The sequence below is a fragment of the Vitis vinifera genome, chromosome 14 (assembly GCF_030704535.1).
Source record: "Vitis vinifera cultivar Pinot Noir 40024 chromosome 14, ASM3070453v1".
Taxonomy (NCBI): domain Eukaryota; kingdom Viridiplantae; phylum Streptophyta; class Magnoliopsida; order Vitales; family Vitaceae; genus Vitis; species Vitis vinifera.
The window spans coordinates 6,411,992-6,484,080 of NC_081818.1; the positions used below are offsets into that span (position 1 = coordinate 6,411,992).

Genomic DNA, 72,089 nt, shown 5'->3' on the forward strand with positions numbered 1-72,089 from the left:
GTAGAAGAATGAACCAAAATATGTGATCTCATTTATTATGTGATCAAATGACACACTTTAACTCCAATGAGCATATGACAAATTTCATTAAAAGAATTACTATGACAACGGATTTCATGATCACATGTCCTTTAGATCACCTAAGAAGACACACTGTCTTAATTTCATGAGATATCATAGTGCCTTTATTAAAAATACTTGTTACCATCAATAGTGAACCGATTCATAGGGATATATGACTACTTGAGGGTTTCACTCGTAAATCAAAACCTCTTGTGAATTTTGGCACAGACTCAATATCCTCTCAAGGTTGAAAGTCCATACAGAATAGTAGGTTGGTGAATCATGACAATTAATAGTCTTGCATTATGATTCACCGTAGGTCATCTCAAATGAACAAAGGATATGTAAGTCTAACTTTGTTACATCATGTCTTGTTTTAAGGAACTCAATCCCAACACATGTGTACTCAAACAACCAATTCATGCATATGAGATAATAATGGAAAAACTAATAAATATTAATAAATAAATTTATAAATAAATTTCAATATGTTACATCATGTTATGCTTTTTAGGGCTTAATACTAACACTACAATCATCTAACTTATCAAAATAGAAATAGAGTTGATAATACCATGTGATGTATGTATATATGTAATTCTCATTGATATTATGATATTACAAATACCATGATACTATCTTTATGCAATTATTGGGTTTAATTGTTGATTATTTGATTTTAAATATTAATATAATTTGTATAATCAAGTTATTTGTATTTGGAATAATGTTAAGGGAAACTCTATTAATTTTTTTTTTACTTTTTTATTATAGATATTAATAATAATTAAGAATGAAAATTCATAAAGGATGGCCCATTCAATTTGTATCTCTAAGTTGTAAAGTATAAAAAAATGAATGACTTACAACATCAACAATCTCATTAATTGAGGAGCGGACTTGGAGGGCATAGGAGTGGAACCATTGATAGGCTTCTTCGTGCCATCACTAGATGAAGGGCATGCATAGGTAGAGTGGCAAATGGGAGCCTAGCCAATATTCTTATCATTTTCCTTTAATTCAACCATAATAGGCTCCTTTTGAGGGATAAAAGCAATTGACATCTATGAGGGAGTAGAAGAATGAACCAAAATAGGTAAGATGGCCATGAAATAATGACACAATCCTATTGGTGTACTTTTATTGATTTAGTAAAGTGGAGGGTGACTAAAGGGCTTAAATAATAAAGGAGATTCACTTGACTCTTCTATTATAGAGCAATGTGCGAGAGTGGCATGCTTAACAACACTCGACTTACCCTCATTTACTAAACATTTTCTAGTGTATGAGGTGATAAAAACAAGTCATCCCTCCAATTAGGAGGTAGTGCACTATGGTATCTATTAGATTGTCCAAATTCATTAATTGAATGTGAACAACTTTTCTTTTTTCAAAGAACTTAGGACTTGTATCTTTTGTGCAACTCCTAATGCACCAAAGTCATGTACAATGTAAGAGATATGAACATGTTGTTAGGAACCTTGGATAACTTTGTTCTCATGCCCTAGATCGTGTAATGTGCATTCAAATCTATCTTATACCCTCTAAATTTATTGTAGCAGATAAACAGGTATTCAGAAACAATATGGATACCATAAAATCATATATCAAGAGAATAAAGCTACGTACCTTTGATCCGGATAGTCCCGAATCGATTCTAATCGATATAGATAAGTCCAAAGTCATAATGGGTCTCTTAAACACCATGATCATCAGTCCAATTACTCTTCCTTGTGTCTAGACATTGAGATGGTGGAGATTTCAAGGGTGGAAGTTAGAGTTCTCTCTCTGGACTGAAGGGAAGAATGGCAAGACATGAAAATCCTTAGAAGTATTTATAGGTTTCCTACTAGGCTTAAATAACTTAAGCTCACCAAGAGCTTAGGTCACTTAATCTAGCTCAAAAAGGTTGCTAGTTGATTAATTAACCATACAATACTCTAATTAATCAATAAACTCAATCCAAATATATGACTCACTTATTCATGTGCAACCTTGTGTAATTACCAAAATGCTCTTATATACAAAAGTGAGCTAAAAACTCATTTAAACCTCATTAACTATGTCATCAAATAATATGAGCTCAGACCGAGGGCCATTATGACCCATAAGAGTACTGGTTCCCTCAAAATCAAATGTTGAAATTGACTTGACATTCCAATATAGAGAGTCAATTGCATTCCAATACTCTATGTATATTACTATGAGACACCAAGTGCTCGAATCCGTGACTCATTATTCACTGCATGCAGACTCCCCATGAACTGGTGCCCGTAATAGAACAAGGTAGTGCTACCACCTATCAAGATTACCTCTCAAATTCTTGAGTTATAGATCTCATTTATTATGTGATCAAATGACACACTTTAACTCCAATGAGCATATGACAAATTTCATTAAAAGAATTACTATGACGACGGATTTCATGATCACATGTCCTTTAGATCACCTAAGGGGACATACTGTCTTAATTTCATGAAATATCATAGTGTCTCTATTAAGAATACTTGTTACCATCAATTGTGAACCGATTCATAGGGATATATGACTACTTGAGGGTTTCACCCGTAAATCAAAACCTCTTGTGGATTTTGGCACAGACTCAATATCCTCTCAAGATTGAAAGTCCATACAGAATAGTAGGTTGGTGAATCAGGACAATTGATAGTCTTGCATCATGATTCACCGTAGGTCATCTCAAATGAACAAAGGATATGTAAGTCTAACTTTGTTACATCATGTCTTGTTTTAAGGGACTCAATCCCAACACATGTGTACTCAGACAACCAATTCATGCATATGAGATAATAATGGAAAAACTAATAAGTATTAATAAATAAATTTATAAATGAATTTCAATATGTTACATCATGTTATGCTTTTTAGGGCTTAATACTAACACTACAATCATCTAACTTATCAAAATAGAAATAGAGTTGATAATACCATGTGATGTATGTATATATGTAATTCTCATTGATATTATGATATTACAAATACCATGATACTATCTTTATGCAATTATTGGGTTTAATTGTTGATTATTTGATTTTAAATATTAATATAATTTGTATAATCAAGTTATTTGTATTTGGAATAATGTTAAGGGAAACTCTATTAAATTTTTTTACTTTTTTATTATAGATATTAATAATAATTAAGAATGAAAATTCATAAAGGATGGTCCATTCAATTTGTATCTCTAAGTTGTATGAGTTGTCATTAGTCACAAATGAAATGATATACTTTATGAAATTGATACATGTTAGTTTTATTGATGATTTGATTATTAATATTAATGTAATTTGCATAATCAAGTTGTTTGTATTTGGGATAATATCTATGATATAAGGGAAACTCTGTTGAAATTTTTTACTTTTCTATTATGAAATGAACAATAGTTGAGAAGGAAAAACCATAAAGTATTATTTATTAAATTTGTATCTCTATTTTTTTTTAGTATTTATCTTTATAATTATGCTACAAATATGGAGTATAGAGAACATAATTTTGATTTGGATCCAATTAGATAGGTTTATTTTGGTTATATAAGATAGACACAAGTCCCATATAGTTAACTCTTCGCTAAGTATGTACATGGAAGCATATAAATTATATAATATCTCTTTAAAAAAAAAGACAAAAATTTAAATTTATTATCTAATTGATTTATTTGTATTTTGTAGTTTACTTCGGTCTTGACATGTTAATAATAATTATCAAAGTTTATTTGGGAGTAATAGGTGGATTTTCACATTCGCCCTTATATTATTCAATCTAGATTTTACGATATACACCATATTGGATGCATTACACTAGATTAGGGATTAATCATAAGTCTTGTTAAAAGATGGTGTGCTAAGACACACACATTTCACCTACTTGTTGGGAAGATTACCATTACTTTACAAGACGTTATCATCTTAGGACTTCATATTCATGGGTCTCTCATCATTGGCACATGTGACATAGATTGGTCATTATTATGTTATGAGATTCTAAGATTTTAAGTGTGACCCCACCTACTTATGAGATTAAAGGATTAGGGCACAGACCCTTCATTTAATCCTCATAACACATGTTATTCATCACACTTAATACCCTTTGTCTTGCGCTTTCATGTAGCTTGCATATAGGATCCCTTCAACATTTCTATTAATTGTAGTCCTTGATGGTTTATCGATCACTCAACTTTTTCACTAACTCTTGGGCCATTTTTGAAGACTCTTTGAAGGCAATTTTTGGATCTACAGTGGGACTTTAGTAGTATCCTAGGTTTCCCTAAAGTTTCGGCACGTTTAGAGCTCATATGAACTATTTTCGACTACCTAAGACGTTTTTAAGGTCAAAATGGTTAAGGGAACTAGTTGACCTATTACAATTGGTTAACCTAATCGATCGACCTATTGCAATCGGTTGACCTAACCAGTCGACCAATTATAGCAAGTGTAATCGATTGATGGAGTTTTGTTGATTTTAGGCTCTTTTTATGCTACTTTTAAGCCTTGTTTTTTTTTTTTTTTTGTTCTTCTTTGGAGTTCCCGGGTGTGTTTTAGGTTGGTTTTTATGAGCCTTAGCCCTGGGATAGAGGTCCTTTTAGGTTAGGTTTGGGTTTAACGAGAATTGAACTTTGGTAGAGACCATGACAAATATTAAAATCTCCATTATTCCTTACTCTATAAAAAAGGGTTTTGGCCTTTAGGGGCTCGATTGAGAAAGGATTCTCTTAGGTATTTTGGAGGGGAAACTCTACCAAATTTCAGAGAAAGAGGTAAGGAAGTTCTTGCTTGGAAGAAAGCTTGGTTTAAATGAGGATTTGGAGATTGCTAGAAGACAAGTGTTATACTTGTCTGGAGATATCTTGGTAAACTCACTTTGATCTCATCTTCTTCTTTTTATTTTCAATTTATCTTCATCTTCTTTTGATTATTGAGATGATATGTGTATTGGGTGTAGATATTGAAGGGCACACACTTGATTGTTTAGTATTTGTTTTTCATTTATGGTTGTACTTCTTTTTCATCACTTTATTCATTTTGATTGTTTAAAGGGTTGTTTAATCTTTGGTTTAATTTGTTGCTTAGCGAGAGGTGGTGGGCGAGTTGGTCGACGCCTAAACTATCTATGCATCCACCTAAAACCAAGTTAGCATCATCCATATCATCTACCTCATTTGCACCTAAGACTTCCACACTTTCCCCTTAATCCTTGCCATCAACTTCTCCTAAAGCATGTCATATCAAAGACCACCTCACCATTTACCACCTTACCACCACTTCTATTTCTTATTGTACTATATGTCACTGCACTAGAGACCACCCCATTATCTACAAATTTGTCATCACCTTTACCTTCTCTCTTAGAGACCACTACACCATATGTTATCATCACCTATATCTTCCTTCATAGAAGTCACCATATCATTGTATCAAAAACCATTACAAGAGATGTCATTCTACCATTATATCACCTATCTTAGAAGCCACCATATCAATTATCATTGTACTATCTACCAAGGCCACCATATCACCTCGCTCCACTATCTACCACCTTACCAACACCTACACCTCTTCCCATAGATGTGTGCCCACCAATGTGGTCCACGCAATTAAGCCTTGCCTCATGTTGTTCCATCTTAGCATACACATATGGAGACATTCTAAATTGCACAAATAAATTTGATAAATAAATATTTGTATTATAAGCGTACGTAGAGAAAGAGAAAAGCCCCATCACATGACACTCATCGAGAACTATTTTTTTTGTTTTGTTTTTTGTATTAATTTTAAGGGTTATGCTAAGGTACCGAAAAGTGGTTTTTCGGTACCATACCCACTTTTTTGGGCTCACAAGATGAAGACACATGGCATGGAAAAATAATAAAAAAGTAAACAAAACCAATTCTTCAGGTTGGTATCCGGTTGCCATGGGAATTAATCCCATGCAACACACATTTTTACATCCATTACAATAACCAATTATAAATTCCTGTTTAATGTAATTATTTTGTTTGGAGAATTTTTTTTGTGCAACAGAAAAATAAAGAGAAATTTGAAAAAATAAATAGCAGTTTTTTTTTTTTTGTAATATAAAGTGATTAAACCCAAGATAATAATTAAATTTTAAATAAAAAAAATTCAAACTAATTTGGTGATAAAATTTATAAATTAAGGAAAAGTAAATATAATTTATTTTAACATCAAATAATTTGTTGACAAAATTTGAAAAATATTTGAAGTGTGAAAAGCAATATAATTTGTTTATGAAGTGAAAAAAAAATAAATAAATAAATGAGATAAAATATAAATATTAAATTTATATTAAATTAATTGTGTACTAATTATTAATTGATAATATATGACCAAATTATTTCTTAGCGTTTAAATTGAATTACAGAAAAAAAATTAGTTGAAATATTGAAAATACGAAAAATGTATAATTACTAACCATATGGAAATCAAAACGCCTCACAATATTTTTTCGTACATTTCCATTTTGAATTTTGAAGAAAAGCGGAAAATGGTGAGGATTTCTCACAGTCTTCGTACCCCGTCCAATTTTATAATATTTTTGGATTTGGATTTTTCCGGGACTCATTCAAACACCGCCTAAGTGGAATCAACCTATTTAAACAATATACAAGGCAAATGAAGTCAAAAAAAAAATTTAAAACTTCAAAGAAGTGGAGATTTGGGAGAGTATGAAGAATGTGAGGATTCCTCACATTCTGCGTACCTTGTCTAATTTTTTAATATTTTTGGCTTTTAATTTTACCGGGACTCATTCGAACACCACCTAAGTGGAATCAACCTATTTAGACAATATCCAAGGCATATGAAGTCCAACAAAATTTTTAAAACTTCAAATAAGTGAAAATTTGGGAGGGTACGAAGAATGTGAGGATTCCTCACAATGTTCGGACTTTTTCTAATTTTTTAGTATTTTTAGGTTTTAATTTTTTCGGGACTTATTCGAACACCGCCTAAGTGGAATCAACCTATTCAAGCAATATCCAAGCCATATGATGCCCAAAAAATTTTTAAAAAGTCAAAAGAAGTGGAGATTTGGGAGGGTACGAAGAATGTGAGGATTCCTCACATTCTTCGTACCCTTGTGAATTTTTTAGTATTTTTAGATTTCGATTTTTTCGGATATCATTTGACCACCTTCTAAGTGTAACGAACCTACTTAAACAAGATCCAAGCCATATGATGCCCCAAAAAATTTTAAAAAGTCTAAAGAAGTGGAGATTTGGGAGGGTACGAAGAATGTGAGGATTCCTCACATTTTTCGTACCCTTGTGAATTTTTTAGTATTTTTCGATTTCGATTTTTCCGGATATCATTTGACCACCTTCTAAGTGTAACGAACCTACTTAAACAACATCCAAGTCATATCATGCCCCAAAAAATTTTAAAAAGTCCAAATAAGTGGAGATTTGGGAGGGTACGAAGAATGTGAGGAATCCTCACATTCTTCGTACCCTTGTGAATTTTTTAGTATTTTTCGATATCGATTTTTCCGGATGTCATTTGACCACCTTATAAGTGTAACGAACCTACTTAAACAACATCCAAGCGATATGATGCCCCAAAAATTTTAAAAAAGCCTAAACAAGTGGAGAATTGGGAGGGTACGAAGAATGTGAGGATTCCTCACATTCTTCGTACCCTTGTGAATTTTTGAGTATTTTTCAATTTCGATTTTTCCGGATATCATTTGACCACTTTCTAAGTGTAACGGACCTATTCAAGCAACATCCAAGGCATATGATGCCCCAAAAAATTTTAAAAAGTCTAAAGAAGTGGAGATTTGGGAGGGTACGAAGAATGTGAGGATTCCTCACATTCTTCGTACCCTTGTGAATTTTTTAGTATTTTTCGATTTCGATTTTTCCGGATATCATTTGACCACCTTCTAAGTGTAATGGACCTATTCAAGCAACATCCAAGCCATATGATGCCCCAAAAAATTTTAAAAAGTCCAAAGAAGTGGAGATTTGGGAGGGTACGAAGAATGTGAGGATTGTGAATTTTTTAGTATTTTTGGATTTCGATTTTTCCGGATATCATTTGACCACCTTCTAAGTGTAACGGACCTATTCAAGCAACATCCAAGCCATATGATGGCCCACGAAATTTTAAAAAGTCCAAAGAAGTGGAGATTTGGGAGGGTACGAAGAATGTGAGGATTCCTCACATTCTTCGTACCCTTCCTAATTTTTTAGTATTTTCGGATTTTGATTTTTTCCGGCATCATTTGAACACCTCCTAAGTGTAATGAACCTATTTAAACAATATCCAAGTCATATGAGGTCCCAAAAAATTTTAAAAGTATCAAACATGTGGAGAAATGAGAGGGTACGAAGAATGTGAGGATTCCTCACATTCTTCGTACCCTTCCTAATTTTTTAGTATTTTCGGATTTTGATTTTTTCCGGCATCATTTGAACACCTCCTAAGTGTAATGACCCTATTTAAACAATATCCAAGTCATATGAGGTCCCAAAAAATTTTAAAAGTATCAAACATGTGGAGAAATGAGAGGGTACGAAGAATGTGAGGATTCCTCACATTCTTCGTACCCTTCCTAATTTTTTAGTATTTTCGGATTTTGATTTTTTCCGGCATCATTTGAACACCTCCTAAGTGTAATGACCCTATTTAAACAATATCCAAGTCATATGAGGTCCCAAAAAATTTTAAAAGTATCAAAGAAGTGGAGAAATGAGAAGGTACGAAGAATGTGAGGATTCCTCACATTCTTCGTACCCTTCCTAATTTTTTAGTATTTTCGGATTTTGATTTTTTCCGGCATCATTTGAACACCTCCTAAGTGTAATGAGCCTATTTAAACAATATCCAAGTCATATGAGGTCCAAAAAATTTTTAAAAGTATCAAAGAAGTGGAGAAATGAGAGGGTACGAAGAATGTGAGGATTCCTCACATTCTTCGTACCCTTCCTAATTTTTTAGTATTTTCGGATTTTGATTTTTTCCGGCATCATTTGAACACCTCCTAAGTGTAATGAACCTATTTAAACAATATCCAAGTCATATGAGGTCCCAAAAAATTTTAAAAGTATCAAAGAAGTGGAGAAATGAGAGGTTACGAAGAATGTGAGGATTCCTCACATTCTTCGTACCCTTCCTAATTTTTTAGTATTTTCGGATTTTGATTTTTTCCGGCATCATTTGAACACCTCCTAAGTGTAATGACCCTATTTAAACAATATCCAAGTCATATGAGGTCCCAAAAAATTTTAAAAGTATCAAACAAGTGGAGAAATGAGAGGGTACGAAGAATGTGAGGATTCCTCACATTCTTCGTACCCTTGTGAATTTTTTAGTATTTTTCGATTTCGATTTTTCCGGATGTCATTTGACCACCTTCTAAGTGTAACAGACCTATTCAAGCAATATCCAAGCCATATGATGCCCCAAAAAATTTTTAAAAGTCCAAAGAAGTGGAGATTTGGGAGGGTACGAAGAATGTGAGGATTCCTCACATTCTTCGTACCCTTGTGAATTTTTTAGTATTTTTCGACTTCGATTTTTCCGGATATCATTTGACCACCTTCTAAGTGTAATGGACCTATTCAAGCAACATCCAAGCCATATGATGCCCCAAAAAATTTTAAAAAGTCCAAAGAAGTGGAGATTTGGGAGGGTACGAAGAATGTGAGGATTCCTCACATTCTTCGTACCCTTGTGATTTTTTTTGTATTTTTTGACTTCGATTTTTCCGGATGTCAATTGACCACCTTCTAAGTGTAACGGACCTATTCAAGCAACATCCAATCCATATGATGCCCCAAAAAATTTTAAAAAGTCCAAAGAAGTGGAGATTTGGGAGGGTACGAAGAATGTGAGGATTCCTCACATTCTTCGTACCCTTGTGATTTTTTTTTGTATTTTTCGACTTCGATTTTTCCAGATGTCAATTGACCACCTTCTAAGTGTAACGGACCTATTTAAACAACATCCATGCCATATGATGCCCCAAAAATTTTTAAAAAAGCCAAAGAAGTGAATGATACTAACCGGTCGACCGGTTATCTTCTACCGGTTGTGTACTTTTCTCAACCGGTAGCCACTGACCCTTTTGGTTGCTTGATTCTCAAATGGGCAGTGGCTACCGGTTGAGATAAGTAGGAAACCGGTAGAAGATAACCGGTCGACCGGTTAACATTGCTTGATTCCTCACATTCTTCGTTCCCTTGTTAATTTTTTAGTATTTTTGGATTTGGATTTTTCCGGAAATCATTTCACCACCTTCTAAGTGTAATGAACCTATAAAAATAATATCCAAGCCATATGAAGTCGTAGAAAAGTTTAAAAACTTCAAACAAGTGGAGAATTGGGAGGGTGCAAAGAATGTGAGGATTCCTCATATTCTTCGTACCCTTCCTAATTTTTTAGTATTTTTGAAGTATGATTTTTTCGGGCATCATTTGAACACCCATTTAGTGTAATGAACCTATTTAAACAATATCCAAGTCATATGAGGTCCCAAAAAATTTTAAAAGTATCAAAGAAGTGGAGAAATGAGAGGGTACGAAGAATGTGAGGATTCCTCACATTCTTCGTACCCTTCCTAAGTTTTTAGTATTTTCGGATTTTGATTTTTTCCGGCATCATTTGAACACCTCCTAAGTGTAATGAACCTATTTAAACAATATCCAAGTCATATGAGGTCCCAAAAAATTTTAAAAGTATCAAAGAAGTGGAGAAATTAGAGGGTACGAAGAATGTGAGTACCCTTCCTAATTTTTTAGTATTTTTATTTTTTTCGGGCATCATTTGAACGGCTCCTAAGTGTAATAAACCTATTTAAACAACATCCAAGTTATATGAAGTCTCAAAGTTTTTTAAAAGTATCAAAGAAGTGGGGAAATGAAGGGGTACGAAGAATGTGAGTATTCCTCACATTCTTCATACCCTTCCTAATTTTTTAGTATTTTTGAAGTATGATTTTTCCGGGCATCATTTGAAGACTCCTTGAGTGTAATGGACTCATTGAAACAATATCCAAGCCAAAAGAGGTGTTATCTAATCACATGCCCAAAAAAACTACTTTCTAATAAGTGGAGAACAATCTATGCATGAATCCAACACTTTTACATCTTATTTCATTATATATTAAGCGGTCGACCGGTTAAATGCTACCGGTTGACCTATTTTCCCAACCGGTCAACACTGCTATTTCTTATGATGAAGCACCAAAATGGCCAGTGTCTACCGGTTCGAAAAAGATTGCAACCACTTCGTATGGTGGTCGACCGGTACACGAATATCCTTTAGATGTCATTTAGGTTTTTGATCCGGTGATTCGTACACTCAAATGGTATTACCCAGTTATGACATAGATTGTTGCCAGCTTGGAATTGTACGTTGTAACTTGGAATTTTAATGTGTAAATTTGAGAAATGCTAGCGACATCAATGAAAAGTTCTCAAACCATTTAATGGCAAGCAATGAAATTTGGAACCAAAAACACAAAGGAAAAGTGAGGACTATTTTTCATTCAAGAATTTGCACTCTATGGTTGTGTGTGAATAACATCAGGCATATCTAAACAATTTGTAAATGAGGAAAAAGGTTAATGAAATTTTAAGAGTGGTTTGAGCATTTAATGGCAAGCGTTTTTTATTTTCTGTCTCTTTTTGCATCAAGAACTATAATTTTGTTTATTTATTCTTAAAAGAAAGCACCTGAAAAAAAATAAAAACAAAGCATTATCCTTAATTTCAGCAGAATGTAACTAAAAGAGTTTTGTTGCAGAGCAAAGGCCACAGAGAGAGAGAGAGAGACAGAGTTAATATAATCATCTGATTTAAAACTAGAAAAGAAAATTTGCAGATCTGAGGATTTGAGCCAAAAGAAAACTTTCAAATCATTTTGGACTTAACCTAGGTCAATGTTCTGGGTCTCATAGGCATAAGACAACCAGCAAGCTTAATGAGAAAATGAAAACAAAACTTGCCTGAATTTTCTGTCAGTGCCTATAATACCAATCTCAATGTTTTTGCTAGATATTTGCCCTTCAAATCTGCACAAATTTATGAAACTCAGCATATAACTAAAGAGAACGAAATGCAACATCATAAGTAAACCTGCAAGGGCTGATGTGGCACAGGCCATAAACAAGAAATATATTATCTTATAATCCAAAAGAAAGAAACATATCATTTCACCATGGTGTATGCATGAATCATGAGCCCAAATTGTGCTAATTAAAGGAAAAAGCTCATAGCACGGCAATGAGACTATCCAGTGATAGCCTCAGTTGTGATGAGTTTAATGATTCTATTCAGAGAACATTTTGTGCATTTTAATATCTCATACAAATTTTGAACACAATTTGAAGTTCTCAAAAACTCCGATTTAGTCAGCCATACTAGGCATCCTTTTTGGCCAGGGAAGTCCCTCTAGCAATCCAGGATGCAGAACCCTCTTACTCAAAGAATGAGTAAAATTATACGTTAGTAAATCACTCAACTGAATTTCTTTCAAGAAGAAAATTCACTAAGCAACTAAATGCAGAATGAACAACAGATAAGTTCAAAGCTTCTTGATGTGCCTTTTGATAGTTTTCAAACATTCGTTAGCTGAAATTTAAAAGAATAGAAGTTTAAGATGCATATACCCCTCCTTGAGTGTCAAAATAGCAGTGTGGACAGCATCATCAAGTTCCATATCATCAGTGTACCTACATGGAAAAGGAACATATTCAATTCTCCTCCTAAGTTAAGATCAAAGAGAGGGAAAGGAAATTGAATGTTAAAAAAGAAGGGAAAGGGAAAGGGAAAGGAAAAGGAAAAGAAAGAAGGGAATCAAAGTTACAATAGTGAACAGAAGTTATTACCAAAATGCAGAAATAAATTAAAAAAAAAAAATCACATGGATTAAGTTCAAGCCCTGGCAAAGTTGAAAGTGCATCCTACACATAAATTACCAATCCAATTTATTATAATTTTTTATAGGAAACTAAAAAATCAGAAAACTCAAGGTGAACACGAGCCTTGCCCTTCATTTCCCATAGAGAGTTGAGTATGAAACATAAGGCTTATAATAGAACTTCAAGATGCAGCCACATAATCCTAGCAATGTGGCAATTCGAAGAGCCTCAAAAAAATTGTTGTTGCAAAAGTATCAAACACAATAAAGATAGGCTGCTGCTTGATATCATTTTAAAAAGACACATCAACCAAATTCTGATTTAAATACCTCTTCTCGAGAAATGTCTTTGCATTTGAGACATTCTTCCCCATTGCAGAGGTTTTCCATGAGAAATATGAACCTGATGGATCCACCTAGAGGCATATAAATAAGTAAATGAATATTAGCAGAAATTTGTAGCATTATACTAATGCAGGATAGGGTAAAAAAACAGACTCAAAACTTATAATAATGACTACAAGAGCTTGCTGGGCAAATGAACCTTATCCACTATGTCTTTTCACCAAGAAATATGAATCAGGTAGTTTTTTAAAGATAACTGTTGGGTCTTTTCTGCATTTATATCAGTACCAAAGTGACTCATTGATTCCAAACAGATTTCAAAATTATTCTACAAATTGCAACAAAGGATCCTACAGTTGTAGATGGGCTGATGACCATATCAAACCCAAAACAATTTGCCCAAAAAATGTAAAGAAACCTTAATGCACAGTTCGCAATACAGATATCCATATGATGAGAGATGGCAAGGTAGAAGGAAAAGAAAGAAAAGCATGCCAACATCCAAAGAAAGAGAAATTTAGATAAGTTCATCAATGTAACTGTTGAACTACCAATCTTCCTAATGTAGTATTTAAGCCCACAATGTATATCATGCACTCTAACACCCTCCCTCATGTGCAACCCCATATTTGCACATGGAGAGACACAGAAGCCCGTAGGCCAACAACCACAACCAGACTCTTTAGGGGTTAATAAGTTGGGGATATAAATATATGGTAGTGACATTTGAACACATGATCTCCTATCAAATGAGGCTCTAATACCATGTTGAACTACCAATTTTCCTAAAAGTTTAAGCTTGTAAGATTTGGGCCCACAATGTATGTCATGCAATCCAACAGTAACCATAATATAGGAAACAAAGAATGTAAATGCTCATATAGAAAATGAAAAGAAAGAAAAAGGTAAAACTGTTACTTTTTTCCAAGGATTAAGAATCAAACAAGTCACATCTTTTCTCCATTGCCACTCAAATAATAGAATCTACCAAATCCCTGAAAGTAAGTATTGTTCATATGGAAATTGAAAGCACAACAATCTAGGGTTGATAATAAAGGTGGTGGATCAAACTAAAGAACTACTCATTTCAGCTAAACAAAGCCTTAAGGCCAACTATTTCGGAGGGGCATGAACCTATGTTCTGCTTCCAGGTATCAGAGGAAAAAACCTATTCTGGAGTTATATAGAATAACATGCATTATAAATATTATAAAAATATCAAATCGGTCTAGAGTTAGGCTTTGGTTATTGGATCATTGACCCATGTCTAACCCAAAATGAGTTAGGTTGAAAAATTTTGACTAAAGTCTGTCCAAACATCAAGTTGGGTCGGAGCATCCTAAGCTAACCAAGGTTGCTTGCTTCTTACCTGTAAGGACAATCACTGATTCCTCTTTAGACAAGTTCATACACAATTCTACATCATCATCAATGTCTTCCAATACAGACAGGTTCAGCTTGACCTGCAAAGAAACCATAATTGACAATAATCATCTCAATATTCTGAAGTGCAAAATATATCATGTTTTCTTTCTCCCTTTACCATTACAAACATGGATCTTTCCCCCGATTGTAGTAAACGTGAACCGGTCGACCGGTACTTGGCAACCGGTTGCCCTGTGAACTCGACCGGTAGACACTAGGCATTTCTTCATGCACCACCCAAACTGATCAGTGGCTACCGGTAGCAAAAAAACTTGGTACCGGTTGATGCATTTTGTCGACCCGTTGGTAACTATCAGAGAATCAAAAAATGCGGTAATTTATATTTATTTAATATACTAACACTATTTATCAATGATATTTAACTTAAAAGTGGTCTATTTCTTAACTTAAAAGTAATAGTGCACTACATTTGAATGATCCTTACAATCCAAACTCTTCCTTTCTTTCACAGTTTGCATTGCTGGAGAGTTCTTCAGTTGATGATGATCTTGCAAGCTTGAAGAAGGAACTATCTGGGAGCTCAATGGATATTCTCAGATGGATTAAACCCAAATTTGATCATAGGGATGAAATAACTTTGTTAATTTAACATGTATTTGTATTTTTTTTTTTTTTTAAAAAAAGAAAACTTAGTACCATTTTTTTTTATTCTTCGATATCTGAACTTTATTACACCTTAAATTTGATAAAGTAAAATAAGTACTGAAATGTCTTAAGTTTTATGAAACACCCGTTAGTATTAATATATTAGTTTTACGAAATAGGGGCACCCTTCGGCTAACAATCCCCCCCTTTTTGATGATGACAAACCTTCCTTATCTAGGAGAGAAGAAATCTCCCCCGCAATCCAAACATGAGTAAATTTAAAGCGAAAATTTTAAATGACATGCAAAATTTCAATAGGAGACAATGTGAATTCTGAAAATATCATATCATATATAATAATATCGCATATACACAACACAAGACTAATGATATGGAAATGTCATGCATGTGTGTGCCCCCTAGACCCTTTGGCAACATAAAAAAGAAACGAATGGGAGGGGGGGGGTCTCGAACATATCAAGGCGGAGGTGGAGGAAACACTGAGCGAAGGTAGGCCATCATCTCCTCATGCTGGTGATCCATACGCTCCTCAAGACGCCCAAGTCTCTGATCGAGATGCTCAAACTGAGAGGTCATCTCCTGATGCTGGTGATCCATACGCTCCTCAAGACGGCCAAGTCTCTGATCAAGATGCTCAAACTGAGAGGTGAAGTCGGTCTGAGACTCATCTATGCGATCCTCCATAGACTGGAAACGAGTATCATTGACGACTGCAAACTCCTCCATACGAGTCCCGAGAGAACTTATCTGAGCGGATAAATCCATCCAAGGCGCATGATCGGGTGCATGAGGTGGCTGAAATGGTATCTCTGCGTGAGAAGGCTCAGATGGTCCAGATGTGTATGCCGGCTCAGATATCATCGGCTGAGAAGGAGGAATGTCGCACTCAGGCATGCTCTGCTCAAAGTCCCTCTGAGGGTCTAGCCCACCCTCCATCTCTCGAATCTCGGCCTCCTCCTCATCTACATGATGCATCTGTCCCTGCCCCTGGTCCTGTGGCGGTGGTCGCTCAGCTCTCTTGATCCAAGAGCCATTAGGGGCCTTCTCAAATTTCATCCGCCCCAGAGACTGCTCGTCATATGTGTCATACGTGCTTAGGGTCTCCAAATCTGTCTCGCGTCTCAAATCAACCCCGGCATCCTTGAATACTCTCGTGAGGAAGCGACCATAGGGGAGGACGCGGGTCTTGCTCTCACAGCAAGATATCATATGCATCATCATTAGGTACCCGACATGAATCCGTCTCCCTGTCAAAATGGAATCCACTATGAAAGCCTCGAGGTAGGATACCTCGTCTAGATGTCCGCCCCGTGGCAACAGAATGGAGCAGACCATGTGATGAAGGATACGGCTAATCACTGTCAGACTATGTGCAGAGGGTTTGCCCATCCCCTGGGCATCGGCAAGTCCACACAGCCTCTGAATAGCCTCTCTAGGGTCAAATCCCGGCACTGTGGGCCACACCTTGGACTCATACACCCTGAGTCCAACTGATGGTATATCGAAAATCCGGCAAATGCTCTCCGGACTCAAGGTGATCTGAACTCCTCTGATAGTGGACGTGATCGGTCCTCCAACCCCGTAGGTCAACCGTGAGTAGAAAGTGCGAATCAGAGTCGGGAAGATAGGCTCCGAAATAGTCACCACTGGCAGCCATCTCATCCGTCCAAATATCGCCTCAAATCCAAAGTACTTAAGCTGGGAGAAATTGATGCTTCTCCCTGGAACAACTTTCCGCTGGGCATATTTTTGTTTATACCTCTGGTAGTCTTCGACAGAGCCGAAAAGAGCGGTGTCGTACCTCGCCTTTTGGCGAGCCTCGGACTGATCTGCCTGAGATGGCTCAGCAGGGCGCTTGCCCTTAGCCCTGGAAGCGGCTGACTCTCTCCTAGGTGCCATCCGAAAGGCTGAGATGAAGGAGACGAGGCTGAAGAGAGGGATGCACACACACCTGAAAGGCCTCAAGCGCGGGAATACACTGATGCAGGCTCTGACGCGCCAACTGAGGAGGAAATCGCCCAAATGCGCAGGCCTGAGTCCCAAAATCCAAAAACCCTAGACTCCACAAGCTAAACGTACGTCTCAGAAGGCTGTAATGGCGTAAAAAATCCCTTCAGGGCAGCTGGAACGGCAAAAGCCCTGAAGCACCAGAAGAAATGGGTGAGAAACTGATGCGCGGGAAGCGCTTTAAATTCTCACCCCGACAAACCGGTCGACCGATTAGTGACACGGTCGACCGGTTGCCCGCGGTCAACGCAGCGATTTTTGTCATTTTGCCTTGTCTCGTGATCCTCCCCCTCCCCTTTTCAGTTGAAATCCCCAATTTTTGTGGGGTTAATCAGAAAAATCTCATCAGAGGGTCTAAGAATCGAGGTTTGCATGCTTTGAGTTAGAAGAAGGAGATCCCGTGGATGATGTTCGATGTTAAAAGATTGAACTTTTTATAAATGTTTGACATTATACTTCTTCTAAACTTTACATGGAGACATTTTTGGAATCAATCAAAATTATTCTTCTAAACGCTTTTATCTGTCAGATAATTAAACATGTCTTGTTCATCCAAAATTTTTATTGTGTCTGACCTTTTAGTTTCAAACATTTTCTCATTGTTCACATTTTCATGTCTGAACTTCTCCAAAGTATTTAACTTTCCCACACCATGAAATGAGTTTTTTTTGTTTTTTTTCATTTTTATTACACTATGTCACGATTTCTCATTCTAAATAGTTTACAAATGTTTCTCTATCATTTGTACAATAGGTGTTTGATAAAAAAAATTACATAAAGAATAACTCCTAAAAGATATTCATGTGGCATGTCATATGCCTCAAATACTCTTTTGTTATTAAATGAGCAAAGAAGATAATTTTCTCTTTGTGGTTGAGAAAAATAAGTTGAAGGAAAAGAAGAAGAAGAAGAAGAAGAGTGTGGAGAGAATAATGGGAACAATATTTTAAGTATTTTTAAAATTTTAGGTAAATATATTAATGAGATATGGTTTTTAGTGGATATGTAAATAAAGTGTGTGCAAAGATGGATTGAAATATAATTTCCCTTATTTTTAACACCTTATTAAACTACCAATCAGCAAGCGGTGATTAGGTAAAAAGGAATTTTTTTTTTATTTTCTTATTTATTACTCATTTATTTAAAATGATGCTATTTCCTTTCAATTTGGTCACATTTTCTTTATTATACATAATTTTTAAAATGATGTTTTTTAAATTAAATATTAAGGGTTTGTTTGAAAACATTTCAAAAACAATCGTCAAATTTTTGTTGAATAATTGTATTTAATAAATTTTTTTTATCAAACATGTTTTTTAAATAAAAAATAAAAATTACTTCAAAAAATGGTTCACAAACAGCCCTTTAAGCTTCCTAAATCCTTCCTAATTCCATGACTTGAACCACCCATTGTTATTATTCATCCATTAAAAAAAAGGAGGGCTTTTCTAAAGAGTACATATAAAAACCCAACAAATACTTTTGAAAATAAAAGGTGAGAATTTTGAAACATGAAACTGTTAGGAATTTTATTAAACTCCATTAATACCCCAACAAACAAAAATAATAATAATAATAATAAAATTAAAAATCTACATTTTAAATGGATGGAATTTTGTCATCATTTCTGACTTTTGGCACTTCAATCTGACTCTTTTCATATTTGGTTTCATTTCCTTATTCCTTATTATGCATATTTATATAATAATTTAATGGCCTAAATTTCATCACACACTTTCAATAATTAAAATTACAAGTTCAATAGATACTAAACCGATACTCTAAAATTTTCTAAATCTACATACTTTATTTATATTTTCCGTACTCCGAAGATCTTTTCAATATTGTACCAAAAATAGTGAGATTAATAAGAAAACCTTCACACCAAAAAGAGCTATTTGATAGCATTTATGGACTCTTTCTATCATTGATCCAACCTTGCAAACTATTCCGCCATGATATGAGTTTGGGTTCAAAGTAGTCCTTTTATCTGAACAAAGTTGAGTTTTGGTTGTTCAAAATGATCTCCTTCTCTTTCCTACTTTTACCTTTTGTTTTTTATATTTTAAAATTGTACTAAATTTACATACTAATTTAAAAAAATACAAATAAAAATAACAAAATGGCTCGTTCAAATAATAGTTTCAAAACATGCCTAAAGTGAATATGTGTGGGTCGTGGGCTGCCATCACAAATTTTCTTTTCATAGCTTTCACAGAATGAATTGAAGGTTTTCATACTAGAGCAAGCCATTCTTAGTGGACAAGTACCATCCATTTTTCTATACAAGAAATGTGATTGTAATTGCAGAGCCAAAACAAAAAATCTTTTACACTGCAATCTGCATATACATTAGATTTTCTCTTCTACAACATTAATTTTTAAAAAGGGGAAAAAAAAAAAAAAAAACATCCATGTTATCTGCTTGTACGAAAGAATAATCCTTTTATGTGGAAGAGTTCCCAAGCAAGCATCATCTAAGAAGAAAATGAAGCTGGACTTAATCCAAAATGGCCATGCAAAACTCACTGTAATAAACACCCTTACCAGTTTGCTAAGCAGTGGGGTCAATTTTTTGTTTTCCATGGCATTCAAACACACAAGTCACAGTAATAATGGTGGCATCATAAAGCAAAAAAATGTGGTTAATGGGGCATTGTGCTAATAATCCAATTTTTTGTTCGCCGAGGGAAGCCAGGCCAAAACCTCACCCTGATACCAAATGATGCCGGACCACATATACTACTAAGAGCTTAAGCTAATTGTGGGTAGAGGTAGCCCCACATATAAGGCCCAACCAACGTTAGTAATCAGCCAATGTAGGACATTGGATTTCCGTCCATACTACATCACATTAAAAATAGGTATTATCTATAAAAATAGATTTTTCCCTAAAATAAAAAAGATCAGACATTCAAAGAAATGAAAAAATATCAAATTCTGTTAGAAAGCAAAATCAATATGATTTCAAATGCTATGCAAAGCATAGATGGAACATTTCATGGCACATCTAAAACAATGCCCCAAACATAGAATCATATAAAATGACCGAATCTGTATTTTGTATTCATTAAAACCAACTGAATATAATATACCATCCACAACAGAACACAAAAGACCAAAAAAAGGGAAAACAAAAGAAAAGAAACGAGAAAATCTCTAGAATTGGATTACGTGCCTTGGTAAGTGAACCTCAAATATGCTTCACAAAACCGAGTCAAATGGAAAAACTTAAGTAATTGAACAAAAGAGATGTTAATAGCTATGATAGAAAAATGACTGATCAAACAAGGAATCTGTTATCCATTTTTGTGGGGTTTGTATAAAGAAATCCCTTAAGGCTCCTTTTGGTTGCTGAGAAATATAAGGAGAATAAAGGAAAACATAGAAGCTAACAACAGTCAATTCAACATGCAGACCACTAAATAAGATTAAATTATTTGGCTATGATTTCTGAGGTGGTTAATTACTTACATTCTTTTTATGCATGGGAGATTAAATTAACCAAATAAGGGATACAAGAATTTTTACAATAAAACCCCTGTACTAATTATGGAGATAAAAAACCACTCTAAAACTTTTAATATAAAATCCAGTATTTAAGATAAAGTTACACAAAATGAGTTCATAACTTACCCCTAAGATTTACTTTCCAAAACTTACAACTTCATCCATGTCCATGACACAACAATTTCCTATTGTTCTAGTGAATTCTTCTTAGCAACACTAAAGGGATGTTAAGTTTTATAACTTAAGATTTGAGCTTTGAATCTTCATTGAGAGATTAAGAATGACAAGGCAAGTTAGGTTGAGTCTTTCTCAATGTGTCCAACCTTAAATGGGTTAAAGGAGGATTTATATAGGTCTATAAGCTAAGGAGTTCGGTATCTCAAATTCCCAACAAGAATACTCATGAATTTTCAAAAAATTATCTATTATATTCTAGCAGATTCGAGATAACTGCTTGAGTGCACTTACCCACCACTCAAGAGCCTTGGGCATTTGAGCATTGGATAAGTGCTTGAGCGGTTCTAGTACTTAAGTGTTACTTCCACCACTCGAGCGTCCCCTGTTTTTCCAAAGCATTAATTTAAACATTTTTTTTAAAAAAAAATACATCAATCCATTTGAACCCTTTAACCACCTACCTTACAACTAAACAGACTTTAGTAAACTTAATTATGACTTTTTGATTACTCCAGTGTTATGATGATATTATCAGCAACGCTGTTCCCAAACATTCAGTATCCAATAAGAGAAACAGGAATGTAGACCAAGGCAACAACAATATAAGCAATAATCACCTCTTTCTGTCCACATGGATCCCTTGGAAGGCTTCTAAGGGGTGGAAGGAATTGTTGCTTGGATCTCCAACACCACGTTGTGCCAAGCATAGACAAATGCTACATCACCCAAAGTGCTAAAGAAGGTGAAGACTCTTCCAGTTGTGGTCGAAGTTGTGAATCAATTTGAATAGAGCTCAGTGTCCCTAATAAGGCATAACCGGTCGACCGGTTATCATCAACCGGTTAACATTTCTGCTCGACCGGTTACCACAGGCCATTTCTTCATGCATTGGGCAAAGTGGCCAGTGGCTACCGGTTGCAAAACATTTTGCGATCGGTTGAGGGTGTTCCTCGACCGGTTGACACTGCCAAATTTTTCCCCCATAACCCAAATGGGCACATGCAACCGGTAGCAAAACAAACTAGTACCGGGTGATGCAATGCCGCAAACGCTTGCAACTGCCCAAGTTTTATGGGAAAAAAATATAGTAGCCTGACCATATTCGTAGAGATTATAGTAGATTAGACCAAGGGAGGAGAATACATACGTTTTACGAGGAACCAATACTCAATATAACCTTCCTAACGCATGATTCTTCTATGCTTTTGATGGAAATAGTCATAACCTTCCTTCTGCCATCTTTAAACTAGGGATTCCCGACTCAATATTTAAAAGACAAAAATATTCATGGCACCCAAATGGGAACCTAAATTATGTGATGTCTACCAACAATTTAAAATATACAAAAGAAGCTTTAAAGAGATGAAAATAACCTATATATCAAGAGCTATAAACAAACTAAGATAGGTATAATATATACATGTAGAGGAAAATACATCATCCATATACCATCATTTGCATTGAGCGAATACATTTACGCCATTTATGTCAATGGCCGATGACAACATCCATAAGTAATACGAGAAGTCATAATAACAAAAGGGCATTTATATTAGCCAAATGTCAAAAAACAGAAAGAAAGTTTAATAACTATAAAACTAGTACAAAATGTAGGAGGGGTCATTAATGGTCTGGTCCATGAAGCGGGAAGTGGGATCGGAAGAAGACCATCATCTCATCATGCTGGCGTCGTATAACTTGCATACCCTCTTTAACTTCCTCTTGTAAACCATCAATGCGATTCTCCAGAGATGTCAACCGTCGGTCATTGGCTAATACAATCTCCTCCAAGCGGGTACCAAGGGACTTAATCTGGGCATTGAGGTTATCTAATGCCTCAGAGTCGTCCGGTCCAATTAGTGAAGGATGATTTGTTAACGCCCTAGCTCTTACACCACCTGTTGACGGTATTTGTGTGACATTTGCTTTTGCATGAGTTCTTCCCTGTACATCCTGATCTTCGTATTCTTCATCGTCGGAGGGCCCATTGTCTGAAGAGACATCAACCTCTGAGGGGGGAACGGAAGACTTCCTTGCCCATGAACCATCTTTCTTCCGTACAAAATGCATGCGCCGAAGTGAAGCCCGATCATATGTATCAAATGATTTGAGTTTTTTCCCGTCTTTCTCATTGCGCAAATTGACATCGAAGTACTTGACAATCTTTGTGATAAACATGCCATAGGGGAGAACTGAATCTTCGCTGATTGAACATGCTTTCATATGTTGGAAAATTATGTAACCAATATTAACCTTTCTTTCTGTGAGAATGCTGTCAACCAAAAAAGCCTCCAAGAAAGATACATCATCGCGGTGGCCTCCTTTAGGGATGAAAATGTACGATATCATGTGATGTAGGATACGACTCAACACAGTCAACAAATGGGAAGTTGGTCTATTAGCTCTCGGGTAACCACATAGCCTCTGTAAAGCTTCTGCAGGTTTGAAACCTTCTACCCTTGGCCACTTCTTAGCTTCATACAAACAAACCCCTTCGTTTGGAATCTCTAAAATCCGACAAAGTGCAGCAACATCAAAAACGATCTGCACACCGTTAATCGTGGTAGTAATGGGTCCTTCGTCTTCGAATGTCATATTGGAGTAGAAACATTTCACAACCTTGGGATAAACGAACTCATTGACGGAAACAATCGGAAGCCAACCCATTCTCGCGAAAGGCACATCGAAATGGAAATAACTGAGCTTTGCAAAAGCAATGTTCCTACTCGGGATTACGGTCCGATTCGCAAAGTGAAGATGAAATCGTTGGGCTAGGTCAGGGGTTGCGAACATAGATCGATCAAAGGTGGCCTTCTTACGAACCTCCGGACTTGCTTTCACGGCCGGACGTTTACCATTGTTGGGGGTGTGTTTTGCTCCATCGGAGGTGTTGTGGGTGCTTTCGCTTGGTTGTTGTCGGTCGGAGGTCTTTTTGTTGGTCCCGCGCAGCCTTGATACCGCCGGCCTCTTCCCTTTCCGACCGGGTGAGGATGCTTCGACCGGTGCTCGTTTTGGGGGCATGAGTATTCAGATGGGCTTCAGCTATTGCGTGAGGATGAAGAAGAGTGAAGTGGAAGACGGACGGGTTCAGGTCTCGCGCGAGGATGAAGAAGAATGGAGTAGAAGACAAAGGGGTTGGGGGTAGAACTGGTTTGAGCATCGATCGACCTTCGTGGAGAGGCATCCAGTTTATGAACTACTTAAATTTTAATTAACTTAATGTCTTACATTATATTTGCTACACTTTTAATGTAAAAGTTTCCATATGAACTGATTAAACCTATAATGGATTAAATGAATAAATATTTTGATGTACCTTAAAGAAATTAATTGAAGTTAATTTCACAAAATTTATATTAAGGAAAATAAAATATGAGAACTTAAGTTAATTAAATCAGATAAATTAACTAATCTGTTTGATAGGTACGGTATAGTCTAATGAACTCACTAAGATATAGTCACACCTAATAGATTAAAATTGTAATTAACTAACATATACTACCATAGGGGCATCAAAATTAATTATGGTTGTATGACAAAATGTTCGAATAAGTACGATATACCATGGTGAGTGAAATAAATTAATGAATCTGAATTTATTTAAAATTTCCATAAGTAGAATATCATAACTTATCTCATTTTACGTAATTAAGTGTAATTAACCTACCTATCTCATGTCAAGGATATATTATGAAGCATTAATTAACAATAAATTACGTTAATTCATGGAAAAATATAGTGTAATGAACTCACTAAGATATACTCAGACCTATTAGATTAAAATTGTAATTAACTAACATATACTATTATAGGGGCATTAAAATTAATTATGGTTGTATGACAAAATGTTCGAATAAGAACGATATACCATGGTGAGTGACATAAATTAATGAATCTGAATTTATTTAAAATTTCCATAAGTAGAATATCATAACATATCTCATTTTACGTAATTAAGTCTACTTAACTAACCTTTCTCATATATAGGATATATTAGGAAGCATGATTTTTTTTAAAAAAGACCGTTAATTGATGAAAAAATATAGTATGTAGGAAACGGTATCAAAACATATTTACAATAAATTGGCTAAACAACAGTAACAAATGTCAATATTATCAATTAAGTCCATATCTCCCCTTTATATTTTCTTAAGTTATACAATTATCCATTTGCAATGGCTGTAAAAAATAACCACATTAGGCTGACTTTCCCAACTGATATAAATGTTATATTTAATGGCACCTAAAAAACTGATGCAAATATCCAAACTATCAACCACTAAGTGTACCATTGTGGTGGTAGGTTTTCAACATGTGGCAGCCTATTAAAAAAGGTAATAACTCCAGCAACCAACCAAATACATATCTTAGTATATATTTGGGGGAGTTTTAGTATTGTAAGAACCTTAGCATCTGAACGAGGGCTGCTAGTTGTTGGAGAACAGGTCACAAAAAACATCCAGAAGACGAATCTTCAGCTCAAGCTGCATCACACTTGGACCTTCCATTTTAACGGTATGATCTTTAACTCAATAAATAATAGGTAAACAAAGCCATAATACATTTTTTTAGCTTAATGCATTCATCTTTGAAATGGATGGGGGAATATTTCGAAAACCTAATAGTGATTTTTAAATGGTATGTATTGATGTTAAAGAGTTTGGATTTTGATTGTCTAAAGCACATTGTTAGTAATATGCATCAGTGATCTGTTGAACAGTTGAGATTAATTTAGTTAATATAAGTGAGTAATGTTGGCTGTAAAAATCACAACATCATCAAAATTATAGGGTAATACATATTCAAATGACTTAAAAAGAGAGAATCAACCTTTAGAAATGTGTATTATTGACTCCCAATATGGGGTAAGTTTGGAATAAGGTTGGCGGTGTACCCAAAAGCAATTAGCCTAAATAGGGCAACCTCCTTAGGCTAATTGTTTATGTGTTCTTTTAGCCTAAACCGATCCATGTTTCCGTGTTATTTTAAAGAAAGTGGATGAGAGGTATTAATTATTGTGACTGACAAACTCCTTGAAGATGGCAACTCAGATTAAGGTTGGAAATTTTGTTAACATAGTATGCCTAAATAGGGCAACATTATAACGTTTTGATAAGGAATGAAGGCCTTAATGAAATCAACAACGAAAAGAAACAATTAGCTAATCGGTTTAAATATTAAAACAGTGAATACCGGATGAGGAATTTCTCAACCGGTTGAGAAAATACCTCAACCGGTAGCAACTGGTTTAAAAAATACACACCCGGTTGAGCCATTCCCTCAACCGGTTGAGAAAATTCCTCGACCGGTAGAGAAAATTCCTCAACTGGTTGATCAACTGGTATCAACCGGTTGATCAACTGGTATCAACCGGTTGATTTTTTTGTACCAGTGCCTACCGGTTGAGGAATTTCCTCAACCGGGTGACGAAATTCATGATCCGGTAGCTACTGGTTTATAAATTCCACAGCCGGTCGACCGGATTACTTCGACCGGTCGATGAATATTCTGAACCGGTAGAGACTTAAAAATGTTGTGAACACCACCAAAATGCATCTGGTGAATTTGTTGGGGAATTTTTTAACCTTATTTATGTAATGTAGATGATGCAATCGGTGAAGGAGAAAACAATCAAGCGGGAGTTTGAAGTGAAGGAGGAGGACGTCGTCAATGACGATGCATTTATCGGTGGCACTTACGACATGGGTGGAAACGGTTTGAAACAGAAGGTGTTGAAGGGTATTTCAGATGAAGAAGTCTACAAATTGCAATTCGATCGCATAGATGAGGCTGAAACATTTTACAACATGTTAGCTAGAGTAGCCGGATTTAGTATTCGAAAAGATGATTTGAAGCGTGACAAGAATGGAGATATAATATCTCGAAAGTGGGTGTGTTCTAGAGAAGGGCAGCGAGCGACAAAGTTTATTGAAAATGACAAGCGACAGCGTGAGCCACGATCATTGACTAGGGTTGGATGTGAAGCTGCATTTCGTGTAGGCTTGAATAGGAAAGATGGAAAGTGGATTGTAAAGGAATTTATAGGAGATCATAATCATAATTTGGTCGATGCTATCAACACACAATTCCTTCGGTCTCATCGAACAATAAGTAATCCCGATAAGGCACAAGTTGATGGTTTGCGTAAAGTAGGTGTTAAAACCACACAAATTATGGACTATATGGTAAAACAATCAGGGGGACATGAGCACGTCGGTTTCACACAAAAAGATATATACAATCACGTTGATGCAATGCGTAGAAGTGAAATTAAAGACGGTGATGCAGAAGCGGCATTGGCTTATTTGTGTGGAAAGGCAGAAATGGATTCTTCATTTTTTTATAAATTCAACATTGATGAAGAAAGTCGACTAGCAAATTTGTTTTGGGCTGATTCAACTGCTCGAATGGATTATGCGTGTTTTGGAGATGTCCTAGCATTTGACACAACCTATAGGACAAATGCCTATAAAAAGCCTCTAGTAGTGTTGGTCGGTGTTAATCATCACCATCAAACTGTTGTATTTGGTTGTGCGTTATTGATAGATGAAAGTGTTGGGACATATGAATGGGTGTTGGAGACATTTCTTGAAGCAATGATGAATAAGAGACCCATATCTGTTGTAACCGATGGGGATAAAGCTATGCGTAAGGCAATTAAAAAAGTATTACCTGATACGTGTCATCGATTGTGTTCATGGCATTTGCAACGAAATGCATTCACGAATGTGCATATTAAGGACTTCTCAAGCATATTTGCAAGGTGCATGTTCATGCGTGGGAATGAAGAAGAATTCAAAAAGGTTTGGCATGAAATGGTTGCAAATTTGGGACTTAATGAGAATCGTTGGGTGACCGAGATATATGGGAAACGTAAAGATGGGCAGAGGCGTATTTACGTGGAAATTTCTTTGGAGGGATGAGAACCACACAAAGGTGTGAGAGTATGAATGCATATCTAAATAGATTCTTAAAAATTCGCTTGCGACTGTATGAGTTTGTACAACAATTTGATAGAGCCATACTGAGAATACGGCAAAACGAGGCAAAGGCAGAGTTCGAGTCGAACAATTCTTCACCCGTGCTTTCAACCAAACTAGCCATACTTGAAAATCATGCTGCGACGGTATACACAAAAGAATCTTTCCTTAAATTTCGTGAGGAGATGAAAAATGCTGAGTTATTCTTTGTGGTTGGTGTTGTAAGTGATCATTCAATGCGGGCATACACATTATCTAAGTTTAGACACCCGAACTTAAATTGGGAAGTACAATTTTGCCCGGATATTGTAACATTAAAATGCTCATGCATGATGTTTAAGTCAATTGGCATCCCATGTTGCCACATGGTGGTGGTTATGAAGGTGGAGCATTTGGAAGAGATTCCTCAGTCATGTATTATGAAGAGGTGGACAAAGTTAGCAAAGGTGTATACAAGATCAGTACCAGTGAATGAGACGGATAACAACATGGATCGGTTTGTACGATATGGTTCATTGAGTTCGATGTGCAACAAGCTCTCCTACTTTGCGTCATATACGTCATCTTCATTTATAGAGGCCAAAAATGAAATACAAAATTTGACGGCAAGAATGGAGGAACTCTATAACTATAATTTGAAAGGGAAGAAAATAGCATCAGATGGAGCGACAGGTACTAACCAAGTTCGTGATCCAAATATTGTGAAGACTAAAGGGAATCCAGGCAAAGTGGCAATGAATGTTCAAAAGAGAAGACGATGCAGTCGTTGTAAAAGAGTGGGTCACACAATTCGAAAGTGTCCACAAGCTACAATCCCTCAAAATGCTCAGCCGGGTTATATAGTATGTCATATTCAATACAAATTGCCCCTAAGATTAATTTTTGTAGGTGTGCTAACATAAATGACTAACATAATTGTTTTGATGGCATTATGAATACGTAGGAGGAAACTAATTTGTCTTCCCAAGGTGACATTCAAAGGGAAATGATGCCTTCAACAAATTCATCAGTTGACATTTTTTCAACCTTACATGTATGTACAATAGGCTTGTTATATAATTTCCAAACATTGATAACATATAATTCAATAATAATTGACAACACTTAATTATTGAAACATGCAGGGAATGTTAGGGGAGCGGTTGCCGAATGACCCATCTGACATGTACATAGATTGGGGTGAACTTAATAATGTAAGATCAGAATGAAGAAACACTTTTGACATAAATTTCAGATATGCATTATTTAATGATTAAGTTTAATTAATTGGAATGGAATTGGGTAGCTGAAAAAAACAATGAAATGTGCATGTGCAGATAGCAGGAGTTCAGCAACATGAACAAAGTATGTCAACACCATGTGAAGGTGGGGATCCAAACAAATATCCAAATGAAAAGGATATGCAACCTTTTTTTTATTCCTTAGCGGAGTAAGGGATGGTAGGTATTAAATCAGTATTTATATTAGTTGACGTTATCACTTCCACTAATGTGTACTTTTAACTTAACTATTTAATGAAAAGTTTGAATTTTGATCAAGAGTCAAGTTGATTGATATAATGCAATATCCTCTACATTTATAATTTAATTGATAACAAGGGATAAAATGATTGGTAAATGGAAAAACCGATTCATTTATATCATGTCGAAAAAAACGGTTAATTATGCGGAATTAATTAAATTCAATTGTGGTTAAAGTTTGACAATTAGGTGGTTATGAGTTAACTATAGGAAAGTAATCAATATGATGTAATTCACATGAAATAGGTAAATGTAGTGATTTTACTGAAAATGGGTAAATCGTAGTAAGGTAAATTGTAATGTCAGTTTCCATCAATTTCAAACCTTATAATTGAACTTAATGGTACATTGTCGAATGTTTCCATAGTGAAAAGTTATTGGTACAACTCATAGCATACCCTTTTTGTGCACAATTGCATTGCAGGAGGCAACCGGTTGAGGAAATTCCTCAACTGGTCGAGGCATTTTGAACCAGTGGCTACCGGATGAGGATTTTCCTCAACCGGTTGAGAAAAGTCCTCAACCGGTTGAGACAATTCCTCAACCGGTAGATACTGGTTAAACAAATCCTCAACCGGTTGAGCAAATGGCCATCAACCGGTTGAGGATTTTTGTCACCAGTGGATACTGGGAAAAATGCCTCAACCGGTTGATCCCCATATATTCAACCGGTTGAGGATTTTTTAACCAGTACCTACCGGATGAGGATTTTACTCAACCGGTTGAGAAAATTCCTCAACCGGTAGGTACTGGTTAAACAATTCCTCAACCGGTTGAGCAAATGGCCATCAACCGGTTGAGGAATTTTGTGACCAGTGGCTACCAGTTGAGAAAATATCTCAACCGGTCGAGGAAAATCCTCATCCGGTAGCCACTGGTAAATAATGCCTCGACCGGGTGCTCAACCGGTTGTGCCAAGACGGTCGACCAGTACTAGCCGTCCTCGCCCGGTTTAAGTTGGCTAACAATATACGCAACCGGTTGAGCAAATTCCTCAACCGGTTGATGCCCATCTTCACCCGGTTGCCACTGGTTAAAAAAACATGAACCGATTGAGCAAATTCCTCAACCAATTTGCTATATTTGTCAAACAGTTCCCACTGGTCAAATCATTCGTCAACCGGTTGAGACAATTTCTTCATTGATCAACCACTATCCACAACTGAAAATATGACGAATGTTCTCAACCGGTACGAATAATGCGTATGCCTATGAAAAATGGACATAGATAAATCGTTGGACTGGTTCTTACCGGTTGAACGGCATTCGTCAGCCAGTGTAGTAATGTACTAACTATATATTGTTAGTATAGATAAATGAATATTTATAGATCTGATTAGGTTAAAGATCGTACAAAATCACACATGTCGAACATGAATGATACCAATATATTACAATTTCATTTTGACGACCATATTGAAAGAAGAGTATTTGGATATTGAAATAAAATGGACTTAATCATTAATAATGTATGGTCATCGAAGCTCACAACTTCCCAATAAACATGACGATATGTGGATATGGAAACGATAAATATTTGAAAAATAAAAAATATCATAATAATAATTTTTTCATTGCTCGTGTCGATGTCTTTGTACAAACAATAGCCACAATGGTTTGTTTTTCTCTATTTCCCTCGTGTAAAACTAAATCACATGCTATTTCTCGACGTATTTTCATAGAATTACAAAAGTCGGAGCTCGTCATCGGATCACCATTTTTGAATCTCTGCATATGTCTAATGACATGCACTCCACAGTCCCACCTAAGAAAGAGAAAAGAAAAGCAAAACAACTTATTCAATGGTTGTCTAATTATACCTCAGGAAAAGAATAGTAATGTGAGTTATGTATTCATACTAACCCATTCTCTTGGGTCGGAATCGAAGGAGCCCAATCAATGGAGAATTGGAAGACATCTTTCCCTATGTCAGATAGTTTGAAGAACGTTTGACAAAATTCAACCTAATTTATTATGAAAGTGTTAATAAATATGGAAGAGGAAAAAATAGAATAGAAGAAAAATATAAACATGAAAGCATACCACTGTTTTGACACTCTGAAACCGGAACTTGTCTCGATTCTTCGATCGTAATAAGTCCAAAATTTGGGTATGAGAGTTTTTGAAGTCAATGACGCACAGATACCAATGACCAGGGCATTCGTCATGCATTGGAATAAATAGCTGTAAAGTTAGAAAAACAATATATATGAGTTGGGGCAAAAAAAATCTACTATATTATAGGTGAAAACAATATCTATTCTAAATTTCATATATGCAATTAAACATTAGACATAATTACTAACCTTCTCGCAATCATCGAATTCACTAATGTACTTACTAACAATGGATGTTTTTCTATCGAAAAAAGGATGAGGATTCCCGCACAAAATCATTTGCTAATAAGAAAACATAATACGAACATTACTATATTGTACTTAATATGTAAGTAAACAACAAGAGAAATATGAGCTTACTGAAAATATCGTGGGAAGATAGCATCTTATACTTCGTATGCCTATGAATTGTCTTTCAAAATAATTTAGCTTTGAGGCTTCTAAATTTATTACCTGTTGTTGAACAATAACTTCAATAAATTTATTTAACTAATATAGGATGCATTTGATATAAATGAAGTAGGTACTTACAACATCCATCAAATTTTGTCTAGGACGTAAGCATGCAAAATCTCCACGAACTCCATGTTCATGACCAAAGTCAACAAGAAGCTCACTAAAATAATAATATGTTCAAACAAACTTCAGTAAATTGGAAGCATATGAAGGCAAAAATTGTAACAACACATCTATGAATGTTCTAGACGCGACAAACCTTTTTGACAACGCTTTATTGAAAACATAATCAGCGACAAGAGATTGAAGTACATTGAATGATTGAGTATCCACCACGTCTTCACGAATGGACATGGGGATTGACTAATTCGAAAACAAGACATAATTATTAACTACATATGTTAAGTATCAAAAAATAAGAACAATGATATTAAACTATTTGTATTATACCTCTGATGCTTCACGTTTTACCATCTTCCTTGATTTCTGTACAAACAGGGAGACCTTGAATTTACTTGGTTTCCTCTCCCTTGATGAACGTGTTTTCATGACATGATTAGGATAACAGCATAGTGCTCGTAATGGTTCCTAATAAGGAAAATGTCAGTAATATACATCTATTTACTATGTAATGGTTAAGTAGTTGTAAAGAAAATAATTTTTTCTTTTATATGATACATACCTTTCCATAATCTCTTCTACTCCTTTTGATTGGAAGTGGTAAGATATTTTCATTTTCGTCTAGAATGATATGCACTTCAATTGATGTAGCACATGCATCTTCATTCTTTTCATTAAAGTCCTCGGTGCATAACTTCTCATTTGACAAAGTGTGAAGATAATGTTCATTCACATTCATATTGTTCGTATCTTCCAAACTTCTCTCGCATGAGAGCATGTCATTCTTCGTTCCTTCCTCGTGCATTCTCAAAGGTTTTCCGCTTGACCTAAGGAAGAGACCTTTCACTTGAGTATAATTCTCCTCAAATTTAGCCAAAATTTTATCACAACTACTACTACTTGCACCATAAGCCATATCAAGTAGATGTGTCTTTAATTGTTGAAAGGTTTTATCCATCTCCATTAACTTCCCACCATCAACCTAGTGATATATACGAACGTGATTAATAACATCATAATACAAAGGTTCAATGCTAATATAGATAGTCACGATGAATATTGTAAAACACTTACTCGTTTAATAACATCTTTGTTTAGATTGGATACAAATTTCTCATCGTCCTCATTCTCACTCGCCATTGTCATTGCATTTCCATCAACGCAATCCCTTATCTCATTTTCTATCACCCATATTTTGAGCTACAATATATTCATCAAAATATAATACATATCAGATTTTAAATCACTAAAAACTTAAATCAATAGTAAAAGACTTTCAAAACTATAACTTACATCCTCATTTGCATATCCACCAAGTTTTTTCAATCTTCGTTTCCTGTCCAAGACTTCATCATCTCCCCAAGCAGTAATCCGAGGAGAAGGTCGAGTATATAGCGGTAAGAATTTCTCTTCAAAGGATATATGCTCGTGGTAGAATAACTACGAGTATATTTGACATAGATATATAGTTAGTTCATAAATTATATTAAAACAAAATCGTATTTCACTATGATGTAAATTAATTACCATTAAAAACAATAAGCAACCGCAAACCCCACTTTGTTGTTTCTTCTTAAACTCTTCAATCCCGTGCACAAGATAGGACAACACAAATTCTGCCCAATTCATTTTCTTTATTGAATCGATGTCTTCCACAATATGTAAGAAAGAGCGATTCACAAAAAGCTTCATTGTTGGGCACAATAATGCACCCAACACAAATAATACAAAACGAACTTTAAAATCGTTTCCACCCTCTTTATCCTCCCTAATTTGATTTTCTAACATCACTAATGGCAATCGCCCTTTTTTATCACAATATTTTTTACATAAATCATTCTTATGACCAACATCTTTGTTCATGCCAATCTTTAACCCTCTTGCCCTCAATCCCATAATAAATTCAACATCAATGGGGGATAATTTGATACAAGTATTATACAACTGTAACATATAAGTGTTCGGATTAAAACTATTTATCAACCAAAGACATAACCCATGATCTATTTTCCTACATCGAAGTTGCAAGAGGCTACCAAATCCTATTTCTTCTATGGCTGCCTTTTGCTTTGGTTCTAAATTTTCAATCACTCTAATAACTCGCTCGGGGGAGCATCGAGTCTGAAGATATAACTGAAAAGATACACAAACATCAAACATGTTTACATTAATATAATTTCCAACAAATACATAAGTAAAGAAATTAAATATTCATTACAAATAAAAATTACCTTTGGAACCACACCCTTTTGAAGTGAATATTGTTTTGAACTTTCTTTGGACTTTGCCATGAAATTTTCTTTTTCTACTTTTGAAAATGCATTCCACTTCTTGCCCAATTGTTTCCTCAACTACAGTAATTGGTCACATAATTTAAATTCTAATGTTAAAATGTAATTATATTAGACGTAGCAAAATTACTCCTTACATCATCATTTATCTTCACTTCTTTGTCCTTCTCTTTCATCATGGCTAATTGATCGTTACTACAAAACAATTTCAAACAAATTTAACAATAACAACCACAAAAAATAAATTAAAAAACATATTATTTTACATATTTCTATTTTCCCTTACTAGTAATGTATCCAAGCGCCGATAGGCCTCTTTGGATTTCTAATAACTTCAAGACCATCGCATTCGCTCCTAAAAATTAAATCAAAGCATTTAAGTCAATTTTTATAATATGATTTCAAATATAATAAATCAAACATGCTTTCACCACCACATTTTCTCAACATAAGTTTTTTTTCACATTTCAATAAATTTTATTTTTATATCTTACTACAACCAACCAAATGCCAATTAAAATACAAATACCATTACAACTACAACATCCTCCCTAAATATCTTTACATTTAAAATGATGACAAAATTAACATACAAATTTTTTTCAATGTTCAATAATCTAACCACACTCTTTTTCTATAATGTAATCAATCCATAAATCTAACAAAAAACATGAAATATAATGGACACAATATTGTAAAACACATAATTACTACTCACATTTTTTTCCCTTTATATAGAACTCGCCAAATAATTAGGATACAAGCGTCTTTTGAGTAACAAACAATTGTGTCCTTCTCAGCTTTCTTTTCCTTAGTACTACACGTCCTCTTCTTCTTCTTCCAACTACGTCTTCAATTCGGGTTTTTAAACCATTAAATTTAGAACCTGAAAACACCCCCTTACACCTCTTAAACAAAATATAAAATATGAAGAAAACACATGGGTTATGAAGATTCCACTAAAATTCTCCGTGTGAAAGAACAGAAATTGTCCTTGTGAAAAAATGCAGGGGTAGGGGGGAGAGAAAGCAAAAATTCAGAAAATTTACATAAAATCTTCGAGAAGAAGAATCTAGCAGAAAAAATAGCTGACCTGGACATCGGGAGAAATGAAGTCTAAGACTCGGATCTTGGCACCGACCTCGCCCACAATCCTGAGCTCGCGGTCCTTGAGGGAGACTTCTTTGATGAGGTCAAGACGTCGACTTGGAGGAGGTTGGCCCGATTCACGGCAATGGTGGTCTCCACCCACCTGTGAAGACGTCTTTGATCCCGACTGACGGCGAAGGTGGTCTCCACCTAGCTGTGGAGACGTCTTTGATAAGGTCTGCGACGTCGGCCTCGAAGAGGTTGGCCCGGTTGAAGCCGACCGTGGTCTTCACCCAGCTGTGGACAATCACTGGAGAGAAAAACGGGAAAAGGGAGAGAAAACAAAGATGACAGCGGGAAATGGGTGAGCTATGGAGGAAGTCGGCAAACAAAGATGAGGAAGTCGGCAAATGGGTGAGCTGAGGAAGTCGGCTATGGAGGATGCGCGAGACACCCAGCTATGGAGGGGCGGGAAACGGGTGAGCTGAGGAAGTTGGCTTGGGAAGAGAGCAAAACAGCAAATTAGGGGGGGAAAAGGGGAAAAGGAGGAGAGATGGGGGGAACCGGAGGGGAAGGTACCCGGGAGAATTTTTTTTGAATTTTTTTTTTTTTTTTTCATTTTGGATGGCTGAGATTTAATCATTTTCATCCAATGGATGAAAAAAAAAATGGAGGCATGCTACCGAAGGAGGTATTGTAGACTTTCCCTAATTTTAATTGGATGAATGTTGTTCACTTTTTCATTATGAACAAATTATTATATATTTAAATGAAAATATGATAAATTTTAAACTTAAATTAAACCTATATACATTGGATATTATATATCACTTACATTATAGTAGATAAAAAAGAATTAATTAATATAATAATAATTTATAATACCAATTTTTTTTAATAAAATTAAAACATTTTTTGATATCCAATTAAAAATACCAATTATTTATTTTCATATATTATTATTTTTTAAATAATCACATAAGTTTGTTAACCACTTACATATTAATAAATACAAAATTTAAAAATAATATAATAAATTTATGGTATTAAATATATTTTTAAAAAAATAAACCAAAATATTTTAAATAAAACAATATAATTTTATGTATATAAAAAAGTTTTAAGTCAAGTTCAAAATTGTAGTTACCAACTATGGTTTTAAATTTAAGACTATGACTTTGACCATTTTAAAGAAATTTCAAAACTGTAATTGATAATTATGTTTTTCTAATGTTTATTTTGCTACTTGACAATTTATGATAATTTTTTTTGTCAAATCTCTCGTCCTCCAATAATTCTCTCCATTAACATGAATAAATGAAAGTATTAATGTTAGACTTTTGTAAGCCGTAAAAGGTCATTTGAATGAAAGACAATTCATCTTAAATAAGAAAGGACTGGTTTGATCATGTTTTAAAAAAAAAAAAATTTATCCATTAACTTAAAAATAGTTTTCAAAAATAAGTTTAAATATAATGACTAAAATGACTCATATTTTCTTTTTATTTTTAAAAACCGATTTTCTAAAAATTGTTCTCTATTTTTTTTTTAATATTTTTAAAAATTGTTTTCAGATAATAATGATCCAACAATGTTAAAGAATTTAAAAAAAAAACTATTTTTAAATCACACAGTTAAACACTGCTAAACAGATTAAAAAATTCTCTCAACTTTTTTTTTTTAAACCCATAGTTTGTTTTTAGTTTTATAGCACTCAAAACTATTTTTTAAAATCGTTTTTCAAAAATTGTTTTTGAAAAGGTTCTCAAACGGCCATCCGAATGAAAACTCACAAGTCACGTGAGACCTCGATCAGGCACGTGCGCACACAGGACAGACAGAGTCTGGTTTTGGCCCATTGAAAGGGAGTGGTGAAATGAGATGAGGTAGAGATTTCCTGCCATTTCTCTGGTGGCCACGTCTCCTCCATTTCCCCCCAGATTTTCATCTTCTGGCCTACAACCTCAGTCTCTCCAAATATCTCCATATATCTCCAACCCTAATCACAAACCCACTCCTCTCCCTTCCAGAAATTCTATTCTAACCACATTCCAAACAACTCAACCCTTCCATTCTCATTGCATTCCGGATGGCCACCACTTCATTGCTCCAGTTCAATCCATACCCATTCACCAAAACCTCTAAACCCCCCTTCACAAAATTCTCACACTTTCATCTCCGCACCCTCCCTACTCATTCCACCCATTTCCACCCTCTTCGATTCTACAAATTCCCCAAAAAATTTGCACTTAGATGTTTTAATTCCATGAGGAATAATTCAAGGAAACCCAGTTTTGAATTTGATTGCGATTCGATTGGGGCTAAACTTAAGTCTATGATCCCATTTTCTTTTGGGGTTTTTGCCGAATCGCTATTGAAAGCCGTTAAGACATTGAGGAAGCCAGCAGTGGTGGCGGTGATACTGGGGTTGCTCTTGATGTACGATCCCAATTCCGCATTGGCGGCATCCGGAGGCCGGATGGGCGGGAGGTCATTTTCTTCGGGTTCCTCGTCGTCCTCCAGGAGTTATAGGACGGCACCAAGTGGGGGTTTATCTTATTCAGCGCCGTATTTCGGGCCTTCGCCTTTCAGTGGTGGTGGGGTTTATGTTGGGCCAGCAGTGGGGGTTGGAGTTGGGGCAGGTTCTAGTTTTTTCCTGATCCTGATGGGGTTTGCGGCCTTTATGTTGGTTTCTGGGTTCCTTTCGGATCGGTCCGAGGGCGTTCTTACCGCCACCGATAAAACTACTGTTCTCAAACTTCAGGTATGGTGGTAGTAATTTTTTTTTTTCTTAAAAAAGATTGTCATCTGATTGGTTGAAGAGAAATTGAGTAGTATTGGAGTTTTATGTAGTTTGTTGGGTAGTTTGGGAGGAGCTGTGATTTCTGTGTTTTTTAAATGAATTAGTTCAATTTGAAATTTGTAGCTAATTGTTTGTTGGATAAGAAAGTAAAGTCTATTGTTGGTTAGACTAGAATAGATTGGGTTTTCCCTTCAATTTTCTCAGACAATTGTTTTTGGTGTTTTGCAAATTGTCTACAGTTTTCAAATTCAAATGCTGTAGCTGCATTACTAATTAAGTTTGTTTTCTTGCTGGTTCATTTTGGTATTATTTGGAATAGGGATTCTGTTTTAGTGTTGTTGTGAATAGAAATTTTGTTTATGAGGGTGTACCAAGTATTGCAGTAGAACTAGGCTGCATGCACGAAGTGGAAAAATGTTGTTGGTGGTGCTTTGTGATAAGACACATTTGAAACAAGGCAAAAGTAAATACCTTATACAGAGAAAAATGAGGCTCACTATGATTTAAGAAGTAAAATGATAGGCAACCAATAAATGAGATTTTCATTTTAATATAAGCAGGGTATAGGAGGGATCTTGAGATGTATAAGTTTAGAGATGAGAGACTTTTTAGATTTAAACTGCTCATTAAAATAATTTTAATTCCCTTGGATGGAATAACTGAATAACAAAACACTTGAATGATATAATTTTTTATATTTGAGTTTTAAACAAATACGGTAAAGGAAAAAAAAAAGAAGAAGAAAGAAAAAAAAGAAAAAGAAATATTCACAATGATTTGAATGTGCAAAATAAAAAATAGAGAACATTGTTTAGTGCTGAGATTGGTTTTGAGCTCTTACAACTTGGAGACTTGAAAATTATAAAAATGCCTAAACTACTGTGTGATAATGTTTCTTCTGTATAGGTGGTTTTGGCTTGTATGACTTTTACTTTGCCTACCTCTTATCTTGGCCATATACTGGGTTTGTTTTTTAGGATCAAGTTGGTTTAGGATCTTGTAGAGAAGAGATTTGAGTGGAGATTAGAAACTTGGAAATGTCAATATCTTTTGAAAGGAGGTAGAATTACATTAAAAGTATTCTGTTGAGTATACTTCATGTCTATCTTTGTTAGGCTTAGTTTATATTTGTTTAGAGAAATTTAACTATGATTTTCCTTGAGGCGGTCTTGAGAGGGAAAGAGTTTCATCTGTTTGATACTGCAGTATGCCTTCCCTAGGAGTGGCTTTTGGAGTTAGAAGGCTGAATATCTTAAGTAAAGTGCTCCTAGGTAAATGGTCATGGAAATTTTCCATTGCTAGGAGTACTCATTGGAGAAGAGTGGTGTGCTTGCGGGCTAGTATGGGGACGATAGTGGTGTCTTTTGCACTGAATTAGTGAGGGGCATGCATGGGAAAGGCAAGTGGGAAGGCGCTAGGAGTGGGATGAATTCTCAGAGTTCACAGCATTGTCTGTGGTAATAGGCAAAAAGTGTGGGACCAGACTTTATAGATTCTGGTTTATGAGAGGTTTTCTGGCTTGTGAATTTTGGGGTGCTTTCTGGAAGCAGTTAACAACATGCAATCCAATTGGGAAGGATAACATCGTTTGAGATGGAAATAATTAAATTGGAGAATATTTAGTGACATCTTACTGCCATCTGCTGATTTCACAAGGGGGAACCACTGTTCATGCTCAAGAGAAATAGAAAATGAACACACTATCAGAACTGTTATGTCCTTCTTTATAATATTTTTTCGGACACAGTTCTTATTTTATTATTTTTTTAGTCTGGAGTTGCTTAGTGAATCTGTTGATTCAGAATCATGGTGCGGGTAGATACCACAGATGACGAATCAATTACGTTATACCTCTATCTCTCAATCTTTGTTAGTTCTGTTTGCGAGTGATTCATGAATAAAAAGCTTTTTAGTTGTACTTATTCTTTCAATTGGTATTTTTATTTATCCTTTGTATTTCACAAAAATTGAAAAGTTCCCTCACAATTGTCTTTTCCAGATTGGGTTGTTGGGCATGGCGAGGGAACTTCAGAGAGATCTTAATCTGATTGCAGAAACTGCAGATACATCCACCACAGAGGGTTTGAGCTATATATTGACAGGTAGGGCTAATATGTATATATGTAACTGATTATCTCATTTGATCATGTTGTGCTAATTTAAATTAATCAGTGAATGTGGCAATTGCTGCACACGTGAAAATAACAAGTTGCAATTCAAGAATTTGATAATTGTATACATTTGTTATGAATGTCAGATGAACATGTTTAGCATCATACTTATTTGTACATGTAAGGTTATTTTATCTTCAAACTATAAATGATTGGATACATGAATTGTACAATTTTGCACATAAACTTGCTTATACTCACTCTCTCTTCATTAGTTGAAAGAATTTTTTTTGATAGGTAAAGAAAATTGATAGTTGAAAGATTATTGTTGATTAATACAATTCATTTCTTAGTTCCTAAAATTTTCAATTAAATTAAGGGTACTGATTCCATTTTAGTATCATCAGGATTTTTGGCGCCTCTTTATTTATTTACTCATTTTGATAGGTAAAGAAAACCTAAATTAAAAAGAGAAATGCCAAAAAGTGCCCCAAGGTACATAGGGAGTATATGCTATTCTTTATCTATCAAAAAAAAAAAAAAATTAGTATCATCCAGATGATGTCTTCTATGCTTATCTGAAACTGAATTGCAAAGGATTTCTTTTCCTATGGTGTAAGCCTAAAATTGTGTTGTGCAAATATTACAATTTTTTAACATTTAAGATCCTGATTAGAAAATAAGAGACAGTGAGATAGAGAATATTTTTTGATAGGAAGTGAGATAGAGAATATAGATAATATAGTATAATTTAACAATAGTAGTTGCAATAGATGCCATATAGTTGAATTAAAGTCTTGAAATTAGTTTTGCATTTGTTATAGATCTTTCTTTTAATTTGTTCTTAGACAAATTTAGTGGCCTCCCAGAGTCACGCTGCATGTATTCTCTTTTAGAGGAGGGGAGTTAATATCAGGTTTAAGTAGTTTTTAGAATTTTCATGCTGTGAGTTAAATTTACTAACTCTGTTATGATATCTCTTATAAGACAGAATTTTTCCTGTGGTGGAATGGTATACGCTCATTCATTGCCCTGCCTGTAACAATTGTTGTTTTGTCTCTTTTCTGTTTGATGGTAACATTTCTCCCCTAAGATTATTTTCTTCACAGTGACAAATTTGGGAATTTGTGGCTTAAGTCTCTCATGTTAGTTTTTAATTTATGTCCAATGTGTCTGCTGCTTCTCTCTGCCTTAATTCTATTGCATTACCAATGTGGTTTTTCCTATTTTCCTTTTGGTTGCAGAAACAACATTAGCTTTGCTTCGGCATCCAGATTATTGTATCTCTGGATATTCGTCTGTAAGTTATTTTGGTCCAACACTCAGTTCCAGATTTCAATAAATATACTTGAAAATATAGCTTTATATTTCTGATCATATAAAAATAAAGCTTCAAAAAATGTAGCCTTATTGCAATTTGCATGTGAAAATTACTGTCTATTTAAAATCGTGGATTTTGTGTCCTGGTTGTCCATTAGACACTTCTCTGATAGATTTCAAGATTATTTAGCACATCCATGTGTACATGCAGGTGGATGTGAAGCGGAGTATTGAGGAGGGGGAGAAACGCTTCAATCGGCTTTCTCTTGAAGAGCGGGGAAAATTTGATGAAGAGACACTTGTCAATGTAAACAACATAAAGAAGCAAAGCACAACCAGTCACAGAGTTAGTGGATTCCGCAATGAGTACATAGTGGTAAGATCATCTCAGATTGGTCTTCTAGAAATGTATCTGAACTTCTAATTTATATAATGAGTTTGCAAGATGGTTTTTCCTTCACTTTTGCTCAATTCAAATTATTAAATGTATTGCTCATTTCAAATTATTTCTACTCATGCATTTGAGTACTTTGTGAAAACTCGTACTGAATGTGCCATTGACCTAAAGGGAAAATGAATAGTCCTGATTAATTTTTGATTCCTTCGGTGTTTTTTCGTTAAACTGAAATAAAAATAAAAATATTTTGAATTGTCCTTATTTTAATTTTAATAAGTTTAGATAAATTTCTAGGTTCACTTTTTATTATTATTATTATTTATGTGATGTTATTTCAACCAAGACAAAACATGCAATAGGTAAGAACTAATCCAGGTACGAAATAAAATTCATCCACCAGGACACATGATGTTACATGTAAACTTCAATAAATAAAAAAATTGGGACAAAAACATTGGCTGAAACCCTAATTGAATCTGTTTCAGAACATCTGATCAAAAAAAGAAAAAAAAAATTCAGAACATTATAGATTTACTAAAAATGCTTTGGAACCAATCTAGGCTTCCATCTAGATTGAAACTCCATGATGTACCATAGACTGCCTTATCTTTGGTTAATGTTTTGTTCCAATTCCATGAAGATAGTTCTTTCTTGCATGATTGTGCTTCACACCTCAAGACAAGGGCACATACCACACACTAACATTGTTTGTAAGGGCTGTTGGAGATTTAAAGAGGTATTAAAAAATCTCTTTGATGTGCACACATTAGGATGAGGATTTTGAAGAAAGGTGAATTTTCTATCAAGATCTATTCTCATTCTTGCAGCTCTAAAAATCCATATTTGGGTATTATCTAAATAATGTTTAAATGCTTTGGTAATATATACTTTCTGTTCTTTCCTTTCAAAAATAAAAAATAAAAAAAATGTTTAAATGCTTTGGTAAGTTCTAAGTCGGAAATGTTTGAAATAGGAAGAGATTCTAATGAAAACATCTTCTAGGTTTGATGTACCAGTGCTTCTTGATCAATTGAAGGCCTTTTTTCTAGGCTTGATCATCGAAGATGAGACTCAATCTTTCAATACTGGGAATTCCAGCCTCTTTTGGTCTTCTCTCTTTCCTTTGGCTGAAATTAAAAAGTCCTATGCTTAAAGCTTTTCTTTTTTCAAACTAAAGACCAGGCCTTGAAGCCTGACTCAACTGGTAAGTGGTTGGACTTGGACATAGAAGGTTCCAGGGTTGTGCCCTAAATGGGACCAAAAAAATGTTACTTATCAGAAATATTAAAATAAAAAAACCAACTTGTAGACCGATTTACGTGAGCTTTGGTTTTGTTTTAAAACTCAAATGGACGTGACACTCTCAAACCATTTTTCAAATGAAATTAAAAAAACAGGAAAAAGGCTTACCCAAGTGTGCTTGGGAGAGGCTTAACAGCCCATTCCTTTATCAATTGGCTCTTCTTGATCTTCATTGGTTGGTTCAGAGGCACACAACCTACTACTACAATCCAAAATATTTTCATGAAGTTGCCAGCCTCTAAGATTTCTTATCCAAAGAAAATCATAACACTTTGTTTCATCTATTTCATTTGCATCAGCACTATCATCTAGAAGACAATTAATTCATCTGTTAGACTCTTAAGTGAGAAGCATACGATGTCTAATTTTTCTTTGTTGCTATGCGATTAATCCAAACCTTCTCTATAACTCTATAAATTTGTTTCCTTGTGTTTTACAATCTCATCTGGAGGAAGGGAAGTAAAATTAGAACAATATAGGTAATTCTTGTGCAGGATTGCAAAATCTCCTTTTCTTATGTGCTCATGTGGCTCTAGGGATAGCTTGTGGAGTTGTATTGCTAAATGTTGGCTTGAAATTATAAATGTGCAATGATTTTGTAGACAAGTACTTCATTTTAGCATGAACAGAATCAATATCTTTTGGATGGCAGGAAAGGAAGAAGTTGCCATATTTTTAACCTTGCCATGGATGAACTGATTCAATCTATTTATTATGAGGAAATAAAGGTTTGTTCGTGAAATTTATGAAAGGAAGAAAATGTCGAAGGGAGGAATTTTAGTTGGAATCCATCATTGAGAAACTGAGCCAATCTAAGTTAGTTCTAATTTTCCTGACTAGACTTCTCTGCCTGTTGGGAGTCTTAAGCCTTAATTTTGATGCCTTGGGTAACCCAGGTTTGATAGGTATTTGAGATATTTTAAAAGACTAAAGGTGATCTTGAGGCATGAGCCTCTAGGCAGAACGAGGCATAAGCCTCAACTTAAACAAATAAAACAAATAAATAATAAAAAATCATCAAACAAATAAAAAAAATATACATAAAGTCACAAGAAAATTGAACAATAAAAAGGTATAAACTTCATAATGATTAAATTAAATATTTGTTATTGTTAATAGTTTGTAATTTGTTCGTTTTTCTTTCTTCTAAAATTTAGTTGTCCCTCGTGTTCTCATCAAATAATTTTCACCATTACCATATCCTCCAAGGAATATAATCATATATTAATTACTTTATTATCCTTCTCATTAGAGTTAATATCTACTCATTCTTCTTTTTTATCCACAAATTGCAGTGACATTTTTTCTTATTTTTCAATAATAAGAGAATGATTATATATTAGATTAGCCATAAGGACAGTCAACGATTCCCCTATTCTTTCTTCTCAATCTTTCATTTTCCCTTGCATTTAAAAGGTTAATTGGAAGTCAATTAAATCTTATTTCATAAAAGGTTTAATTAGGTTGGGGCCCAATACAAAGCTCATGAATCTATATCAAAAGCCCACAATGGTTTGGATATTTGAAACTTAGGCCTCAACAGCCTTGAGGCTATAGCCTCGAAGTCATAAGCCTCAATGATGAGAGGTTTAAGCGTCAAGGCCAATTCACGGAGCCTTGCCTTGAGATGAGCCTCAAGGTGTAAGCCTTAATGGCTTTTTAAAACATTATTTTTAGTTTCTTTAAAGACAATAGGGGTAGGATTAATGAGGTATTTGTTGAAATAGATTCTTCTTTTTGATCAATCAAAACCTCCTTCCCTTCCCAAACCATATAAAGTTCTCTCAAAGCATATTGTTTTCTGCATGTGAAAAATGATATTTGTACAAATGGATCTTTTACATATATATTGCATCATGAAGTACCATGTTGAGTGTGTGCATATATAGGAATCAAAACTCCAGGTTGAGTCAGGACACAATTGATTAAGACAAAAGGGCTAGAGCTATTGACCTATTCACTTATGTCACTTTGAATAGCAAATGGAAAGGTCCTACTCTCTTTCAGAGCCTTCCTTTTGGGGAGCAGATCTTAAAGAATTTAGAAAGAGACCAGTTCTTTCCCCAATGGAAGCACTTCTTGGTCTAGGTCTTGCACCATGGCTTTCATAACAGCCATGCACAAAAGCTAGAGTTAGCTACAGTTCGCAATCAATGCAAATTTAATGGCAAAGTATTCAAACTGAATATTGGACTGGTTGGCAGACTGGATTCCGGAATTATTACTTCTTCTATGGTCACCACTCATGAACAGGCCAGCTATTACCCTTGTAGCTGCATGAATTGAAGCAGATACCAGAGTAGGGCCTTCCATAGCATTTGGTGACCCAGTATGCAATCCTCATTAACTCCCATGTTGCTCACACCCAAACTATTATCCTCATCCTTAGAAAGGTTTTGCTGGAACTCTTCCATCCTTTTGAAGGTTTGACTTTGAGAAGATGGCTTTCCTTAGAAAATAAATGAAGAGGACTAATTACTTGCATGTGGAGCTTACTCAAGCAAGAGAGATAAGACAGATGAAAGCCCGGTTCTGCTAGCCCTTGAGGCTTGGCTTAAGTGGTAAAGGGTGGGGAAGGGTTTGTGGGATGTTCCAGGTTCAAGTCCCGCTGAGAACAAAAATTTTACCCACAAAAGGAAAAAGGGAAGCACGGTTCTGTAGAAGCCCCTGGTTTGAAGCCTGGAAGCACTAAGCAACCAAGCAAGGGGGATTGCATTCTTAAGTTCATTTGTTCCTTGGATTGCAATGATCCCTGTGAAGTCTGTTCCTTGGATTGCAATGATTCCTGTGAAGTCTGTCCACATCTTAAGGCTAATTGGTGTTTTTCATCTTCAGTTAGTGTTGGAACATTGAAATTCCCATCTACCTAAGCTGTGATTCACTCTCATGCTTCTAGAGACTAGTTTAACAATGCACCCAGACATGCATGTGATCTTATCTCCCTTGGGTTTTATATGCTTAGAAATATAATACCATTGGCAATCACAACAAAGTTGGCTAATTTTAGAATTTGAATTATATGGGGATTAGAAATGTGAGTTTTTTTTTTCCCCCTTTGACCACCATGTCATTTTGTGTTTATAAAAAAAATTAATTTCTCAATTTTCAGATAACAATCTTGGTGGCTGCTGAAGGAGTACATAAATTGCCCACCATCAATGGCAGTGGAGACTTGAAGGAAGCCTTGCAAAAGCTTGGCTCCATCCCTTCGAGCAGAACACTGGTAAGAATAGACATATTCCTAAATTGTAACTCTAGATCTTGTTAATTCTGTGTTTGAATTACTTTGGTTTCCATGCAGGCGGTTGAGGTGTTGTGGACACCTCAGAATGAAAATGACACACTATCAGAGCGGGAACTACTTGAAGATTACCCACTTTTGAGGCCTCTATAAATAACTGGCTGTCTTGTATTTCTTAGTAAGAGGTATGGGCTAAAACTGCTTTTTGCATTTGAAGTTCTATTTGTAGAGAGGAAAATTGTCTATAATATAGAAATTTTTACTCTTCCAAGGTTGAAAAGATGTATCATACTGAATTTGTACATTTGTAAGCATAGAGGAGGTATATTCACATGGTAACAAGATCTTATTTTATCAACTCTTTGACCGCTTCAATCTCAGAATTTTAAGTCGTATATGTAATCCTAGTATGGCTTCAAATTCAACTCTGTAAATTATAATCATGATTTTGTTTGTATGAAATATAGTCAGAATGAAAAGATGAATTGGTAGCATTTGCTACTGTTAACCATTAAGAGAACTGTATTTTATTTGCCAATTTGTCTAACTTCCCATTATTATTTTCTTGGAGGGTTGAAGGGTTTGGTTGGTGAGTCTTTCAGAATATAATGATTGCAGATGATCATGGTAGCCTTGGAAGTTTAGCAACCTTTTACTGTTACTTTTCTAAAGTAATAAATTTACTATATTTATTTATGTGGTCAAATTGACCAGTTCCATCTTCCACTGCCTGTTTTCTTCCATTATGCATTTAAGAATGCCAGTTACAGATAATCCTACAAGACTTCTTGTAGTTTGCATCCACCAACAGGGAAACTTCTAGCCTATGTCATTTCCAGAGATACTAAAGGACACGCCGATGACTTTGTCAATCTTGATAATGTTTGGTTCCTCATTTTCATTAGATTGAGCACGTAAAACATGGATCAGATCCTTGATGAAGCCTTGAGTATGATTATGGTTTTTGTAAAGTGTACGTAGAGGTTGCTTATTCCTTATCCTCTGATATTTCCAACCATGCAGGCATTAGGAGGTATAACAAACTGAAATGACCAGTTTGTGTATGGTTCAAGTATGCCTATTTAATAGGGCATTAAACTTGTTGACTTGATAATCTTAGTTTGAACATGCCTTCTGGAATTCTGGGTCAACGAGAATGAAGCCACAACTACCCTGGGGTTTCTCTGTCGGTTTCTTGATTATTTGTCTATATGTAACTGAGTTCTTTTTCAGTATACAAAGAAGCAACGTTGGGACAGAAAAGAGTTGTTTTCCTGCATGATGGTTTTTTGAGACGCCAAGAAATTGAAAGAGATGGCTTCTGGTCTAGTAAAAGGTGCAGGAGGAGACCCACAAGTTTAATTAATCTTAAAATCACAGATCTTAGTTGTTGTCCCCACGTATCTTACAGGTTGGTGTTTGAGATTCCCATATATTGTAGTGGAATTCTTCCTATTCACTAATGGACAGGTTCAATGGTTACTTTTCATTAGACATGACAAGAAAATGTCATGGGGTTGGGTTGAGTTAGATTTCTGAGTGGTGATAATCACTAACTCTGCCTAACACAACCTGTTTTGCAGGATAAGGAATAGGTCTAGTGGCTTTTAACTTAACTTTTTTAATTCCTCTTTTGGTGGGGGGGTGGTGAGATAAATCTCCAATTGCCTATGTTGTCTAAGATTTCCCTTTTTAAACTAGGGAATTTGGATTTTACATAAGCTTGGGGTCATGAATTGGCTTGGTTCTGGTCAAGATCATTTATTACATGGGTTCCACCTTAGTGATCTTACAATTAAAGGAAGGTGCAACCAAGTTGATCTCAAGTCAAAACTACTTGGTTTGGCTCTTAACGATTCTTGCTAGAGTTCTCATTTAACATCATCAAAACTTAGAGGTGATCAGAACTTTACTTGTACCATTGATTATGATCAGTTTGCGTAATTTCTAGCTATGACAAGTCTACCTGGGTTAAGGTCTCCTAGGAGTTGTGCATTCCTAACAGTTGCCATTTTCTTGATATGGGATCTAATCATCAAAGTCAGAGTGTGTAGTGTGAACTAGTGGATAACAATTCTTGTTTTGCTTTAGAGTTTCTGGTTGTGGTTGTTAGAAGACTTTTTCTTTTGTCCGTGCACCTTGGGAGTTCAGACATCAAAATTTTTTACTAGACATAATCCTGTAGTTTTAGAAATTTCCTAGCTCTTTCAGTATGGTTCAAAGGTGCAATCTCTTCTGGGAAAATCCTTCGTTGTATTCTCTTTTATCAACATTGAAGTGTAGGGGATGTGTGACCTGAGTTTTACAGACCTTGGTGATTGCCCATGAAGTTCCACCCATATGGAACCTACATCTGTTAGGTTATGCCCTACAATAATAAAACATTAAGGGCCATGCTTGATTTGCAGGACAGGCATACAAATTTGGTATTGAAATCCTATCATGCTTTGTTGACTCTGATTTGATCCGACCCAACATTTGATGAGATCCAAAGCCATGCAACACATACATGTACACAAAAGGCACTTACCTGATTTGTTGAACTTCTTGATTAAGGCCAACAGACTGGAACTCTTCACATGTGCATCCAATGTACAGTTAGGCAGCATGTTTGCCTATTCTATATACTAGTGTTTTGGTGTTTGCTCATGGCTTTAGCATTTAATGGATATGGGTGTTTCCTCATGACCATAGCATGTGATGAATATTGATCAATCTGGGCTTATCCCATCTCTTAATTCTGTTTTCCCTTTATGCCCTCTTTATGATTTCATACACATCATTTTACAGTTATAATTCTTGGAAGGCATAAACCTCTTGGGAGGTGGAGCATCAAAGATATATTTTTCTTTCTGAGTTATTCTTTACTTCTCTTTTTTTCTTTTTGATAATAGAAATAATTCTAATCCATGCTAACAAATCATACAAACAACCCAAAGGCATCCTAATTTCCAGATTTGGAACAGTTTCCAGCTCTCCCAAAAAAAAATGTTAACCTTCCAAACTCTCAAAGAATGGACCTTTCTATTGCTTTTGGGTGGGTCCTGATTCAAAGAGCTCAAAGAGGGTTTCTGGCAAAAAGTAGAAGATGTCAAAATCAAAATGGAACTTTAATAGTTAAGATTTTTATGTTTGCTTGGTGGAATTAGAAACTTTTTAAACTTTTCATGCTTTTTTTTATGTTGGATTCAATACGTGTGGGCGGTGTGAGTTGCCTACCCTTTCCAGAAAGCAATTCAAAAGGAATATGTGTTGAGGGTTTGAGTGAAGGACACTTTAATTTTTCTTGACCCAACCATATCTCTTTTGATGGGCAGTTTGAGGTAATATGCACAAAGTTATAAAAACAAAGCAAACTTCACTTCATATCATCATTTTCACAATTATTCAGCTGTTGAAAGATGAATAACATGAAAAAGCTTCTCAATCATTCAAAAGTGACCTCTCTCTTTCTAGCCCATTTGCCCATTCACTCACCACACCCCCACCACCATATTTAAATATCAGCTTCAACAACAATGCTTACCAGCAATGGCTTCTGTGCTTAAACAAGTAGATCTCCCATTAATGACAATCCTTATCATTGACGATGATGCTGCAATCATGTTCTACTAAAAAAAATTAAGAGTATTTATGGATTGTATGTTATAAAAAAATTTGACAAGAAAAAAAAGTTTAAGAAGATGAAATCCCATATCTATTTAATGTATTCCCAATTTAATTTTCAATTAATTCCATATGGGCATGACTAAATACATTCGAATATGTAAAATATCTTCCATGGGGTTGGTGAATTTTGGAACCATACATGCTACTTTCCATGTTGATATCCTCACAAGCATGGAAATATCTTGATGCTTCATGACTCATGACTCAACCTTTGCATCACCAAGGATTTTCCTCCCTTTCTTTATTGCGGCATGGGTTTGATGGGGTGTTTATGTTTGACCATGCAAATCAGCTTCCAAATAGTTGTCATCTTTTGAACATAATTATTAAATTATAAGGTGATTCACCCTTTGGCAATTTTCCTTCTTTTTTTATTTTTTTTTGGGTATGATCCATCTGTCTCAAGCACACCCAATTGAGACCAGTTTTCAGTGTGGGGCCATTTCCCATTAATTGAAACTCTTCACACCATTTGGCTAACCCCTCCATAATAGAAGTAGATTAACAAGCATGGAATATGATACTTTCGTGGGGTCATGGACCTATAATAATTGCCATCAAGTGATGGGGCCCTGCAAAAGACTGACTGATATTTCAGAGAAAACCTCTCATTGGCCAGCTATGACTGACTAACCAAATAATTCACTTCATCACTGGCATCTGCAGAGCTGCAACTCAGTCTCCAAACAATATTAAAAGTTTGAAACTCTCCCTACACATTCATATATACATCCAATGGCCGCCCAATGGGTACAGAACTGAGTGTCTTAAAAGAGTAATAACTCTCTCCCTCTCTCACACACTGTTTAACACATTAAATGTTACCCAATGGATTAGGCTTTTAGATGCTCTAGTCTGGTAGTTCAAACTTCTGAGGTAAATGGGCATTGCACATGGACTCGAACTCACAACCAAGTCATTACACTTGGAGACCCCACAAGAACCCATTCTTACATCTTTCCTCATAATTACTGACACCTATTTTTTTTTTTCTCATTAACTGAGAGGGGAGGACCAAGAAGAGGGACAGTTGCATGATAGCAAGGTGAGGAGAATGGAGGTTCACAGTTCTGTGGCCTGTTAATGGAACTTTGGAGAGAGGGAAAAGAAAACATCAGGAAGGAGGATTTGATATTGAATAGAGCCAAAAAGGGGGGTGAAGATTGATAATTATACAACCTCTGAGTATGAAATTTTGTAAAAGAATGAAAAGGTGCCTTACAGATTTATATATCAACAGCATCAACTGGTAGGGACATTGTCCTATGAATTGGGCACGGAAGCAATGAGCCTGCAGTGTAGAAACTCTTGGCAGTAACCACATGGACCATGTCCTCTGCACTTCGGGACCCCTTGTTCGCCTCACAATTTCGGGCCCCGTGGGTTACCAAATCGGGGCTGCACTTGTTGACTTGAGTAGCACAATTAGAAGTAAAATGCTTGTCATAGGCAGAAGATTTCAGGAATAGCCCATTGTTGTGTCCTTGTGATGTGTTTGAGAGTGTTGAGAAAAGACCCTCATTGTCAGGTTTGAGTTGTCTGTTATCCAAACTTGAAGGCTTTGATGCAAATCCTAACTGTAGATCTCTAAGTCCTCTCATTTCCATTTGATGCTTAGCTTTCAGCCACCTCAATACCTGCTGAATTTCGTTCTCATAATCATCTGAGAGGGCACAAGACATTGAAGGAATTGCCGAGGAAGAGCTAGGATTACGTAAATGACTGATAGAATTTTTCACATTGGACGCAACAACATTTCCAGTTCCTGATCCTCTTTCATCCTTAATGATTGAATGGTTTATTTTTTCGTATTCTTCATCAGAAGGGCTCTCTCCAGAGCTTACCGAGCTAAGTTCGCGACTTTCATGCTTATCCCAAATTTCTGTACAATGCAATTCTTCTGATTGACCCTCTGGTATGTGATGGTCAGCCCCATCAACTTGGTAAGTGATTTCCTCAAACCGGCCATGCATTGCTGCACATCCATTTGAACACTGGAATATTTGCAAGTTCTTGGCGCCTGGATTGTTAGCTAGAATATCCATGAGGGAACCATTAGATGTATGGTTGGAAACACAATTGTGACACAAGTTTAAGGTTGCAAAGCAGGGAGTTTCTTCTATTCCTGGCCCTGGCTTCCATTCAGGGACCAAGGATGCTATCTCCCCATCAATCATATCTGCTATTTTAGTCACGTCTTGGTCTGTAATATCCAGTTCAGCAACCATTTCAGTTGCAACGCTCAATGCTGTATCCATCTCAATGTCGAATGGGAAATAGATGTTACGAATGTGGTCTGCAAAGAGAGAGTTCCATGCTTCATTTGAGGAAGGAAAATCAAACAATAACAAAAAAAAAAAAAAAGGCAAAAGGAGATGATCTTTTGACCTTCTTTATCTGCAATCCTGAGTCTTAGAAAGATGCCATCATCTTCCCGCCTCTTCCCTTTGATGCTTATGTCCACATTTGCAGGATGCTCGTCTTCATGGTACTCAAAAAGCTCAATCCCAGTTGGTTCCATCTCAAGTGGTTGATACCCCCATCCATTATGGGCGTCAAAATCGACAGCATTGGAGTATCCATTACTGAAAGAGTTGTTACTATGATGGTATTCAAGAAAAGGTTGTCTTAAGAGAGGAACCATATCATCAGGTTCTCTCCTGCACTCTATTGGTCTCAAGTCGGATTCACAATCATCTATTCGGAGAAAAGGATCCTGCAAAAGCTCTCTAGCGGAGAGCCTCAGAGACACAGAAGCCAAGCATTTCTCAACAAATTCTCGCACTTCCGGATCCTTCACTTTATATAAAGCATCTGGTTTTTTCCCCTAAAGCAACAAGGCATGTCAATGTGGAGACATAGAGACAAAGCAAACAAATGGAGAGAACGAGAGAAAGATATAGGGAGTGAGTACTAACCGAGATAACCTTTTTGTAGATCTGAGCAGGATGAGTACATTCACTATATGGATATTCAAAAGTGACCATTTCCAAGATGCACATACCAAAAGAGTAAATGTCCACTAATTCATTGTACTCCTCTTCATACACTTCTGGTGCCATGAACTCAGGTGTCCCTGATAAAAAACAGGACCCAAAACCATTTAAGATGAAACCAATCACCTTCCCTTACTAAATTCAACTAATTTTCAGTTGTGGGTATAGTGATCTGTGAAGAAATTTCATGGGGTTTGGATCAATTAAACATACCAACACAGTGAGCAGCATGTGATTTTCGGAGAATTGCAGCAAGCCCTAGATCACCAATCTTAACTTCTCCTTGGTTGCCATTTACAAAAATATTGTCACACTTGAGATCTCTGTGAATCACAGGTGGGTCATGGCTATGGAGGTAGAGAAGCCCTCTCAAGATCTGTCTGCACCAATGCTTCACTGCTCTAATGTTAACTCTCTTGTGCTTTTGCCTATACCTATCATGATCAAACATAGAAAAGCAAGAAAACCCATTTAAACCGGTAAAAATCTCAACGACCCACATACTAAAATGACCAGAAAATTCGAGGATACTTACTGCCTGAGAGTCCCAGAAGTGAACATCTCAGTGACAAAATTGATGTTCCTATTAGCAGTATCAACCCAAGAAGTATAGAACTTCATAATGTTATTGTGTTTCATTGTTTTAAGGAGATGAATTTCACAGTAGAGCCTCTCAAGATCTTCAGGGCTTTGCAGGAAATCATAAAGCTTGACCTGGTTCCAAGCAACTTCAATGCCTTCATACTCATCGAATGCTCTGTAACTGCACCGATCAAGCATAAAAAAACAACCAGTCAATCACAAATCCACCAAAAACCCATTTGGAAAAAGTCTTTTTGAAGACCCACAAAGCTCAAATTTTGAAGAAATCTGAAATGGGTATATCCAAAAATTTTTAAAAAAACAAAGAAAAAAAGAAAAAAAAATCGAGACACTGCAGAAAAAAAACCAAAATTAGCAGGTATCTGAAATAGACAGGCATAAAAAAAATCACTGCAAAACATAAAGCTCAATCCGTACACTGTCTTTGAAGCTCCCTTTCCAAGTATTTCATTGTACTGCAGCCAAACAACCAAAAGAAAAATGGAACCCAGGAATCAGAACCCAAATCAGAAGCCAAGAAAAACAGAGAAAGCCAAAGAGATAGAAACTGAGAGAGAAGTTTGAGTACTCTGCCATATCTTCCAGTGGGATCAACTTCCACAAACTCAGAGTAATCATCTGCTTCAGGATTTATTACACCATTCATTCTCCAATTTTAATTTTTGCTCTCTCCTTTTTCTCCCTTATGATTGGTGTTCCTCCCTCCCTCTTATACCTTTTCTTCTTCCTCCTTTCTGACACCTTTGGAGCTGGTATAGCCACGATCTGTACCACACAAAAGTAGTACTAATCCTTTTTATAAAGAGAAAAGTGAGAGCGGTATAAGAAATGATGAATTATTCATCCGAAAGACAGAGAAAGAGTTGAGTTGATTTAAAGGAGAAGGCTTTCACAGGGCCACATTTTTTATGGGGGAATACATACAGAAGCCACCCACCCAACAGCACAACATGACAAAGGGGAGAGATAGAGAGAAATCGAGTAGTTTTTTCTTCTCTTTTCCTTCCTATATATGAAGAAATTTAGATGTTTTTTTCCCTCTCTTTCTCTCTTTCCCTTCCTATATATGAAGAGAGACCCTCCATTAGGCCTGCAATATTGTATAGAAATAATCAAATTACAATTTTTACAAGCTATGGGTCCACATGACATTCATGCTCTAATCAATACGTTACAAAACCATCCTTATCCCATCATCTTTACATCATTCTGAGTCGAGTTGACTCGGGTTGAGTTGGGCTCGGGATTTAAAATTTTCATTTCATTAAAAATATAATTAAGATATTTTTAAAAATAAATTAAAATCAAAGGATACCTTATAATTCCGCGTTCCCAATGGGTATAAACCAAAGTTTGAATTTGGTATCAATGTATTTTCTTGGTCCAAAAATTGGGCATATTTTGACTTCATGGAGGTCAAACTCAAATATGTAAGAGAGCTCAAATGGGTTGAATTTGGTATGTACAAGTTTTGTACTTTCGACTACAAAATTTAGAATTGGTCATGACTAAAATTATTTGATTTGGATTTAATCTCTTTAATAAATTTATTTAATTAGTGTACATCTACAAACTTGAAATAAATTTAAATTTTTGAAAATTTTAATTTGAATTTGAGTTAACAAAGTCCAAAATAGAGGTAATTACTCAATTTTAAATATTTATTATAGTGATATTGAACAAATACTCTACGGTTTATTGTATATTGAGAAGTTTAATTTTGGAGTCCAATAAAAATAAATAAATTTAATTTAAAGATGTTCATTTTCTTTAGTCTAGTCGGTGGCGGAGTCAACAAATGACTTGAAGGGACAACATATAAGTCCTTATTTTGAGGGTCGAGGGTCGAGGATGGGGATCAAAATTGAACAAAATGTATTATAGTCTATTAATAATAAAGAAATTATTCTTCTATTTATGAGAAGGGTCCTTTGAGGACATTTTTTCTTCTTTTCCTTTTAATTTCAGAGGGGGCATATGCCACATTGGGCATGCAGGGGGATCCGCCTTTGAGTATGGTAAAATTTATTTAATAATTTATTAATTTTAGGATGATGTTACACCAATTACTACTTTTATTTTTTACTATTACTATATTTTTCATATAACATTGTAAGTACTAATCAAATGAAATAAAATTCTTCTTTATTTATCGATTTAAAATTTTTTTAGAATTGGATTACTTTTTGGCAATTAAATGAGTTTGGAGGCATGAAGCATGTGTTGGGAACTGTTTAATTTTTTATTTTTTTTTTAAAACTATTTTTCAAAATTAAAAACATAATTGATTTTTTGAAAGAGTTAATTATTTAAAGTTATTTTCTTTGCTTTCAACAAGTTATTTTAAATAATAATTGTAAATTGTACAATTATTAAAATAATTAAAAATAAAGGGCTCCATAAAAAATTACTTTTAAAAAATACAAAAAAATGGATTAAGGATATTTTAAATTTTCAAATATACTTTTTTCTAGAAAATATCATAAAACAGTTTTCTCGAACATTATTTTTAGAAACGCTTCCAAATAAACTCATAGTATTTTTATGAGCCCAACTTTTATCGATGATAAATTTCTTATTATTTTGTAATAAATAAAATAAAAAAATAATTATTTTTAACCAAATTAAAAATTTTAAAATAATACTATTTTTTACATACTCCCTTAAATAATTGGCTGAAAAGGTAATTTTTTGCACCTGACAAATGTTTAACTTTTTGCTTTTAATGGTACAAGAACTAGAAACGGAAATATTTATTATTTTTATGTAATTAAATTCAGTATTTATGAATTATACCTTAAAAATATAATTTTGTGCAAAAATTAATAATTAAAAGCTCCTAAAAAAATTACGAATACTTGTGATTAATGAGTTTGTGGCTAAAATAACACTTTTAAAAAAAATTAATGGAAATAATACTTCTTTTAAAAAAATTGACATAATCATATTATATTATACAAAACGAAGTTGACATGCTCTCCTCATAAAATCATAGTCATTAATTATGATTTTGTTACACTTCATTCTAATCCCACTTTTTTATCCTCATAGTAAAACTCCAATCCACAAAAAGATATTTAAAACAAGTTGTTGACTATGGTTTTAAAATTTTTAGGATAATTTTAAAGATATTTTTATATCACAGTTATATTATGATTTTAAGAAAAATTTTAAAACCATAATTATTGATCATGATTTTAATCTTTTTATGATAATTTTAAGAATATTTTTAAAACCACAATTATATGACTATGGTTTTAAGGAAAATTTTAAAACCACTGCTGTAGAGCGTGATTTTAAGAAAAATTTTAAAGTCACCATGGTTTTAAGATTTTTAGGATAATTTTATAAATACTTTTAAAACCACAATTTTTAAGAAAAATTTTAAAACTACAATTTTAAGGATATTTTAAAAATCACAGTTATCACCCATAGTTTTTAGGTTTTTAGGATAATTTTAATGATATTTGACACTAAAAAATCATGTGGATGATCCTGGGTTAAAAGTAATAGTTTAGTCAATATTTTGGGTGGGTTATATATCTATTTTTTTTTTCTTAAAAAACACTATTTTGGCTTTAAAATCTCTAATTAATACCTCTTAAAAGCTCCACAAAAAAAAGTACAACATTACCTTGGTGATGATGAAAAAGTTTTTATATAGCTAGTAACCCATAGGTAGGTGGACCATAAAATCATAGACCCAATGTACCAAAATTAGCCAAATTGTATAAACTAGTGGCATGTGACATGCATCATACTTACCAAATCAAAACTATTTAGTCACCTTCATGATGGATCCATTGCATGATACTTTCATATGGAATTCTCTTAATGGATATTTATGACTTGTTTGGGGTATTTTTTCACAAGGCAGTTGATTTTATATTTGAATACTATATTTTAATAGGAAAAAAATATTTATATTTTAAATTTTAATTATACGAAAAAATTACTTCTTAAATATATAAGACGTGAATTTAGGAAAGGGTATGAGAAGAGGAAGGGAAAAATTATAAGGAAAAACCACTATAAACACAATAAATAAAGAGTTTCATTAGTTATCTTTAATAAGTTGAGATAGACTATTTATAGATTATTATATAAAATTTAAATAACGATAAAAAATCCATAGTCTGCTAACTTTAATTGGTAATTTTGAAAGCTAATGATCAAAATATATTTTCATTCTCTCGTATTTAAATAAATTTCAAAACATTATATATATATATATATATATATATATATATATATATATATATATATATCCAAAAGTATAAAATTCACCTTTAAGAATCCTATTTAGACATATTTACAAATGGTGTATAATTTCAAATGCTCAATTTAATGAATTACGAACTATTAAATGTTTATTTGGAAAGAATTGTATCTCTTTTGAAAATTGGGCTAGTGTGAGTTGTCATTCTTGAATTAAAAGAACTTATGTTGTGTACAAAATGACATCAACCAATCCAAATTAGGATGGAATTGAGTTGATTTGACATAGTTTCCAATTAATTGACTTTTACATTTAATGTTAATCACCTTTTCTTTAAAGGGTGAGAGGGGAGGTTGAGAGTTTGTTTGGTAATTATTAATTAGAACAGTTTTTTTTTTTTTTAAATGTTTGACAATTAAAAAGTATTTTCTATTTTATGTTTTTAAGAATATAAATCATGATATTTTTAGAAAATATATTTTAATTTTCATTTGTTTTCCCTTGTTTGCTGAGAGCCATTTAAAAAAATAATAATACAAGCATGTAGAATGATTTAAAATAAAGTATCGAAAATAAAAATTATTTTTAAAATATATTTAAAATTATTAAAAACAAGTTAAAAATATTTCAGGTATCCAAACATATTTTTGTTTTATAAAATATTATATAGTAGTTTTTCAAAAATTATTTTTTAGAATTGTTTTCAAAAACAAGTACCAAATTGGGCCTTACACATTCTCAATTTGTTATTCCATCCAATAGGTTGGTCATCTAATGTGAATATAGTGATTCCCTTGTATGTTTAATTCCCATGATTTAAACGTGATACTTATTAAAAAATTGTTAGATTAATATTATAAAAATAATTTTCAAATACCGTACATTCATGTTAAATGGTCAATTTGACCAAAAATAAATAAATAAATATATAATAAAATTTATTGATATAAAACTCTAATATCATATTAAGCTATCAATTTACTCAAAAGCGTGATTAACAATTTATGTCAAGCTAATTGAATTTGAATCATAACATGTATCTTGTTCATGAATTCATTTTTTGAAGGCTTATCAAACCTAAAATACAATGTCTCAACAAAATAAATAAATAAATAAAATAAAATTAATGAAGTTGTTTTATCAACCAAAATAAAGTTTAGACATATAAAAATATTAGAGAGACATTTATGATATTAGATAAATCATTCATACCTCAATTAAGGGGCCTTATGGCATTCAAAACATAATTTAAATGCCTTAAATGGTTGTTGCAACTTGCTTTTCTATTTTAAAGAAAGAGTGCCCCAAGAGTTTGAGCAAAATTGATTTCTTTAAAACAAAAATTTTACATAGTAATTTCATTATCAAAATAATTTTTAGATTAACACGTCTTATTTATGTGGGTAGTTAGCAAATTGTAATTGGTAACTATGGATTTAAATTTGTTTAAAAATGGTTAAAATTACCGTTTAAGTCTAATGATTATGATTTTAAGTTTAAATTTAAAGTTTCGTCATCAACTATGATTTTATGTCTAATTTTTTTTCTAAACCGTAACTACTAACTATGATTTTGTAATTAAAAAACAAAATCTCATGCCATTGGATGTCCAAGTGGATGAGATCATTAATTTGAGAATTAATTTGATAGAAGATTTAGTTTATAAATTTTTTTTTTCAAATACATTATTTTTCCTCAAAACACGAGTCCTAACCTATGAAAGCATGGAATATGTTTAAAATTTATAGTGTTTAGTGAAAATGAAATGTCCATGTTTATTAGAAATATATTTTTCAAATTGATATTTTCTAGACCTTGATAACCTATTAACTTAACATAAGCTTAAGTATTGAGTTACAAATAACCGCAATCAATGAAACTAACCTTAATTTAAAGATCAAGAGATGAAAGTTATTTAATAAAAATAAAAACAAATGCCACTAACATTCATTATGAACACCAGTGGAGCTAGCATGTGCCTGGAGGGAGCAAATGTCTAGGAAAAAAAAAAATATATATATATATATATATTTCCCACTGAAAGTTAAGGATGAAGCCATTTCTCTCTTTGAAAGATCAGATTCCAGCTGTTTGGTATCTCAATCAAGGACTCTATGGATGGTATTAGTCAGTGAGTGCATCACAAATTGTCTCCCATCTTAATCTATAGTCTTTTCTGTCATCACAAACCAAATTTGAATCCACTGGTTCAAAGTCATGAAGAAGTTTCCAAAATTATTTACCATTTAGGCCTTTTAAAGTCATACTTTGAACAAACAATTAGTTTAATAAACCTAGATGTCACTAGAGCTTCCTATCAACAAACATCTAGGTGACTAAAAACCAAAACTACCTTAATGTATTGTTGTTTACCTTTCTTTTTCGATCATACTTTTTCTTTTCTTTTCTTTTCTTTTCTTTTCTTTTTCTTTTGATTTTTGACATTTAATATGTAATAAGGGTTTGTAATCGTTGTCTTAAACCATCGATTATTGTATCATATTTCTATTTCAGTTTTTGAAAAGTAGGTACTAGAAAAAGAAAAATAATGTTAAGAAAAATGATTTTTTTTTCTATTTGAAAATTGTAAAATAAAAATATGAGAAAAAAAATTAAGAAAAAGTGGAGGACAAATGTTGAAAGAGATTACTTCTTATTTTATCTAAATCAAATTGATGGAAGTTTGAAAATTACTCTTCTCGTTCAATGATTTTTATCTTTTTCCCCTAAAACAAAAAAAGAATTATTTTCTTATAATTTTCATATTTATTTCCTCTAGAATCCAATAAAACCAAAAGAGAAAACATGAACCCCAAAATTTATCGAACCATGCATGGAAACTTCTATTCACTATGTACTCCCATTTGTTAGAAAATATATTTATATTGTCATGTCTCGCATAGGTTAAGATAAAAAATTTTTAGTACTATATATATATAATGTATTTTTCTTAATTTTGAAGTCACGGGAGTTTGTCTAAGTCAAAATGGGCAATATTTATAAATAAAACAAAAAACAAAAAAAGAATATTCAAAATATCTTTGGGTTTTTATAACTTTTGAACTTGTGCGTCAATAGTTTGAATTCAAAACTAACCGTGATATTCCAAGTTAATTTGTCTTATCAGTTTCTAGAATCGATAATTAAATTAAGTTTTTTTTTTTTTAACTAATTTCAGCATGTGATGATATAAGTAAACTACACGCAAGTTGATGGTAGATGGTGGCCAATATACATATATTTAATCAAATCATTATGGAAGAAGGTCAATATCATATTTGAAAATAAAGCGGGAAATACATATAATATTGCTAAACCCTTATAGGCAATGAAGTTGATAAAGTCCTTCCGGATTCAACGAGCCATAATTCTCTTAATTTTTTTCTTTTTCTTTTTTTTTTGCCTTGGAAAAAGGAAATCATTGCATTTGTAAAAAAGTAATTGGGAAAGTCTAAAAAAATGGGTTCCACAATGAAGTTGAAAACCCAAGATCTTTTACACATGATTGTTGGATTACATGTCTCTAAGGAGCCAACAAACAAAGGAAGAAAATTAATGAGGCACATGCAGGATTTGGAAATTAGAATAGGAAGAAGACATGAAAATTCACAAGTACGTACAAGCTCCCTTTGTAGTCTATTCACATTCATCACTGTACAATTCTTGGACTGCTTGGAAAGGCCTGTTGTATTTCGTGGGGACCTTCAATATTCTCAACTTGAGAGTAGATTTTGAATGGAGGCGGGTCTCCTGATAATGACTCAAAACCAGGGCTGGCTAGGGTTTCTCATTCAATAATTTTGTCTAAGGGTTTGTTTGGAACCCTTCTGAATTGACCTTGGTTTTTAGCTTTCGTTTTTTTGTTTTTTGGCTGGGCATGGAAGTCTTTATTGGAAAACAAATGGTAGGTGGTAGGTAAGTTAGTGACGGTTTCCATACCGGAGAAGGGATTTTTCAGAGAGTCAATGGCAACAACTCTCCTTCATACACACGCATTTGACTGTGTTTCTATTCTAAGAACTTTTAATAAAAATAATTTTAAAAAAAAATATTTTTAAGAGAATTACTAATCAAATATTTTTTAAGAAATTATAAATAATTTTTAATTTTTCAATAATATATTCTTATTAGACTTTTCTTCAAAAATGTTTTTTATACTAAAAATGTTTTGTAAAAGCATTGACAGACCGACTCTTACAAAAAATTTGAAAACTTTTTTTGAAGTTTATAAAATGAAGTTACAAAAAAAAAAAAAAATTATATGGACTTATATAATTTTATGGAAAGAACGTTTTTCTCAATCAAAATGTCTATTTATTGATCTTTGGTCAAAGTCTCCGTGGTTTTTTCTATGATGAAGCTAAGAAAATCAATTTTAGAATAAATTCCATATTGACTTCATAGGTTAATAATTTTTTTTTTGGACTTTTATAAGTCTTCATTTGATATAATTTTTATGTTATATTGTAAAAGATATAAATATTCTTAGAAACTTATATTAAATGTAATAATTAATTTTAAAAAACTCATTTTTATGGAAATTATTTTTAAAAATATTACATAAATCTTACCTTTTTTTAACTTTAAAAATAAAAATAAATTTTTTAAGTTCTTATATTCAAACAAAATATCGAAAACTGATACTAAAACATCTTAAGTCTATCAAGATTTTAAACCATACTAAGATTAGGATCATTAAAGACTTGGCGGGTCTATAAATTTTTTCTTAAACATACTAGGGTATGAGTTTTCTCTTTAGGCAAATTAATGAAGAGATCATACTATTAAACATGATGTATAGATAATAGCATACTAATTAAAAAGGTTCCAAGCTTGACTATTAGTCAGTTGGCTTTGGGAGTTGCCGTACAAATGGTCAACAAAATACGAAAGCATGACCCCAAAACTGAAGCCAAAACCAAACAATTTCTTTGGATACCACAAAGGCCTTTGAAAATTTTTGCACTGGCTTCAAAGTTCACATCAAGACTAATTTTATATGAATGATTGAATGATTCTTTAACCTTTCCCATGGTTGTATTACTTTCTTTATTAGAGGCCATGACTAGAATACAAAGCAAGATCTATGGTAAAATCGAGACAAAATCCCATGATTATGATAGCTTCCATTTGTTAAATGAGATTGAATTGTAGAATATGTAGACTTTAGAGGGTTCATTTCAATCTCAATCAAGTGAAGAGTAGGGTTAAAAAACCATAGGTGAAAACCATGGGAGTACGTGGTAAAGAGAAAAGACATGATGCTTTATTTTTTAGATGGATGAAAGTAAGATTCATAAAATAATTCTGATACGACTGATAATTTTTCTTAATAATGTTAATCCTCATATTTAAAACATAGAATTAAAGAATGAGAGAGTTTGTCGGAAAAGTAATCACTTTTTAAAAATGAATTTTATGTATAGGTTAGTTTTTCAAATATTTACTAAACCAATCTTTTAGCTACATCAACTTTTATTGTATTATTTTTTCATGATGAAACCACAATTAGTGTCTGTGGTTTTAGCTTTAAGATTAAACCGACAACAATTGTGGTTTACCTTAAAGTTAAAACCACAATCATCAACTATGATTTTATCATGAAAGAATATAAAAGAAATATAATGTATAGATACCGGTGTGGCATGGACGTACTACTTTGGTAAATGTTTTAAAAACAAATCTAGATTGATATTTTTTTTTCTTTCAAAAAAACCTACTTTGACAGCAAACTCAAAGAATGAGATCCCACATCAATTAATATGAGAAGTTTCTTAAATAGTATATATATATATATATAGTAAACTTTTTTTTTAACTATACATGTAATTTCGATTTTTAGTTTTCATTGTTAACCAAATCACCCATATACATAAACAAAAAATCAAGAACACAAAATTTTTTACATGGTTCAATGATCAATGTAATCGTTACGTCCATGAAGTGTACCAACACTCAACAATTCACTAATAAAAGGAAAAACAAAGAAATACAATGGTGAAACACTCAAAAAAACCTCTTGATCGCACTCGCTGAAAAGTCAAACCCTAAAATATAAAATGGTTACATATATACAATAAGAGCAAACTCGTCATTCACCACATAAAAAAAAATTTCTCCAAGGATGCTGCGCCTTTCAACTCCCATAAGTTGATCGCGTAGCTCGACTATTGACATCTCAAACGAAGTACAAGAAAACTAATTTAAACTTCACAATCCAACATCAATAACCTAAAATTTTCCTTTTACTTTTATAATTCATTTCCCTTTTATCACATGTATATCCATGAAGGATGGATCAAAATGTTAATCCCTCTATGTCTAGAGATCATACCAAACAAGCAAGCGACATTTTTTTAGGTTTGTGACACGAGGCACCAACCGTACCAAGGAACTGTGTGCAAAACATTTATTACTAGTAGGGTAGTCTTCTATTTAATTTGTGGGGCTATATATCAATACAAAATAAGCATGGTGATTTTTCCAACATAAACTTTGATTATTTGAGTCAATGGTTGGATTGGTAGTGCATATGAGGTGTTTGGAGGTTAGGGTACATTGGTCGCAATGTTGGTCTCAATGTACCTATAGGTACAAAATAAGTGGGTTCCCATGCCATGCCTTCTCACACTTAATGCTTGTAGATCTCTCCCCATCTTCTCATTGAATTGAATTTGTCATTGAAATTATAAATTAGCTTGTATAGTCCATTATTTAATGATTTAAATTTTTAGATCAAATTTATAACTTACAAAAGAAAAGTGAGTTACTCTTCATCTCATGAAAAGAGAAAATATTAATAAAAAAGAATTATCAAATTTTATGTGAAATGTCTAGATAATATTTAGTTTTTTTACTTAATTCTAGATAAAATTTAAAAGTAAATAGTGTTTGTAAACCAAATCACGTACACACACAAACATAAAATAAAGAAGAATATGAGATTTTTAACGTAGTTTGACAATTAATATAATCTCTACGTTCACGAAGTGCACCAATGTTCAAGAATTTACTAATAAAAAAAAATAAGTACAATGATAAAGCTCTTAAAAAGTCTTTCAATTATGGTTGTACTCTCTAAAAAACAAAACTTTAAAACATAGAAGAGTTAAAATATATAATAAAGGTAAACTCGTCAATCATCACATAAAAACTTTTCCATGGAGTGTTGCCCGCTTCAGCCCTTGCAAGTTGATCAAGTAGCTTAACTTTCGACATCCCTAGCAAAGCGCAAGAAAATTAATTTAAACTTCACAATCCAATAGTACTTAAAATATTAAGTATTAAGTTGCTTGTTTTGTTTTTAATATTTTATTTATATTAGGTATTAAAAAAATACAAAAAAAACATGTTAATTTTAATGTTAAGAAAAAAATAAATATTTTACTTTTTATATTGAATAAAAAATTTAAGAAATAAGTAAAAAAGTTAATAAAAAGTAAAAAACAAAAAAAAAAACAAATAATTATATATCGTAAAGCAAATTGCTTTCAACAAAAAGTTAAAAAAGCAAACAACATCTTAATATCCATCTACAAATATATTTAATTTTTTTTTAAAAAAGCACATAAATTAAATGATTAAATTTTTATAATTTAATTTTACATGAAAAAAAGTAACACTTTTAGATCTACGTGGCCGTGAAAGACCGAACTGCTAATTAAAAAAATTAATTTAAAAATTGAATTAAATTAAGTTGAAGTCCAAAATAGAACAAGTAGGACTTGAAAATGAAAGAAAATATCTAGTAAGGGTAGTTGTCACTGTCCCTTGGGAAGAATTGATAAGATTATTCTTATATAAGGCCCTACCAAATTAATTAATAGAGAAATAATTTAACCAAAAATAAAATAAAAAATAAAATATAGAAAAATAAAAAATTGGACAAGTTAAGCTTGTTGCCAAAGTAGTACTCTAGGTACCTCAAATTGAAGAATATGAGGTCCACAGGGTTGAAGTATAGTCTAGATATTAATAATTTAGTACAACTTTTTCATAATTTTTGTTTTATGCATGGGCTATTAGCAAAGGATTCCTAGCAAGTACATTAGGTACAAATTTTGATATTCCATGTAGAATCAAGTTGTGATTAAAATATCATTAGTATATGCTTGTGGCCTTAATGATAATATCATATTTCATGTATTGCTCTCACTGTTGTCATAGTAAAAAACATAGGGTAGGGGGCCAAAATTGAAAAAAATTGTTCCGGGGTAAGGTATCTTCAAGAATTAGCCTTTTCGGGATAGGGGGCACCTACTATTAATTGGTTGATCTTATTTAATATAACTTGATTTGTACTTTGAAAAAGAGTTGGAGGGCATTTGGTAAATTTTAATGACTTAATATAAGATAAACTTCATTTGGATGCATTTATTGTTTTTTTTTTTTTCAATAGAAACATCCCTGTAAAAAGTAAAATTTTTATACAAAAAGTATATACTTATGTTATGTACTTAAAAATTATTTTAAAAACTTTAAAGTTTAGGGTAGTAAACTTTTTGACATCTCACTTTTTTTTAAATGACTACATTTTCAATGTAAGCATCTAATAATTATGGGATTTTATATAAGAGCTATTGTTATTTTCTATTTTAAAAAATACAAAATAAGAAGTGCATCCAAACAAACACTTAATAACTTAATTTAAGTTATTAAGTTGATAATCATATTTAGTTGATTAATAAATTTAAGTATAAATTTAAAATAATTAACTTATTTTGAATTTGAAATCTCTTTCTCTCTTTTTATTTTTTATTATTATTATTATTATTCCAACAAATGACCATTACATCTTTGACAACAAAAGTTAGTACTTAAAATTAATGAGGATAAATAAACCAATTTGATTATTTAGATTAAAAAAAATTCAAGTTAATATTACTAAACAATATTAATGCTTAAAGTAAAATTTTAAATTAATAACTTAGAGAATAGTTTAACTTAAAGTTGATTTAAGTTATTAATTAAAAAAAATGAAATTTAAGAAAATAAAAAATTTGACGAGTTAAGTTTGATGCCAAATTAGTACTGCAAGTACCTCAAATTGAAAATTATGAGGTCCACAAGGGTGAAGAATAATCTTGTTATTAATGATTTAGTGCAACTTTTTCATAATTATTATTTTATATTGGCCATTACCAAAGGATTCCTAGCAAGTACATTAGGTACAAACTTTGATATCCCATGATTAACCAAGTTGTGATTAAAATAACACTATATGCTTGTGGCCCTAAGTTTGATCATTTGGTGTAACTAATATAAAAATATCTTATTCCATGTATTCTTCCCCACTATACTAGTCTATCCCAAGCATAAGAACAACCCTATATACATATAGTGGTCTCTTGAAAACCATTGTTTAATTATCATCACTAAACTATTTTTTATAGCCCATTATTCATTTGTTGGTGTTAGTTTGGTAAATGAATTTAATGATTTAAAATGATTTAATAACTTAATTTAAGTTATTAAGTAGATTAAACATGTTTGGTAAAATAACTTAATATCATAACTTAAATTAAAAATAACTTTAAGAATTAAGTTAAAATAACTAGCTTATTCTCAATTTTAAATATTTTTTTAACATATAATGAAAGTATATTTAACCATTATGGCTCCATAGACATGAGTCATTTTTTATAACAAATATTTTAAAGTTATCTTATATATTTATAAATATGGATATTTAATACAAAAATTTATTGTTTAAGATTAATGAAATAAATATTAGTTAAATATAATGATAATAAATATTAATTATAATTAATGAGGATAAATATGTTAATTTGATAACTTAAAATAAATTGTAAGTTAATTTTACTAAATGATCTTAATGCTTAAAGTAGAAAATAAGTAATCAATTTTAAGTTAACTACTTAAAAATAATTTAACTTAAAATTAACTTAAGTCATTAAATAGTATGTTTTACTAAACACCCAGTATGACTATATTTTTAATTTAGTAAAAGAATTAATGAAAAGTTTTTCTAAATGGTTTTTAATTGGCCACTTTTCTTATGCAAAATGAGAATTATTTCTAGGAGCTAATTAAGAATGTAAATTTAGAATAAAAAGGTAAGAATTACATGTGGGATATAATATAGCTTTTTACCATTTCTAAACTACATGGTTGGGGAAATTACTATAGAAAGCTTTGTGTTTCATGTGATTTATTTTAATTTTAAATGTGTATGGTAAATTAATTTAATGATTTAAAGTGATTTAATAACTTAATTTAAGTTATTAAATAAATTAAATATGTTTGTTAAAATAATTTAATACTATAACTTAAAATTAAAAATAACTATTAAATTAAAATAATTAATATATTCTTACTTACATTTAAAACATGTTTACAACAAAGATTTGAAATTGATATATATTAAGTCTTTCAATCATTAAGTTATTTTAAGTTATTAAGTTGATTTACCCAACTTCATATGGATTTAATAGACATAATAATGTATGACAATACCATGGGAAGACATCAAAATCTTGATAAAAGTTTATAAATAGAAAAAGTAAATAAATTTTACATTAAATTTTTATTTTTATAAAATATTAACTATGTATTGTTGTTATAATTTTGTTCTTGTTCATTAAAATAAGAAAAAGAAAATATGTTTAGTATATGACAAGGAGTTCAAAAGGTTCTCTCCATGAATTTTCATTAATTTTTAAAAAATAAAATAATTAAAATATGTTATCAAACATAATTATTAAAATTATTTTTGAATATTTTAAAGTTGAAAACAAAAACTAAGGTAGTACAAAATTAGAACAAACATAATCTTAGTAATTTAAAGTGAAATTATGGATGAAATAGAAGTTATTATGTTAAAAATAAAAATGCAAAGCTTGCTAAATTGAGATTTAACATGGGATAGTCACATTCATTTATGAATTAATTATTTAAAAGAGATGAAATAATGCTCAAACTTGTTAATGTAATTCTTCATATGTTTTTATTTGAAAAGTAATCAATTTTTGACATAAATATCATTTACTATTTCAAGTATTTATATGTAGATTTCGAAAGGTATAGTTATTTTACAAGACAATAATAAAGGTATTTTTATCCAAATGAAATCAAAAAATAATGGAGGGTTAAATTTTAAAAATTAATTTTCAATAACCATTTTTAAATCGAATAACCCTACATTTATTCATACTACCAAAAACCATCTCGAAATGATCTCTTGTACTAGTGCAGAACATTAGAGTCTTCTGTGAAATTACGTTTTTCTCCCTCAAAATTCCATTTTAATTGTGGGATGATGATTATAATATTAAACATGATGCATGGATAAAATAGTAAGTTAGTTTGAAGATTTTTCGTAGTTAGTCGGCTCTCCGAATTGCCTTACAAAATAGTCGAGAAAATACAAAAGCAAGACCCCAAAGCTCAAGGCAAAATCAACAGGTAGGCGTTGGGCTCAAGACTAGTATTCCATGAATGGTTGAATGATTCTTCAATTTTTTTCTTGTAATTGTACTTATTTCTTTGCTGGGGGGCAATGACTGGGAGCCAGGAGGCGGGAATATTAGTTGATGAATTTGAAAGGGTAAAATGATGTAAACAATGTTCAAACTCCAGGAAATTAGGAGAGAGTTACATTGAAAATGATGTCACTTCATCATCACTATCTTCCTATGTGCATGACCCCATTTTGTGCAAACTAAAGATCATGAAGATTGCTCTTAGGGATTTTTGTTGGATAAGTTTCATGAAAAAGGAATTTCAAGTCATTCATGATAATAAAACATGAGGTTTGTTTCTCGGCATTAAAAAATGGTTTTATTAATCATTTCAAAGACCGATTGTTTGCAAAGGGTGGGTTTTGGTACAAGTATTTATTACGTCAAGTATAAAAAAAATTGTTATTATATTGATCATTTCAAAGTTTGTTTAGTTGTAAAGGGTTTCATACAAACATCGAAGTGGACTATAATAAAAATTTTAGCCATGTGGTTAAACCAATCATAATTCATCTTGTTATCGATCTATCCCTCTCTTCAAAATGGAACATTCGCCAATTGGACATAATGAATACATTCTTACATGGGCATCTAAAGGAGACCATCTGCATGGAGCATTCACCTCATTTTATCGTACTAGCTCTCCAGCTAGGATGAGAGAGAACCATATAGTAAATTTTAAGAGTAACAATAGTGAAGAGAGACAAAATAAAGGATTGAAAAAAAGAGGAGGAATGAGCGAAATTAACGTATTTAGCAAATGATAATGATTAGTAGTTCTCTTACTTCTTTAAAACCAATGAGAGGATTAAGATTAAATGGAGTACTCATAGGATCTATAATGGGAATAAGCTACTTTCAAAAGTTGATGGTTAAATGGTGGGTAGTTTAGTTGGAGAAATCTCATTGTGTTCACCCTCCTTTTAATATAGATCTACAAAGGTTCTTAAACATGTGAGTAGTAGGAGTTGATGACACAAGTGGTTTGGATGTAAAACTAAGGGAAAAATGAAGATTCTTAGGACAAGACAAGAGTTGTATATCAAGAATAATACCTTCAAAGAGAGAAAAAAAAGGAATGAACCATTTAAGGGAGAAATAGAAGTAGACTAAAAAAAAGGTTATACCTATGCTAATTATTTACTTGAAACTAGACAAAAACATTTGCAATATTTTTGAGTTCTAAAATACACAAAGAAGACATACTTATAGTCTAAGGAGAAAATTTGTTCGAACCTATAACCAAACAATGCACAAAGCAAAGACATTTAATATGGAAAAAAGAGAACAATATTAGACAATCTAGATATTAGAAAAATATGATTTACGATCGAAGTCATTGTATAAGAAACAAATCAATGAGAAAGAAGATGAGATGACAACACCCCCAAAACTTTTTTGGAATCATTTTCAATACCAACTTCCATAATTTGAGCGAATGCATAGATTGGGTTCAACATCAACTACATCATGTGGATTGCTAGGAGGTTAGGTCACACTGATTGCAGTACAAATTTCCATCCACATATACATACAAGAAAAGTGGGTTCCCTACCAGGGCCTCTCTCACTTAAATGTTTGTAGTACATCATTGCACTTTCAATCGTTGAATTCTCACTGAAAAATCCAAATTCTGGCCACCACGTATACTGCAAAAACTTTAGTTGATTGAGACCACAACCCATGAATCAGGGGCTTTGATTTAAGTCATATACCCATGATTGCGTTCTCTGTTCATCATAATAAATTTATAATTCATAAAAGTATTACTAATACAAAATTTTATGAAAAATATGATAGTTTTAAAATTAGTTTCAAATCGATGACGTTGTGTGGAACCCTTAGTGATATGTGTTAAGGAATATGATATATACATTGAGTTCAAATCCTGTAAATTTAAGGTTTTAAGAAAATTGATAATTTAACATTATATCAGAGTATGATTTGGCAGGAAGTATAGGGTTTGATCCACCTCTCGTCCGGACTGCATTTCCCTTATTTCAACTAAAATATTTAATATTTAAATTCACACACAAATTATTCAATAATCAAATATTTAAATTATTTAGTGTAGATTAATGTATATATAGTACAACAAAGACCATAACAATAATGTTTTTAAAAAATAAAAATTAAAGTAGCTTTTGATTATAATAAGCTAGAGAATCAATCTACAGTATATATAAAATGAAACAAGTGGAATTTTAAATTGAAAGAAATCTTCTGGATTCATAATCTTTATTAATCCATGACTAAGGGGTACCGTCAATGTCATAATGAAATGATTGATTAATCAAGACATGATTAAAGGAGAGGCAAAAT

General features: G+C 33.3%; 5 protein-coding genes and 2 long non-coding RNA genes across 9 annotated transcripts; 2 read left to right on the plus strand and 5 right to left on the minus strand.

Moving 5' to 3' along the window:
* Positions 1-11,486: 11,486 nt before the first annotated feature.
* On the minus strand, positions 11,487-13,489 carry LOC104881418 (uncharacterized). Its single transcript, XR_787461.3, has 3 exons — positions 13,293-13,489; positions 12,712-12,774; positions 11,487-12,114 (listed from the first exon to the last, which is right to left on the minus strand). It is a non-coding gene; the product is annotated as an uncharacterized LOC104881418 (long non-coding RNA).
* A 10,583-nt stretch (positions 13,490-24,072) lies between these two features.
* LOC132255052 (protein FAR1-RELATED SEQUENCE 5-like) lies at positions 24,073-27,976 on the plus strand. Its single transcript, XM_059742680.1, has 2 exons — positions 24,073-24,144; positions 26,657-27,976. The coding sequence occupies exons 1-2, from the start codon at positions 24,073-24,075 to the stop codon at positions 27,974-27,976; spliced, it is 1,392 nt and encodes a 463-aa protein (XP_059598663.1).
* A 3,131-nt stretch (positions 27,977-31,107) lies between these two features.
* Positions 31,108-31,890, minus strand: LOC132255053 (uncharacterized). The gene is made up of 4 exons (XM_059742681.1): positions 31,860-31,890; positions 31,597-31,737; positions 31,417-31,517; positions 31,108-31,318 (listed from the first exon to the last, which is right to left on the minus strand). The coding sequence occupies exons 2-4, from the start codon at positions 31,723-31,725 to the stop codon at positions 31,108-31,110; spliced, it is 441 nt and encodes a 146-aa protein (XP_059598664.1). The 5' UTR covers positions 31,726-31,737; positions 31,860-31,890.
* A 151-nt stretch (positions 31,891-32,041) lies between these two features.
* LOC109121391 (uncharacterized) lies at positions 32,042-34,679 on the minus strand. Of its 3 annotated transcripts, none has more exons than XR_009467711.1 (7): positions 34,478-34,679; positions 33,774-34,379; positions 33,540-33,686; positions 33,321-33,446; positions 32,809-33,228; positions 32,202-32,714; positions 32,042-32,123 (listed from the first exon to the last, which is right to left on the minus strand). XR_009467711.1 is itself a non-coding variant. In XM_059742895.1 (7 exons), the coding sequence occupies exons 1-7, from the start codon at positions 34,535-34,537 to the stop codon at positions 32,284-32,286; spliced, it is 1,500 nt and encodes a 499-aa protein (XP_059598878.1). In that variant the 5' UTR covers positions 34,538-34,679; the 3' UTR covers positions 32,048-32,283. The 3 variants fall into 3 exon arrangements, 2 of the variants coding, with proteins under 2 accessions (XP_059598878.1, XP_059598877.1); XM_059742895.1 differs by having other exon boundaries at positions 32,048-32,286; positions 32,577-32,714; XM_059742894.1 differs by having other exon boundaries at positions 32,048-32,714.
* A 15-nt stretch (positions 34,680-34,694) lies between these two features.
* Positions 34,695-36,287, minus strand: LOC104881417 (uncharacterized). The gene is made up of 4 exons (XR_787458.3): positions 35,631-36,287; positions 35,256-35,423; positions 34,824-34,892; positions 34,695-34,732 (listed from the first exon to the last, which is right to left on the minus strand). It is a non-coding gene; the product is annotated as an uncharacterized LOC104881417 (long non-coding RNA).
* A 1,208-nt stretch (positions 36,288-37,495) lies between these two features.
* Positions 37,496-47,158, plus strand: LOC100854337 (uncharacterized). The gene is made up of 6 exons (XM_003633608.4): positions 37,496-38,390; positions 40,429-40,531; positions 41,785-41,840; positions 42,072-42,236; positions 46,669-46,782; positions 46,861-47,158. The coding sequence occupies exons 1-6, from the start codon at positions 37,716-37,718 to the stop codon at positions 46,951-46,953; spliced, it is 1,206 nt and encodes a 401-aa protein (XP_003633656.2). The 5' UTR covers positions 37,496-37,715; the 3' UTR covers positions 46,954-47,158.
* A 4,425-nt stretch (positions 47,159-51,583) lies between these two features.
* LOC100854301 (probable serine/threonine-protein kinase WNK9) lies at positions 51,584-55,137 on the minus strand. Its single transcript, XM_010661626.3, has 8 exons — positions 54,962-55,137; positions 54,637-54,833; positions 54,486-54,523; positions 54,001-54,228; positions 53,679-53,899; positions 53,388-53,545; positions 52,858-53,296; positions 51,584-52,765 (listed from the first exon to the last, which is right to left on the minus strand). Exons 2-8 carry the CDS (start codon positions 54,712-54,714, stop codon positions 51,696-51,698), a joined length of 2,232 nt encoding a protein of 743 aa, XP_010659928.1. The 5' UTR covers positions 54,715-54,833; positions 54,962-55,137; the 3' UTR covers positions 51,584-51,695.
* Positions 55,138-72,089: the final 16,952 nt, after the last annotated feature.

Excerpts from the sequence above, each read along its gene's own strand:
- LOC109121391 (XM_059742894.1), bottom strand. The coding sequence starts at position 34,537 with ATGGCAAAGTCCAAAGAAAGTTCAAAACAATATTCACTTCAAAAGGGT. Across the intron at positions 33,687-33,773 it reads GTTGCTTATTGTTTTTAATG|TTATTCTACCACGAGCATAT; the intron begins GTAATTAATTTA and ends ATATACTCGTAG. Across the intron at positions 33,229-33,320 it reads ACAAAGATGTTATTAAACGA|GTTGATGGTGGGAAGTTAAT; the intron begins GTAAGTGTTTTA and ends ATATATCACTAG.
- LOC100854337 (XM_003633608.4), top strand. The coding sequence starts at position 37,716 with ATGGCCACCACTTCATTGCTCCAGTTCAATCCATACCCATTCACCAAA. Across the intron at positions 38,391-40,428 it reads CTACTGTTCTCAAACTTCAG|ATTGGGTTGTTGGGCATGGC; the intron begins GTATGGTGGTAG and ends TGTCTTTTCCAG. Across the intron at positions 42,237-46,668 it reads TCCGCAATGAGTACATAGTG|ATAACAATCTTGGTGGCTGC; the intron begins GTAAGATCATCT and ends CTCAATTTTCAG.
- LOC132255053 (XM_059742681.1), bottom strand. The coding sequence starts at position 31,725 with ATGCATGACGAATGCCCTGGTCATTGGTATCTGTGCGTCATTGACTTC. Across the intron at positions 31,518-31,596 it reads TTCAGAGTGTCAAAACAGTG|GTTGAATTTTGTCAAACGTT; the intron begins GTATGCTTTCAT and ends ATAATAAATTAG. Across the intron at positions 31,319-31,416 it reads ATTCCGACCCAAGAGAATGG|GTGGGACTGTGGAGTGCATG; the intron begins GTTAGTATGAAT and ends TCTCTTTCTTAG.
- LOC100854301 (XM_010661626.3), bottom strand. The coding sequence starts at position 54,714 with ATGAATGGTGTAATAAATCCTGAAGCAGATGATTACTCTGAGTTTGTG. Across the intron at positions 53,546-53,678 it reads ACATGCTGCTCACTGTGTTG|GGACACCTGAGTTCATGGCA; the intron begins GTATGTTTAATT and ends GTTTTTTATCAG. Across the intron at positions 52,766-52,857 it reads CAGGATTGCAGATAAAGAAG|ACCACATTCGTAACATCTAT; the intron begins GTCAAAAGATCA and ends CTCTCTTTGCAG.
- LOC132255052 (XM_059742680.1), top strand. The coding sequence starts at position 24,073 with ATGAGTATTCAGATGGGCTTCAGCTATTGCGTGAGGATGAAGAAGAGT. Across the intron at positions 24,145-26,656 it reads TGGAAGACGGACGGGTTCAG|ATGATGCAATCGGTGAAGGA; the intron begins GTCTCGCGCGAG and ends TATGTAATGTAG.